The following is a 70774-nucleotide window of genomic DNA, read 5'->3' as shown; positions in this document are numbered from 1 at the left end:
TCGCCGACGCCGGCGATCAGAGCAGAAAACAACAGCCGGACAGCGCAGTCGCCGACCGCGACGAGCAGAGCAGGAAACAGCAGCAGGATCAGCGCATTTGCTGACGCAGACGAGCAGAGCAGAAAACAGCAGCAGGATCAGCCCAGTCGCTGACGCCGATGAGCAGAGCAAAAAACAGCAGCAGGAGATGCGCAGTCGCAGACGCCGACGAGCAGAGCAGAAAACAGCAGCAGGATCTGCGCAGTCGCTGACGCCGACTAGCAGAGCAGAAAAAAAAGTAGCAGGAGATGCGCAGTCGCAGACGCCAACGAGCAGAGCAGAAAACAGCAGAAGGACCAGCGCAGTCGCCGACGAGCAGAGCAGAAAACAGCAGCAGGATCAGCGCAGTCGCCGACGAGCAGAGCAGAAAACAGCAGCAGGACCAGCGCAGTCGCAGATGCCGATGAGCAGAGGCGACGCCGACGAGCAGAGGAGAAAACAACAGCAGGACCAGCGCAGTCGCCAACGCCGGCGATCAGAGCAGAAAACAACAGCAGGACCAGCGCAGGCGCCGACGGCGACGAGCAGAGCAGGAAACAGCAGCAGGATCAGCGCATTCGCTGACGCAGACGAGCAGAGCAGAAAACAGCAGCAGGACCAGCGCAGTCGCAGACGCCGACGAGCAGAGCAGACGCAGACGAGCAGAGGCGAAAACAACAGCAGGACCAGCGCAGTTGGCGACGCCTACGAGCAGAGCAGAAAACAGCAGCAGGATCAGCGCAGTCGCTGACACCGACGAGTAGAGCAAAAAAAAGCAGCAGGAGATGCGCAGTCGCAGACGCCAACGAGCAGAGCAGAAAACAGCAGCAGGATCAACGCAGTCGCCGACGCCGATGAGCAGTGCAGAAAACAGCAGCAGGACCAGCGCAGTCGCCTACGAGCAGAGCAGAAAACAGCAGCAGGAGATGCGCAGTCTCAGACGCCGACGAGCAGAGCTGAAAACAGCAGCAGGATCAGCGCAGTCGCCGACGCCGATGAGCAGTGCAGAAAACAGCAGCAGGACCAGCGCAGTTGCCGACGAGCAGAGCAGAAAACAGCAGCAGGACCAGCGCAGTCGGCGACGCCTATGAGCAGAGCAGGAAACAGCAGCAGGATCAGCACAGTCGTCGACGCCGATGAGCAGTGCAGAAAACAGCAGCAGGACCAGCGCAGTCGCTGACGCCTACGAGCAGAGCAGAAAACAGCAGCAGGATCAGCGCAGTCGCAGACGCCGATGAGCAGTGCAGAAAACACCAGTAGGACCAGCGCAGTCGCCGACGAGCAGAGCAGAAAATAGCAGCAGGACCAGCGCAGTCGCAGACGCCGACGAGCAGAGCAGACACAGACGAGCAGAGCAGGAAACAGCAGCAGGATCAGCGCATTCGCTGACGCAGAAGAGCAGAGCAGAAAACAGCAGCAGGACCAGCGCAGTCGCCGACGCCGACGAGCAGAGCAGAAAATAGCAGCAGGATCAGCGCAGTCGCCGACGAGCAGAGCAAAAAACAGCAGCAGGAGATGCGCAGTCGCAGACGCCGACGAGCAGAGCAGAAAACAGCAGGAGGATCAGCGCAGTCGCTGACGCCGACGAGCAGAGCAGAAAACAGCAGCAGGATCAGCGCAGTCGCCGACGCCTACGAGCAGAGCAGAAAAAAGCAGCAGGATCAGCGCAGTCGCCGACGCCGATGAGCAGTGCAGAAAACACCAGTAGGACCAGCGCAGTCGCCGACGAGCAGAGCAGAAAACAGCAGCAGGACCAGCGCAGTCGCAGACGCCGACGAGCAGAGCAGACACAGACGAGCAGAGAAGAAAACAGCAGCAGGACCAGCGCAGTCGCCGACGCCGACGATCAAAGCAGAAAACAACAGCAGGACCAGCGCAGTCGCCGACGGCGATGAGCAGAGCAGGAAACAGCAGCAGGATCAGCGCATTCGCTGACGCAGAAGAGCAGAGCAGAAAACAGCACCAGGACCAGCGCAGTCGCCGACGCCGACGAGCAGAGCAGAAAATAGCAGCAGGATCAGCGCAGTCGCCGACGAGCAGAGCAAAAAACAGCAGCAGGAGATGCGCAGTCGCAGACGCCGACGAGCAAAGCAGAAAACAGCAGCAGGATCAGCGCTGTCGCTGACGCCGACGAGCAGAGCAGAAAAAAGCAGCAGGAGATGCGCAGTCGCAGACGCCAACGAGCAGAGCAGAAAACAGCAGCAGGATCAACGCAGTCGCCGACGCAGATGAGCAGTGAAGAAAACAGCAGCAGGACCAGTGCAGTCGCCGACGAGCAGAGCAGAAAACAGCAGCAGGACCAGCGCAGTCGGCGACGCCTACGAGCAGAGCAGAAAACAGCAGCAGGATCAGCGCAGTCACCGACGCCGATGAGCAGTGCAGAAAACTGCAGCAGGACCAGCGCAGTCGCCGACGAGCAGAGCAGAAAAAGCAGCAGGACCAGTGCAGTCGGCGACTTCTACGAGCAGAGCAGAAAACAGCAGCAGGATCAGCGCAGTCGCCGACGCCGATGAGCAGTGCAGAAAACAGCAGCAGGACCAGCGCAGTCGCCGACGAGCAGAGCAGAAAACAGCAGCAGGACCAGCGCAGTCGCAGACGCCGATGAGCAGAGCAGACGCCGACGAGCAGAGGCGAAAACAACAGCAGGACCAGCGCAGTCGCCGACGCCAATGAGCAGTGCAGAAATTAGCAGCAGGACCAGCGCAGTCGCCGACGCCTTCGAGCAGAGCAGAAAACAGCAGCAGGATCAACGCAGTCACCGACGCCGATGAGCAGTGGAGAAAACAGCAGCAGGACCAGCGCAGTCGCCGACGAGCAGAGCAGAAAACAGCAGCAGGATCAACGCAGTCGCCGACGAGCAGAGCAGAAAACAGCCGCAGGACCAGCGCAGTCGGCGACGCCTACGAGCAGAGCAGAAAACAGCAGCAGGATCAGCGCAGTCACCGATGCCGATGAGCAGTGCAGAAAACAGCAGCAGGACAAGCGCAGTCACCGACGAGCAGAGCAGAAAACAGCAGCAGGACCAGCGCAGTCGCAGACGACGATGAGCAGAGCAGACGCCGACGAGCAGAGGCGAAAACAACAGCAGGACCAGCGCAGTCGCCGACGTCGATGAGCAGTGCAGAAAACACCAGCAGGACCAGCGCAGTCGCCGACGAGCAGAGCAGAAGACAGCAGCAGGACCAGCGCAGTCTAAGACGCCGACGAGCAGAGCAGACGCCGAAGAGCAGAGAAGAAAACAGCAGCAGGACCAGCGCAGTCGCTGACGCCGGCGATCAGAGCAGAAAACAACAGCCGGACAGCGCAGTCGCCGACCGCGACGAGCAGAGCAGGAAACAGCAGCAGGATCAGCGCATTTGCTGACGCAGACGAGCAGAGCAGAAAACAGCAGCAGGATCAGCCCAGTTCCTGACGCCGATGAGCGGAGCAGAAAAAAGCAGCAGGATCAGCGCAGTCGCCGACACAGACGAGCAGAGCAAAAAACAGCAGCAGGAGATGCGCAGTCGCAGACGCCGACGAGCAGAGCAGAAAACAGCAGCAGGATCAGCGCAGTCGCTGACGCCGACGAGCAGAGCAGAAAAAAGTAGCAGGAGATGCGCAGTCGCAGACGCAAACGAGCAGAGCAGAAAACAGCAGAAGGACCAGCGCAGTTGCCGACGAGCAGAGCAGAAAACAGCAGCAGGATCAGCGCAGTCGCCGACGAGCAGAGCAGAAAACAGCAGCAGGACCAGCGCAGTCGGCGACGCCTACGAACAGAGCAGAAAACAGCAGCAGGATCAGCACAGTCACCGACGCCGATGAGCAGTGCAGAAAACAGCAGCAGGACCAGCGCAGTCACCGACGAGCAGAGCAGAAAAAAGCAGCAGGACCAGCGCAGTCGCATACGACGATAAGCAGAGCAGACGCCGCCGAGCAGAGGCGAAAAAAACAGCAGGACCAGCGCAGTCGCCGACGCCGATGAGCAGTGCAGAAAACACCAGCAGGACCAGCGCAGTCGCCGACGAGCAGAGCAGAAGACAGCAGCAGGACCAGCGCAGTCACAGACGCCGACGAGCAGAGCAGACGCCAAAGAGCAGAGAAGAAAACAGCAGCAGGACCAGCGCAGTCGCCGACGCCGGCGATCAGAGCAGAAAACAACAGCCGGACAGCGCAGTCGCCGACCGCGACGAGCAGAGCAGGAAACAGCAGCAGGATCAGCGCATTTGCTGACGCAGACGAGCAGAGCAGAAAACAGCAGCAGGATCAGCCCAGTCGCTGACGCCGATGAGCAGAGCAAAAAACAGCAGCAGGAGATGCGCAGTCGCAGACGCCGACGAGCAGAGCAGAAAACAGCAGCAGGATCTGCGCAGTCGCTGACGCCGACTAGCAGAGCAGAAAAAAAAGTAGCAGGAGATGCGCAGTCGCAGACGCCAACGAGCAGAGCAGAAAACAGCAGAAGGACCAGCGCAGTCGCCGACGAGCAGAGCAGAAAACAGCAGCAGGATCAGCGCAGTCGCCGACGAGCAGAGCAGAAAACAGCAGCAGGACCAGCGCAGTCGCAGATGCCGATGAGCAGAGGCGACGCCGACGAGCAGAGGAGAAAACAACAGCAGGACCAGCGCAGTCGCCAACGCCGGCGATCAGAGCAGAAAACAACAGCAGGACCAGCGCAGGCGCCGACGGCGACGAGCAGAGCAGGAAACAGCAGCAGGATCAGCGCATTCGCTGACGCAGACGAGCAGAGCAGAAAACAGCAGCAGGACCAGCGCAGTCGCAGACGCCGACGAGCAGAGCAGACGCAGACGAGCAGAGGCGAAAACAACAGCAGGACCAGCGCAGTTGGCGACGCCTACGAGCAGAGCAGAAAACAGCAGCAGGATCAGCGCAGTCGCTGACACCGACGAGTAGAGCAAAAAAAAGCAGCAGGAGATGCGCAGTCGCAGACGCCAACGAGCAGAGCAGAAAACAGCAGCAGGATCAACGCAGTCGCCGACGCCGATGAGCAGTGCAGAAAACAGCAGCAGGACCAGCGCAGTCGCCTACGAGCAGAGCAGAAAACAGCAGCAGGAGATGCGCAGTCTCAGACGCCGACGAGCAGAGCTGAAAACAGCAGCAGGATCAGCGCAGTCGCCGACGCCGATGAGCAGTGCAGAAAACAGCAGCAGGACCAGCGCAGTTGCCGACGAGCAGAGCAGAAAACAGCAGCAGGACCAGCGCAGTCGCAGACGCCGATGAGCAGAGCAGACGCCGACGAGCAGAGGCGAAAACAACAGCAGGACCAGCGCAGTCGCCGACGCCGATCAGCAGTGCAGAAAACAGAAGCAGGACCAGCGCAGTCGCCGACGCCTACGAGCAGAGCAGAAAACAGCAGCAGGATCAACGCAGTCACCGACGCCGATGAGCAGTGCAGAAAACAGCAGCAGGACCAGCGCAGTCGCCGACTAGCAGAGCAGAAAACAGCAGCAGGATCAATGCAGTCGCCGACGAGCAGAGCAGAAAACAGCAGCTGACCAGCGCAGTCGGCGACGCCTACGAGCAGAGCAGAAAACAGCAGCAGGATCAGCGCAGTCGCCTACGCCGATGAGCAGTGCAGGAAACAGCAGCAGGACCAGCGCAGTCGCTGACGCCTATGCCTACGAGCAGAGCAGAAAACACTAGCAGGATCAACGCAGTCGCCGACGCCGATGAGCAGTGCAGAAAACAGCAGCAGGACCAGCGCAGTCGCGGACGAGCAGAGCAGAAAACAGCAGCAGGACCAGCGCAGTCGGCGACGCCTACGAGCAGAGCAGAAAACAGCAGCAGGATCAGCGCAGTCACCGACGCCGATGAGCAGTACAGAAAACAGCTGCAGGACCAGCGCACTCGCCGACGAGCAGAACAGATAACAGCAGCAAGACCAGCGCACTCGCAGACGACGATGAGCAGAGCAAACGCCGACGAGCAGAGGCGAAAACAACAGCAGGACCAGAGCAGTCGCCGACGCCAATGAGCAGTGCAGAAAACACCAGCAGGACCAGCGCAGTTGCCGACGAGCAGAGCAGAAAACAGCAGCAGGACCAGCGCAGTCGCAGACGCCGACGAGCAGAGCAGACGCCGACCAGCAGAGAAGAAAACAGCAGCAGGACCAGCGCAGTCGCCGACGCCAGCAATCAGAGCAGAAAACAACAGCAGGACCAGCGCAGTCGCCGACCGCGACAAGCAGACCAGGAAACAGCAGCAGGATCAGCGCATTTGCTGACGCAGACGAGCAGAGCAGAAAACAGCAGCAGGATCAGCCCAGTCGCTGACGCCGACGAGCAGAGCAAAAAACAGCAGCAGGAGACGCGCAGTCACAGACGCCGACGAGCAGAGCAGAAAACAGCAGCAGGAGATGCGCAGTCGCGGACGCCAACGAGCAGAGCAGAAAACAGCAGCAGGACCAGCGCAGTCGCCTACGAGTGGAGCAGAAAACAGCAGCAGGATCAGCGCAGTCGCTGACGCCGATGAGCAGTGCAGAAAACAGCAGCAGGACCAGCGCAGTCGCCGACGCCTACGAGCAGAGCAGAAAACAGCAGCAGGATCAGCACAGTTGCCGACACCGATAAGCAGTGCAGAAAACAGCATCAGGAGATGCGCAGTCTCAGACACCGACGAGCAGAGCAGAAAACAGCAGCAGAATCAGCGCAGTCGCTGACGCCGACGAGTGGAGCAAAAAAAAAGCAGCAGGAGATGCGAAGTCGCAGATGCCAACGAGCAGAGCAGAAAACAGCAGCAGGATCAACGCAGTCGCCGACGCCGATGAGCAGTGCAGAAAACAGCAGCAGGACCAGCGCAGTCACCGACGAGCAGAGAAGAAAACAGCAGCAGGACCAGCGCAGTCGGCGACGCCTACAAGCAGATCAGAAAACAGCAGCAGGATCATCGCAGTCGCCGACGCCGATGAGCAGTGCAGAAAACAACAGCAGGACCAGCGCAGTCGCCGACGCCTACGAGCAGAGCAGAAAACAGCTGCAGGATTAGCGCAGTCGCCGACGCCGATGAGCAGTGCAGAAAACAGCAGCAGGACCAGCGCAGTTGCCAACGCATACGAGCAGAGCAGAAAACAGCAGCAGGATCAGCGCAGTCGCCAAGGCCGTTGAGCAGTGCAGAAAACAGCAGCAGGACCAGCGCAGTCACCAACGAGCAGAAAACAGCAGTAGGACCAGCGCAGTCGCAGAGGCCGACGAGCAGAGCAGACGCCGACCAGCAGAAAAGAAAACAGCAGCAGGTCCAGCGCAGTCGCCGACGCCGGCGATCCGAGCAGAAAACCACAGCAGGACCAGCGCAGTCACCGACCGCGACAAGCAGAGCAGGAAACAGCAGCAGGATCAGCGCATTTGCTGACGCAGACGAGCAGAGCAGAAAATAGCAGCAGGATCAGCCCAGTGGCTGACGCCGATGAGCAGTGCAGAAAACAGCAGCAGGAGATGCGCAGTCTCAGACGCCGACAAGGAGAGCAGAAAACAGCAGCAGAATCAGCGAAGTCGCTGACGCCGACGAGTAGAGCAAAAAAAAGCAGCAGGAAATGCGCAGTCACAGACTCCAACGAGCAGAGCAGAAAACAGCAGCAGGATCAACGCAGTCGCCGACGCCAATGAGCAGTGCAGAAAACAGCAGCAGGACCAGCGCAGTCGCCGACGAGCAGAGAAGAAAACAGCAGCAGGACCAGCGCAGTCGGCGACGCGTACAAGCAGAGCAGAAAACAGCAGCAGGATCAGCACAGTCGCCGACGCCGATGAGCAGTGCAGAAAACAACAGCAGGACCAGCGCAGTCGCCGACGCCTACGAGCAGAGCAGAAAACAGCAGCAGGATCAGCGCAGTCGCTGACGCCGATGAGCAGTGCAGAAAACAGCAGCAGGACCAGCGCAGTCGCCAACGCCTACGAGCAATGCAGAAAACAGCAGCAGGAACAGCACAGTCACCAACGAGCAGAGCAGAAAACAGCAGCAGGACCAGCGCAGTCGCAGACGCCGATGAGCAGAGCAGACGCCGACGAGCAGAGGCGAAAACAACAGCAGGACCAGTGCAGTCGCCGACGAGCAGAGCAGAAAACAGCAGCAGGACCAGCGCAGACGCCGACGAGCAGAGCAGACGCCGACGAGCAGAGAAGAAAACAGCAGCAGGACCAGCACAGTCGCCGACGCTGGCGATCAGAGCAGAAAACAACAGCAGGACCAGCGAAGTCGCTGACGGCGACGAGCAGAGCAGGAAACTGCAGCAGGATCAGCACATTCGCTGACGCCGACGAGCAGAGCAGAAAAAAGCAGCAGGAGATGCGCAGTCGCAGACGCCAATGAGCAGAGCAGAAAACAGCAGCAGGATCAACGCAGTCGCCGACGCCGATGAGCAGTGCAGAAAACAGCAAAAGGACCAGCGCAGTCGCCGACGAGCAGAGCAGAAAACAGCAGCAGGACCAGCGCAGTCGCAGACGCCGATGAGCAGTGCAGAAAACAGTAGCAGGACCAGCGCAGTCGCCGACGCCTACGAGCAGAGCAGAAAACAGCAGCAGGATCAACGCAGTCGCCGACGCCGATGAGCAGTGCAGAAAACAGCAAAAGGACCAGCGCAGTCGCCGACGAGCAGAGCAGAAAACAGCAGCAGGACCAGCGCAGTCGCAGACGCCGATGAGCAGTGCAGAAAACAGTAGCAGGACCAGCGCAGTCGCCGACGCCTACGAGCAGAGCAGAAAACAGCAGCAGGATCAGCACAGTCGCCGACGCCGATGAGCAGTGCAGAAAACAGCAGCAGGACCAGCGCAGTCGCAGACGCCGACGAGCAGAGGCGAAAACAACAGCAATACCAGCGCAGTCGCCGACGCCGATGAGCAGTGCAGAAAACACCAGCAGGACCAGCGCAGTCGCCGATGAGCAGAGCAGAAAACAGCAGCAGGACCAGCGCAGTCGCAGACGCTGACAAGCAGAGCAGACGCCGACGAGCAGAGAAGAAAACAGCAGCAGTACCAGCGCAGTCGCCGACGCCGACGATCAGAGCAGAAAACAACAGCAGGACCAGGGCAGTCGCCGACGGCGACGAGCAGAGAAGGAAACAGCAGCAGGATCAGCGCATTCGCTGACGCAGACAAGCAGAGCAGAAAACAGCAGAAGGATCAGCGCAGTAGTCGACGCCGATGAGCAGAGCAGAAAACACCAGCAGGACCAGCGCAGTCACCGACGAGCAGAGCAAAAAACAGCAGCAGGAGATGCGCAGTCGCAGACGCCGACGAGCAGAGCAGAAAAAAGCAGCAGGATAAGCGCAGTCGCTGACGCCGACGAGCAGAGCAAAAAACAGCAGCAGGAGATGCGCAGTCGCAGACGATCAGAGCAGAAAACAGCAGCAGGGTCAACGCAGTCACTGACGCCGACGAGCAGAGCAGAAAAAAGCAGCAGGAGATGCGCAGTCGCAGACGCCAATGAGCAGAGCAGAAAACAGCAGCAGGATCATTGCAGTCGCTGACACCGATGAGCAGTGCAGAAAACAGCAGCAGGACCAGCGCAGCCGCCGACAATCAGAGCAGAAAACAGCAGCAGGACCAGCGCAGTCACAGACGCCGATGAACAGTGCAGAAAACAGCAGCATGACTAGCGCAGTCGCTGACGCCTACGAGCAGATCAGAAAACAGCAGCAGGATCAGCACAGTCGCAGACGCCGATGAGCAGAGGCGAAAACAACAGCAGGACCAGTGCAGTCGCCGTCGAGAGGAGCAGAAAACAGCAGCAGGACAAGCACAGTTGCAGACGCCGACGAGCAGAGGCGAAAACAACAGCAGGACCAGTGCAGTCGCCAACGCCGATGAGCAGTAAAGAAAACACCAGCAGGACCAGCGCAGTCGCCGATGAGCAGAGCAGAAAACAGCAGCAGGACCAGCGCAGTCGCAGACGCCGACGAGCAGAGCAGACACCGACGAACAGAGAAGAAAACAGCAGCAGAACCAGCGCAGTCGCCGACGCTGACGATCAGAGCAGAAAACAACAGCAGGACCAGCGCAGTCGCCGACAGCGACGACCAGAGCAGGAAACAGCAGCAGGATCAGCGCATTCGCTGACGCAGACAAGCAGAGCATAAAACAGCAGCAGGATCAGCGCAGTAGCCGACGCCGATGAGCAGAGCAGAAAACAGAAGCAGGACCAGCGCAGTCGCCGACGAGCAGAGCAAAAAACAGCAGCAGAGATGTGCAGTGGCAGACGCCGATGAGCAGAGCAGAAAACAGCAGCAGGATCAGCGCAGTCGCTGACGCCGACGAGCAGAGCAAAAAACAGCAGCAGGAGATGCGCAGTCGCAGACGATCAGAGCAGAAAACAGCAGCAGGGTCAGCGCAGTCGCTGATGCTGACGGGCAGAGCAGAAAAAAGCAGCAGGAGATGCGCGGACGCCAATGAGCAGAGCAGAAAACAGCAGCAGGATCAACGCAGTCACCAACACCGATGAGCAGTGCAGAAAACAGCAGCAGGACCAGCGCAGTCGCCGATGAGCAGAGCAAAAAACAGCAGCAGGACCAGCGCAGTCGCAGACACCGATGAGCAGTGCAGAAAACCGCAGCAGGACCAGCGCAGTCGCCGACGCCTACGAGCAGAGCAGAAAACAGCAGCAGGATCAGCACAGTCGCCTACGCCGATGAGCAGTGCAGAAAACAGCAGCAGCACCAGCGCAGTCGCCGACGAGCAGAGCAGAAAACAGCAGCAGGACCAGCGCAGTCGCAGACGCCGACGAGCAGAGCAGACACCGACGAGCAGAGAAGAAAACAGCAGCAGGACCAGCGCAGTTGCCGACGCCGACGATCAGAGCAGAAAACAACAGCAGGACCAGCGCAGTCGCCGACAGCGACGAGCATAGCAGGAAACAGCAGCAGGATCAGCGCATTCGCTGACGCAGACAAGCAGAGCAGAAAACAGCAGCAGGATCAGCACAGTAGCCGACGCCGATGAGCAGAGCAGAAAACAATAGCAGGACCAGCGCAGTCACCGACGAGCAGAGCAAAAAACAGCAGCAGGATCAGTGCAGTCGCTGACGGCGACGAGCAGAGCAAAAAACAGCAGCAGGAGATGCGCAGTCGCAGACGATCAGAGCAGAAAACAGCAGCAGTGTCAGCGCAGTCGCTGACGCCGACGAGCAGAGCAGAAAAAAGCAGCAGGAGATGCGCAGTCGCTGCGCCAATGAGCAGAGCAGAAAACAGCAGCAGGATCAAAGCAGTCGCCGACGCCGATGAGCAGTGCAGAAAACAGCAGCAGGACCAGCGCAGTCGCCGACGAGCAGAGCAGAAAACAGCAGCAGGACCAGCGCAGTCGGCGCCGCCTACGAGCAGAGCAGAAAACAGCAGCAGAATCAGCGCAGTCGCCGACGCCGATGAGCAGTGCAGAAAACAGCAGCAGGACCAGCGCAGTCGCCGACGCCTACGAGCAGAGCAGAAAAAAGCAGCAGGATCAGCGCAGTCGCCGTCGCCGATGAGCAGTGCAGAAAACAGCAGCAGGACCAGCGCAGTCGCTGACACCGACGAGCAGAGCAGAAAACAGCAGCAGGATCAGCGCAGTCGCTGACGCCGACGAGCAGAGCAGAAAAAAGCAGCAGGAGATGAGCAGTCGAAGACGCCAACGAGCAGATTAGAAAACAGCAGCAGGATCAACGCAGTCGCTGACGCCGACGAGCAGAGGCGAAAACAACAGCAGGACCAGCGCAGTCGCCGACGCCGATGAGCAGTGCAGAAAACAGCAGCAGGACCAGCGCAGTCGCCTACGAGCAGAGCAGAAAACAGCAGCAGGACCAGCGCAGTCGCCGACGAGCAGAGCAGAAAATAGCAGCAGGACCTGCGCAGTCGCCGACGAGCAGTGCAGAAAACAGCCGCAGGATCAGCGCAGTCGCCGACGAGCAGAGCAGAAAACAGCAGCAGGACCAGCGCAGTCGCAGACGCCGACGAGCAGAGCAGACGCTGACGAGCAGAGAAGAAAACAATAGCAGGACCAGCGCAGGCGCCGTCGGCGACGAACAGAGCAGAAAACAGCAGCAGGATCAGCGCATTCGCTGTCGCAGATGAGCAGAGCAGAAAACAGCAGCAGGATCATCCCAGTCTTTGACGCCGATGAGCAGAGCAGAAAATAGCAGCAGGATCAGCGCAGTAGCCAACGCCGACGAGCAGAGCAGGAAACAGCAGCAGGATAAGCGCAGTCGTCGACGCACAGAGCAAAAAACAGCGGCAGGAGATGCGCAGTCTCAGACGCCGAAGAGAAGAGCAGAAAACAGCAGCAGGATCAGCGCAGTCGCTGACGCCATCGAGCAGAGCAGAAAAAAGCAGCAGGAACAGCGCAGTCGCCAACGCCAACAATCAGAGCAGAAAACAACAGCAGGACCAGCGCAGTCGCCGACAGCGACGAGCAGAGCAGTAAACAGCAGCAGGATCAGCGCCAACGCTGACGAGCAGAGCAGAAAACAGCAGCAGCACGAGCGCAGTCGCCGACACTGACGAGCAGAGCAGGAAACAACAGCAGGACCAGCGCAGCCGCCGACCGCGACGAGCAGTGCAGAAAACAGCAGCAGGACCAGCGCAGTAGCCGACGCCGATGAGCAGAGCAAAAAACAGCAGCAGGAGATGCGCAGTCGCAGACGCCGACGAGCAGAGCAGAAAACAGCAGCAGGATAAGCGCAGTCGCTGACGCCGACGAGCAGAGCAAAAAACAACAGCAGGAGATGCGCAGTCGCAGACGATCAGAGCAGAAAACAGCAGCAGGGTCAGCGCAGTCGCTGACGCCGACGAGCAGAGCAGAAAAAAGCAGCAGGAGATGCGCAGTCGCAGACGCCAATGAGCAGAGCAGAAAACAGCAGCAGGACCAGCGCAGTCGCAGACGCCAATGAGCAGAGCAGACGCCGACGAGCAGAGGCGAAAACAACAGCAGGACCAGCGCAGTCGCCGACGAGCAGAGAAGAAAACAGCAGCAGGACCAGCGCAGTCGCTGACGACGGCGATCAGAGCAGAAAACAACAGCAGGACCCGTGAAGTCGCCGACGGCGACGAGCAGAGCAGGAAACAGCAGCAGGATGAGCGCATTCGCTGACGCAGACGAGCACAGCAGAAAACAGAAGCAGGATCAGCCCAGTCGCTGACGCCGATGAGCAGAGCAGAAAACAGCAGCAGGATCAGCGCAGTTGCCGGCGCCGACGAGCAGAGCAAAAAACAGCAGCAAGAGATGCGCAGTCGCAGACGCCGACGAGCAGAGCAGAGAACAGCAGCAGAATCAGCGTAGTCGCTGACGCCGACGTGCAAAGCAGAAAAAAGCGGCAGGAGATAAGCAGTCGAAGACGCCAACGAGCAGAGCAGAGAACAGCAGCAGGATCAATGCTGTCGCCAACGCCGATGAGCAGTGCAGAAAACAGCAGCAGGTCCAGCGCAGTCGCCGACGAGCAGAGCAGAAAACAGAAGCAGGATCAGCGCAGTCGCCGACGCCGATGAGCAGTGCAGAAAACAGCAGCAGGACCAGCGCAGTAGCCGACGCCTACGAGCAGAGCAGAAAATAGCAGCAGGATCAGCACAGTCGCCGACGCCAATGAGCAGTGCAGAAAACAGCAGCAGGACCAGCGCAGTCGCCGACGCCTACGAGCAGTGCAGAAAACAGCAGCAGGACCAGCGCAGACGCAGACGCCGATGAGCAGCGCAGAAAACAGCAGCAGGACCAGCGCAGTCGCCGACGAGCAGAGCAGAAAACAGCAGCAGGATCAACGCAGACGCCGACGAGCAGAGCAGAAAACAGCAGCAGGACCAGCGCAGTCGGCGACGCCTACGAGCAGAGCAGAAAACAGCAGCAGGATCAGCGCAGTCACCGACGCCGATGAGCAGAGCAGAAAACAGCAGCAGGATCAACGCAGTCGCAGACGCCGATGAGCAGTGAAGAAAACAGCAGCAGGACCAGCGCAGTCGGCGACGCCTACGAGCAGAGCAGAAAACAGCAGCAGGATCAGCGCAGACGCTGATGAGCAGTGCAGAAAACAGCAGCAGGAACAGCGCAGTCGCCGACGAGCAAAGCAGAAAACAGCAGCAGGATTAGCGCAGTCGCCAAGGCCGACGAGCAGAGAAGAAAACTGCAGCAGGACCAGCACAGTCGCCGACGCCGACGAGCAGAGCAGAAAACAGCAGCAGGATCAGCGCAGTCGCAGACGTAGACGAGCAGAGGCGAAAACAACAGCAGGACCAGCGCAGTCGCAGATGCCGACGAGCAGAGCAGAAAACAGCAGCAGGATCAGCGCAGTCGCCGATGCCGACGAGCAGAGAAGAAAACAGCAGCAGGACCCGCGCAGTCGCCGACGCCGACGAGCAGAGCAGAAAACAGCAGCAGGATCAGCGCAGTCGCCGACGCCGACGAGCTGAGCAAAAAACAGCAGCAGGATCAGCGCAGTCGCAGACGCCGACGAGCAGAGCAGAAAACAGCAGCAGGATCAGCGCAGTCGCAGACGCCGACGAGCAGAGCAGAAAACAGCAGCAGGACCAGCGCAGTCGCCAATGAGCAGAGCAGAAAACAGCAGCAGGATCAGCGCAGTCGCCGACGCCGACGAGCAGAGCAAAAAACAGCAGCAGGATCAGCGCAGTCGCAGACGCCGACGAGCAGAGCAGAAAACAGCAGCAGGACCAGCGCAGTCGCCAACGAGCAGAGCAGAAAACAGCAGCAGGACCAGCGCAGTCGGCGACGCCTACGAGCAAAGCAGAAAACAGCAGCAGGTTCAGCGCAGTCGCCGACGCCGATGAGCAGTGCAGAAAACAGCAGAAGGACCAGCGCAGTCACCGACGCCGACGAGCAGAGCAGAAAACAGCAGCAGGACCAGCGCAGTCGCAGACGCCGACGAGCAGAGCAGACGCAGACGAGAAGAGGCGAAAACAACAGCAGGACCAGCGCAGTCACAGACGCCGACGAGCAGAGTAGATGCAGACGAGCAGAGGCGAAAACAACAGTAGGACCAGCGCAGTCGGCGACGCCTACGAGCAGAGCAGAAAACAGCAGCAGGATCAGCACAGTCGCCGACGCCGATGAGCAGTGCAGAAAACAGCAGCAGGACCAGCGCAGTCGCCAATGAGCAGAGCAAAAAACAGCAGCAGGATCAGCATAGTCGCTGACACTGACGAGCAGAGCAGAAAACAGCAGCAGGATCAGCGCAGTAGCTGACGCCGACGAGCAGAGCAGAAAAAAGCAGCAGGAGATGAACAGTCGCAGAAGCCAACGAGCAGAGCAGAAAACAGCAGCAGGATCTCGCAGCCACTGACGCCGACGAGCGGAGCAGAAAACAGCAGCAGGACCAGCGCAGTCGCAGACGCCGACGAGCAGAGCAGACGCCGACCAGCAGAGGCGAAAACAACAGCAGGACCAGCGCAGTCGCCGACGCCGATGAGCAGTGCAGAAAACAGCAGCAGGACCAGCGCAGTCGCCGACAAGCAGAGCAGAAAACAGCAGCAGGACCAAAGCAGTCGCCGACGAACAGAGCAGAAAACAGCAGCAGGACCAGCGCAGTCGCCGACGAGCAGAGCAGAAAACAGCAGCAGGACCTGCGCAGTCACCGACGTGCAGTGCAGAAAACAGCCGCAGGATCAGCGCAGTCGCTGATGCCGATGAGCGGTGCAGAAAACACTAGCAGGACCAGCGCAGTCACCCACGAGCAGAGCAGAAAACAGCAGCAGGACCAGCGCAGTCGCCGACGAGCAGAGCAGAAAACAGCAGCAGGACCTGCGCGGTCGCAGACGCCGACGAGCAGAGCAGACGCTGACGAGCAGACAAGCAAACAACAGCAGGACCAGCGCAGGCGCCGACGGCGATGAGCAGAGCAGAAAACAGCAGCAGGATCAGCGCATTCGCTGAAGCAGACGAGCAGAGCAGAAAACAGCAGCAGGATCATCCCAGTCGCCGACGCCGATGAGCAGAGCAGAAAATAGCAGCAGGATCAGCGCAGTAGCCGACACCGACAAGCGAAGCAGAAAACAGCAGCAGGGTCAGTGCAGTCGCCGACGGCGACGAGCAGAGCAGGAAACAGCAGCAGGATCAGCGCATTAGCTGACGCAGACGAGCAGAGCAGAAAACAGCAGCAGGATCAGCGCAGTAGCCGACGCCGATGAGCAGAGCAGAAAACAGCAGTAGGACAAGCTCAGTCGCCGACGAGCGGAGCAAAAAACAGCAGCAGGAGATGTGCAGACGCCGACGAGCAGAGCAGAAAACAGAAGCAGGATAAGCGCAGTTGCTGACGCTGACGAGCAGAGCAAAAACAGCAGCAGGAGATGCGCAGTCGCAGACGATCAGAGCAGAAAACAGCAGCAGGGTCAGCGCAGTCGCTGACGCCGACAAGCAGAGCAGAAAAAAGCAGCAGGAGATGCGCAGTCGCAGACGCCAATGAGCAGAGCAGAAAACAGCAGCAGGACCAGCGCAGTCGCAGACGCCGATGAGCAGAGCAGACGCCGACGAGCAGAGGCGAAAAAAACAGCAGGACCAGCGCAGTCGCCGACGAGCAGAGCAGAAAACAGCAGCAGGACCAGCGCAGTCGCAGACGATGATGAGCAGAGCAGACGCCGACGAGCAGAGGCGAAAACAACAGCAGGACCAGCGCAGTCGCCGACGCCGATGAGCAGTGCAGAAAACACCAGAAGGACCAGCGCAGTCGCCGACGAGCAGAGCAGAAAACAGCAGCAGGACCAGCGCAGTCGCAGACGCCGACGAGCAGAGCAGACGCCGACCAGCAGAGAAGAAAACAGCAGCAGGACCAGCGCAGTCGCCGACGCCGGCGATCAGAGCAGAAAGTAACAGCAGGATCACTGCAGTCGCCGACCGCGACAAGCAGAGCAGGAAACAGCAGCAGGATCAGCGCATTTGCTGACGCAGACGAGCAGAGCAGAAAACAGCAGCAGGATCAGCCCAGTCGCTGACGCCAATGAGCAGAGCAGAAAAAAGCAGCAGGATCAGCGCAGTCACCGACGCCGACGATCAGAGCAAAAAACAGCAGCAGGAGATGCGCAGTCGCAGACGCCGACGAGCAGAGCAGAAAACAGCAGCAGGAGATGCGCTGTCGCAGACGCCAACGAGCAGAGAAGAAAACAGCAGCAGGATCAACGCAGTCGCCGACGCCGATGAGCAGTGCAGAAAACATTAGCAGGACCAGCGCAGTCGCCGACGCCGACGAGCAGAGTAAAAAAAAGCAGCAGGATCAGCGCAGTCACCGACGACGATGAGCAGTGCAGAAAACAGCAGCAGGACCAGCACAGTCGCCGACGCCGATGAGCAGTGCAGAAAACAGCAGCAGGAGATGCGCAGTCTCAGACGCCGACGAGCAGAGCAGAAAAAAGCAGCATAATCAGCGCAGTCGCTGACGCCGACGAGTAGAGCAAAAAAAAGCAGCAGGACCAGCGCAGTCGGCGACGCCTACGAGCAGAGCAGAAAACAGCAGCAGGATCAGCGCAGTCACCGACGCCGATGAGCAGAGCAGAAAACAGCAGCAGGATCAACGCAGTCGCAGACGCCGATGAGCAGTGAAGAAAACAGCAGCAGGACCAGCGCAGTCGGCGACGCCTACGAGCAGAGCAGAAAACAGCAGCAGGATCAGCGCAGACGCTGATGAGCAGTGCAGAAAACAGCAGCAGGAACAGCGCAGTCGCCGACGAGCAAAGCAGAAAACAGCAGCAGGATTAGCGCAGTCGCCAAGGCCGACGAGCAGAGAAGAAAACTGCAGCAGGACCAGCACAGTCGCCGACGCCGACGAGCAGAGCAGAAAACAGCAGCAGGATCAGCGCAGTCGCAGACGTAGACGAGCAGAGGCGAAAACAACAGCAGGACCAGCGCAGTCGCAGATGCCGACGAGCAGAGCAGAAAACAGCAGCAGGATCAGCGCAGTCGCCGATGCCGACGAGCAGAGAAGAAAACAGCAGCAGGACCCGCGCAGTCGCCGACGCCGACGAGCAGAGCAGAAAACAGCAGCAGGATCAGCGCAGTCGCCGACGCCGACGAGCTGAGCAAAAAACAGCAGCAGGATCAGCGCAGTCGCAGACGCCGACGAGCAGAGCAGAAAACAGCAGCAGGATCAGCGCAGTCGCAGACGCCGACGAGCAGAGCAGAAAACAGCAGCAGGACCAGCGCAGTCGCCAATGAGCAGAGCAGAAAACAGCAGCAGGATCAGCGCAGTCGCCGACGCCGACGAGCAGAGCAAAAAACAGCAGCAGGATCAGCGCAGTCGCAGACGCCGACGAGCAGAGCAGAAAACAGCAGCAGGACCAGCGCAGTCGCCAACGAGCAGAGCAGAAAACAGCAGCAGGACCAGCGCAGTCGGCGACGCCTACGAGCAAAGCAGAAAACAGCAGCAGGTTCAGCGCAGTCGCCGACGCCGATGAGCAGTGCAGAAAACAGCAGAAGGACCAGCGCAGTCACCGACGCCGACGAGCAGAGCAGAAAACAGCAGCAGGACCAGCGCAGTCGCAGACGCCGACGAGCAGAGCAGACGCAGACGAGAAGAGGCGAAAACAACAGCAGGACCAGCGCAGTCACAGACGCCGACGAGCAGAGTAGATGCAGACGAGCAGAGGCGAAAACAACAGTAGGACCAGCGCAGTCGGCGACGCCTACGAGCAGAGCAGAAAACAGCAGCAGGATCAGCACAGTCGCCGACGCCGATGAGCAGTGCAGAAAACAGCAGCAGGACCAGCGCAGTCGCCAATGAGCAGAGCAAAAAACAGCAGCAGGATCAGCATAGTCGCTGACACTGACGAGCAGAGCAGAAAACAGCAGCAGGATCAGCGCAGTAGCTGACGCCGACGAGCAGAGCAGAAAAAAGCAGCAGGAGATGAACAGTCGCAGAAGCCAACGAGCAGAGCAGAAAACAGCAGCAGGATCTCGCAGCCACTGACGCCGACGAGCGGAGCAGAAAACAGCAGCAGGACCAGCGCAGTCGCAGACGCCGACGAGCAGAGCAGACGCCGACCAGCAGAGGCGAAAACAACAGCAGGACCAGCGCAGTCGCCGACGCCGATGAGCAGTGCAGAAAACAGCAGCAGGACCAGCGCAGTCGCCGACAAGCAGAGCAGAAAACAGCAGCAGGACCAAAGCAGTCGCCGACGAACAGAGCAGAAAACAGCAGCAGGACCAGCGCAGTCGCCGACGAGCAGAGCAGAAAACAGCAGCAGGACCTGCGCAGTCACCGACGTGCAGTGCAGAAAACAGCAGCAGGAGATGCGCTGTCGCAGACGCCAACGAGCAGAGCAGAAAACAGCAGCAGGATCAGCCCAGTCGCTGACGCCAATGAGCAGAGCAGAAAAAAGCAGCAGGATCAGCGCAGTCACCGACGCCGACGATCAGAGCAAAAAACAGCAGCAGGAGATGCGCAGTCGCAGACGCCGACGAGCAGAGCAGAAAACAGCAGCAGGAGATGCGCTGTCGCAGACGCCAACGAGCAGAGAAGAAAACAGCAGCAGGATCAACGCAGTCGCCGACGCCGATGAGCAGTGCAGAAAACATTAGCAGGACCAGCGCAGTCGCCGACGCCGACGAGCAGAGTAAAAAAAAGCAGCAGGATCAGCGCAGTCACCGACGACGATGAGCAGTGCAGAAAACAGCAGCAGGACCAGCACAGTCGCCGACGCCGATGAGCAGTGCAGAAAACAGCAGCAGGAGATGCGCAGTCTCAGACGCCGACGAGCAGAGCAGAAAAAAGCAGCATAATCAGCGCAGTCGCTGACGCCGACGAGTAGAGCAAAAAAAAGCAGCAGGAGATGCGCAGTCGCAGACGCCAACGAGCAGAGCAGAAAACAGCAGCAGGATCAACGCAGTCGCCGACGCCAATGAGCAGTGCAGAAAACAGCAGCATGCCCAGCGCAGTCGCCGACGAGCAGAGAAGAAAACAGCAGCAGGACCAGCGCAGTCGGCGACGCCTACAAGCAGAGCAGAAAACAGCAGCAGGATCAGCGCAGTCGCCGACGCCGATGAGCAGTGCAGAAAACAACAGCAGGACCAGCGCATTCACTGACGCCTACGAGCAGAGCAGAAAACAGCAGCAGGATCAGCGCAGTCGCCGACGCCGATGAGCAGTGCAGAAAACAGCAGCAGGACCAGCGCAGTCGCCAACGAGCAGAGCAGAAAACAGCAGCAGGACCAGCGCAGTCGCAGACGCCGATGAGCAGAGCAGATGCCGACGAGCAGAGGCAAAAACAACAGCAGGACCAGCGCAGTCGCCGACGAGCAGAGCAGAAAACAGCAGCAGGACCAGCGCAGACGCCGACGAGCAGAGAAGAAAACAGCAGCAGGACCAGTGCTGTGGCTGACGCCGGCGATCAGAACAGAAAACAACAGCAGGACCAGCGAAGTCGCTGACGCCGATGAGCAGAGCAGAAAACAGCAGCAGGATCAGCGCAGTCGCCGACGCCGACGAGCAGAGCAAAAAACAGCAGCAGGAGATGCGCAGTCGCAGACGCCGACGAGCAGAGCAGAAAACAGCTGCAGGATCAGCGCAGTCGCTGACGCCGACGAGCAGAGCAGGAAACAGCAGCAGGATCAGCGCAGTCGCCGACGCCGATGAGCAGTGCAGAAAACAGCAGCAGGACCAGCGCAGTCGCCGACGCCTACGAGCAGAGCAGAAAACAGCAGCAGGATCAGCACAGTCGCCGACACCGATGAGCAGCGCAGAAAACAGCAGCAGGACCAGCGCAGTCGCCGACGAGCAGACCAGAAAACACCAGCAGGACCAGCGCAGTCGCAGACGATCAGAGCAGAAAACAGCAGCAGGACCAGCGCAGTCGCAGACGCCGACGAGCAGAGCAGACGCCGACGAGCAGAGAAGAAAACAGCAGCAGGACCAGCACAGTCGCCGACGCCGACGATCAGAGCAGAAGACAACAGCAGGACCAGCGCAGTCGCCGACGGCGACGAGCATTGCAGAAAACAACAGCAGGACCAGCGCAGTCGCAGACGCCTACGAGCAGAGCAGAAAACAGCAGCAGGACCAGCGCAGTCGCCGACGAGCAGAGAAGAAAACAGCAGCAGGATCAGCGCAGTCGGCGACGCCTACAAGCAGAGCAGAAAACAGCAGCAGGATCAGCGCAGTTGCCGACGCCGATGAGCAGAGCAGAAAACAGCAGCAGGACCAGCGCAGTCGCCGACAAGCAGAGAAGAAAACAGCAGCAGGATCAGCGCAGTCGGCGACGCCTACAAGCAGAGCAGAAAACAGCAGCAGGATCAGCGCAGTCGCAGACGCCGATGAGCAGTGCAGAAAACAACAGCAGGACCAGCGCAGTCGCCGACGAGCAGAGCAGAAAACAGCAGCAGGACCATCGCAGTCGCAGACGAGCAGAGCAGAAAACAGCAGCAGGACCAGCGCAGTCTCAGACGCCGACGAGCAGAGCAAACGCCGATGAGCAGTTCAGAAAACAACAGCAGGACCAGCGCAGTCGCCGACGCCGATGAGCAGTGCAGAAAACAGCAGCAGGACCAGCGCAGTCGCCAACGCCTACGAGCAGAGCAGGAAACAGCAGCAGGATCAGCGCAGTCGCCGACGCCGATGAGCAGTGCAGAAAACAGCAGCAGGACCAGCGCAGTCACCAACGAGCAGAGCAGAATACAGCAGCAGGACCAGCGCAGTCGCAGATGCCGATGAGCAGAGCAGACGCCGACGAGCAGAGGCAAAAACAACAGCAGGACCAGCGCAGACGCCGACGAGCAGACTAGACGCCGACGAGCAGAGAAGAAAACAGCAGCAGGACCAGCGCTGTCGCCGACGCCGGCGATCACAGCAGGAAACAGCAGCAGGATCAGCGCAGTCGTCGACGCTGATGAGCAGTGCAGAAAACAGCAGCAGGACCAGCGCAGTCGCCAACAAGTAGAGCAGAAAACAGCAGCAGGACCAGCGCAGTCGCAGACGCCGATGAGCAGAGCAGACGCCGACGAGCAGAGGAAAAAACAACAGCAGGACCAGCGCAGTCGCCGACGAGCAGAGCAAAAAACAGCAGCAGGAGATGCGCAGTTGCAGACGCCGACGAGCAGAGCAGAAAACAGCTGCAGGAGCAGCGCAGTCGCTGACGCCGACGAGCAGAGCAGAAAAAAGCAGCCGGAGATGCGCAATCGCAGTCGCTGACAAGCAGAGCAGAAAACAGCAGCAGGATCAGCGCAGTCGCCGACGCCGATGAGCAGTGCAGAAAACAGCAGCAGGACCAGCGCAGTCGCCGACGCCTACGAGCAGAGCAGAAAACAGCAGCAGGACCAGCGCAGTTGCCGACGAGCAGAGCAGAAAACAGCAGCAGGAACAGCGCAGTCGCAGACGAGCAGAGCAGAAAACAGCAGCAGGACCAGCGCAGACGCCGACGAGCAGAGCAGACGGCGACGAGCAGAGCAGGAAACAGCAGCAGGATCAGCGCATTCGCTGACGCAGACGAGCAGAGCAGAAAACAGCAGCAGGATCAGCGCAGTAGCCGACGCCGATGAGCAGAGCAGAAAACAGCAGTAGGACAAGCGCAGTCGCCGATGTGAAGAGCAAATAACAGCAGCAGGAGATGCGCATACGCAGACGCCGACGAGCAGAGCAGAAAACAGCAGCAGGATAAGCGCAGTCGCTGACGCCGACGAGCAGAGCAAAAAACAGCAGCAGGAGATGCGCAGTCGCAGACGATAAGAGCAGAAAACAGCAGCAGGGTCAGCGCAGTCGCTGACGCCGACGAGCAGAGCAGAAAAAAAGCAGCAGGAGATGCGCAGTCGCAGACGCCAATGAGCAGAGCAGAAAACAGCAGCAGGACCAGCGCAGTCGCAGACGCCGATGAGCAGAGCAGACGCCGACGAGCAGAGGCGAAAACAACAGCAGGACCAGTGCAGTCGCCGACGAGCAGAGCAGAAAACAGCAGCAGGAACAGCGCAGATGCCGACGAGCAGAGAAGAAAACAGCAGCAGGACCAGCGCAGTCGCTGACGCCGGTGAACAGAGCAGAAAACAACAGCAGGACCAGTGAAGTCGCCGACGGCGACGAGCAGAGCAGGAAACAGCAACAGGATCAGCGCATTCGCTGACGCAGACGAGCACAGCAAAAAACAGCAGCAGGCTCAGCCCAGTCGCTGACGCCGATGAGCAGAGCAGAACACAGCAGCAGGATCAGCGCAGTTGCCGACGCCGACGAGCAGAGCAAAAAACAGCAGCAGGAGATGCGCAGTCGCAGACTCCGACCAGTAGAGCAGAAAACAGCAGCAGGATCAGCGCAGTCGCTGACGCCGACGAGCAGAGAAGAAAAAAGTGGCAGGAGATGCACAGTCGAAGACGCCAACGAGCAGAGCAGAAAACAGCAGCAGGATCAACGCTGTCGCCAACGCCGATGAGCAGTGCAGAAAACAGCAGCAGGTCCAGCGCAGTCGCCGACGAGCAGAGCAGAAAACAGAAACAGGATCAGCTCAGTCGCCAACGCCGATGAGCAGGCAGAAAACAGCAGCAGGACCAGCGCAGTCTCCAACGAGCAGAGCAGAAAACAGCAGCAGGACCAGCGCAGTCGCAGACGCCGATGAGCAGAGCAGACGCCGACGAGCAGAGGCGAAAACAACAGCAGGACCAGCGCAGTCGCCGACAAGCAGAGCAGAAAACAGCAGCAGGACCAGCGCAGACGCCGACGAGCAGAGAAGAAAACAGCAGCAGGACCAGCGCTGTCGCTGACGCCGGCGATCAGAGCAGAAATCAACAGCAGGACCAGCGAAGTCGCCGACGGCGACGAGCAGAGCAGGAAACAGCAGCAGGATCAGCACATTCGCTGACGCAGACGAGCAGAGCAGAAAACAGCAGCAGGATCAGCCTAGTCGCTGACGCCGATGAGCAGAGCAGAAAACAGCAGCAGGATCAGAGCAGTCGCCGACGCCGATGAGCAGTGCAGAAAACAGCAGCAGGACCAGCGCAGTCGCCGACGCCTACGAGCAGAGAAGAAAACAGCAGCAGGATCAGCACAGTCGCCGACGCCGATGAGCAGCGCAGAAAACAGCAGCAAGACCAGCGCAGTCGCCGACGAGCAGAGCAGAAAACAGCAGCAGGACCATCGCAGTCGCAGACGAGCAGAGCAGAAAACAGCAGCAGGACCAGCTCAGTCTCAGACGCCGACGAGCAGAGCAAACGCCAACGAGCAGAGAAGAAAACAGCAGCAGAACCAGCGCAGTCGCTGACGGCGACGAGCATTGCAGAAAACAACAGCAGGACCAGCGCAGTCGCCGACGAGCAGTGAAGAAAACAGCAGCAGGACCAGCGCAGTCAGCGACGCCTACAAGCAGAGCAGAAAACAGCAGCAGGATCAGCGCAGTCGCCGATGAGCAGTGCAGAAAACAGCAGCAGGACCAGCGCAGTCACCAACGAGCAGAGCAGAAAACAGCAGCAGGACCAGCGCAGTCGCAGATGCCGATGAGCAGAGCAGACGCCGACGAGCAGAGGCAAAAACAACAGCAGGACCAGCGCAGTCGCCGACGAGCAGAGCAGAAAACAGCAGCAGGACCAGGGCAGACGCCGACGAGCAGAGCAGACGCTGACGAGCAGAGAAGAAAACAGCAGCAGGACCAGCGCTGTCGCCGACGCCGGCGATCACAGCAGAAAAGAACAGCAGGACCAGCGAAGTCGCCGACGGCAACGAGCAGAGCAGGAAACAGCAGCAGGATCAGCACATTCGCTGACGCTGACAAGCAGAGGAGAAAACAAGAGCAGGATCAGCGCAGTCGCCGACGCCAACGAGCAGAGCAAAAAACAGCGGCAGGAGATGCGCAATTGCAGACGCCGACGAGCAGAGCAGAAAACATTTGCAGGAGCAGCGCAGTCACTGACGCCGACGAGCAGAGCAGAAAAAAGAAGCAGGAGATGCGCAGTCGCAGTCACGACGAGCAGAGCAGAAAACAGCAGCAGGATCAGCGCAGTCGCCGACGCCGATGAGCAGTGCAGAAATCAGCAGCAGGACCAGCGCAGTCGCCGACGCCTACGAGCAGAGCAGAAAACAGCAGCAGGATCAGCACAGTCGCCGACGCCGATGAGCAGCGCAGAAAACAGCAGCAGGACCAGCGCAGTCGCCGACGAGCAGAGCAGAAAACAGCAGCAGGACGAGCGCAGTCGCAGACGAGCAGAGCAGAAAACAGCAGCAGGACGAGCGCAGTCGCAGACGCCGACGAGCAGAACAGACGCCGACGAGCAGAGAAGAAAACAGCAGCAGGACCAGCGCCGTCTCCGACGCCGACGATCAGAGCAGGAAACAGCAGCAGGATCAGCGCATTCGCTGACGCAGACGAGCAGAGCAGAAAACAGCAGCAGGATCAGCGCAGTAGCCGACGCCGATGAGCAGAGCAGAAAACAGCAGTAGGACAAGCGCAGTCGCCGACGAGCAGAGCAAAAAACAGCAGCAGGAGATGCGCAGTCGCAGACGCCGACGAGCAGAGCAGAAAACAGCAGCAGGATAAGCGAAGTCGCTGACGCCGACGAGCAGAGCAAAAAACAGCAGCAGGAGATGCGAAGTCGCAGACGATCAGAGCAGAAAACAGCAGCAGGGTCAGCGCAGTCGCTGACGCCGACGAGCAGAGCAGAAAAAAGCAGCAGGAGATGCGCAGTCGCAGACGCCAATGAGCAGAGCAGAAAACAGCAGCAGGACCAGCGCAGTCGCATACGCCGATGAGCAGAGCAGACGCCGACGAGCAGAGGCGAAAACAACAGCAGGACCAGCGCAGTCGCCGACGAGCAGAGCAGAAAACAGCAGCAGGACCAGCGCAGACGCCGACGAGCAGAGAAGAAAACAGCAGCAGGACCAGCGCAGTCGCTGACGCCGGGGATCAGAGCAGAAAACAACAGCAGGACCCGTGAAGTCGCCGACGGCGACGAGCAGAGCAGGAAACAGCAGCAGGATCAGCGCATTTGCTGACGCAGACGAGCACAGCAGAAAACAGCAGCAGGATCAGCCCAGTCGCTTACGCCGATGAGCAGAGCAGAAAACAGCAGCAGGATCAGCGCAGTTGCCGGCGCCGACGAGCAGAGCAAAAAACAGCAGCAAGAGATGCGCAGTCGCAGACGCAGACGAGCAGAGCAGAAAACAGCAGCAGAATCAGCGCAGTCGCTGACGCCGATGTGCAGAGCAGAAAAAAGCGGCAGGAGATGCGCAGTCGAAGACGCCAACGAGCAGAGCAGAAAACAGCAGCAGGATCAACGCTGTCGCCAACGCCGATGAGCAGTGCAGAAAACAGCAGCAGGTCCAGCGCAGTCGCCGACGAGCAGAGCAGAAAACAGAAGCAGGATCAGCGCAGTCGCCGACGCCAATGAGCAGTGCAGAAAACAGCAGCAGGACCAGCGCAGTCGCCGACGCCTACGAGCAGAGCAGAAAACAGCAGCAGGACCAGCGCAGTCGCCAACGCCTACGAGCAGAGCAGAAAACAGCAGCAGGATCAGCACAGTCGCCGACGCCGATGAGCAGTGCAGAAAACAGCAGTAGGACCAGCGCAGTCGCAGACGCCGATGAGCAGAGCAGACGCCGACGAGCAGAGGCAAAAACAACAGCAGGACCAGCGCAGTCGCCGACGAGCAGAGCAAAAAACAGCAGCAGGAGATGCGCAGTTGCAGACGCCGACGAGCAGAGCAGAAAACAGCTGCAGGAGCAGCGCAGTCGCTGACGCCGACGATCAGAGCAGAAAACAACAGCAGGACCAGCGCAGTCGCCGACGGCGACGAGCAGAGCAGGAAACAGCAGCAGGATCAGCGCATTCGCTGACGCAGACGAGCAGAGCAGAAAACAGCAGCAGGATCAGCGCAGTAGCCAACGCCGATGAGCAGAGCATAAAACAGCAGTAGGACAAGCGCAGTCGCCGACGAGCAGAGCAAAAAACAGCAGCAGGAGATGCGCAGTCGCAGACGCCGACGAGCAGAGCAGAAAACAGCAGCAGGATAAGCGCAGTCGCTGATGCCGACGAGCAGAGCAAAAAACAGCAGCAGGAGATGCGAGGTCGCAGACGATAAGAGCAGAAAACAGCAGCAGGACCAGCGCAGTCGCAGACGCCGATGATCAGAGCAGACGCCGACGAGCAGAGGCGAAAACAACAGCAGGACCAGCGCAGTCGCCGACGAGCAGAGCAGAAAACAGCAGCAGGAACAGCGCAGACGCCGACGAGCAGAGAAGAAAACAGCAGCAGGACCAGCGCAGTCGCTGACGCCGGCGATCAGAGCAGAAAACAACAGCAGGACCAGTGAAGTCGCAGACGGCGACGAGCAGAGCAGGAAACAGCAACAGGATCAGCGCATTCGCTGACGCAGACGAGCACAGCAGAAAACAGCAGCAGGATCAGCCCAGTCGCTGACGCCGATGAGCAGAGCAGAACACAGCAGCAGGACCAGCGCAGTCGCAGACACCAATGAGCAGAGCAGACGCCGACGAGCAGAAGTGAAAACAAGAGCAGGACCAGCGCAGTCGCCGACGAGCAGAGCAGACGCCGACGAGCAGAGAAGAAAACAGCAGCAGGACCAGCGCAGTCGCCGACGCCGGCGATCAGAGCAGAAAACAACAGCAGGACCAGCGAAGTCGCCGACGGCGACGAGCAGAGCAGGAAACAGCAGCAGGATCAGCGGATTCGCTGACGCAGACGAGCAGAGCAGAAAACAGCAGCAGGATCAGCGCAGACGCCGACGCCGACGAGTAGAGCAAAAAACAGCAGCAGGAGATGCGCAGTCGCAGACGCCGACGAGCAGAGCAGAAAACAGCAGCAGGATCAGCGCAGTCGCAGACGCCAACGAGCAGAGATGAAAACAGCAGCAGGATCAGCGCAGTTGCCGATGCCGATGAGCAGTGCAGAAAACAGCAGCAGGACCAGCGCAGTCGCCGACGCCTACAAGCAGAGCAGAAAACAGCAGCAGGATCAGCACAGTCGCTGACGCCGAGGAGCAGTGCAGAAAAAAGCAGCAGGACCAGCGCAGTCGCAGACGCCGACGATCAGAGGCGAAAACAACAGCAGGACCAGCGCAGTTGACGATGAGCAGAGCAGAAAACAGCAGCAGGACCAGCGCAGTCGCAGACGCCGACGAGCAGAGCAGACGCCGACAAGCAGAGAAGAAAACAGCAGCAATACCAGCGCAGTCGCCGACGGCGACGAGCAGAGCAGGAAACAGCAGCAGGATCAGCGCATTCGCCGACGCAGACAAGCAGAGCAGGAAACAGCAGCAGGATCAGCGCAGTCGCTGACGCCGACGAGCAGAGCAGAAAAAAGCGGCAGGAGATGCGCAGTCGCAGACGCCAACGAGCAGAGCAGAAAACAGCAGCAGGATCAACGCAGTCGCCGACGCCGATGAGCAGTGCAGAAAACAGCAGCAGGTCCAGCGCAGTCACCGACGAGCAGAGCAGAAAACATCAGCAGGATCAGCGCAGTCGCCGACGCCGATGATTACTGCAGAAAACAGCAGAAGGACCAGCGCAGTCGCCGACGCCTACGAGCAGAGCAGAAAACAGCAGCAGGATCAGCACAGTCGCCGACGCCGATGAGCTGTGCAGAAAAAAGCAGTAGGACCAGCGCAGTCGCTGACGAGCAGAGCAGAAAACAGCAGCAGGACCAGCGCAGTCGCCGACGCCGATGAGCAGTGCAGAAAACACCAGCAGGACCAGCGCAGTCGCCGATGAGCAGAGCAGAAAACAGCAGCAGGACCAGCGCAGTCGCAGACTCCGACGAGCAGAACAGACGCCGACAAGCAGAGAAGAAAACAGCAGCATGACCAGCGCAGTCGCCGACGATCAGAGCAGAAAACAACAGCAAGACCAGCGCAGTCGCCGACGATCAGAGCAGAAAACAACAGCAAGACCAGCGCAGTCGCCGACGGCGACGAGCAGAGCAGGAAACAGCAGCAGGATCAGCACATTCGCTGACGCAGACAAGCAGAGCAGAAAACAGCAGCAGGATCAGCGCAGTAGCCGACGCCGACGAGCAGAGCAAAAAACAGCAGCAGGAGATGCGCAGACGCCGACGAGCAGAGCAGAAAACAGCAGCAGGATCAGCGCAGTCGCTGATGCCGACGAGCAGAGCAAAAAACAGCAGCAGGAGATGCGCAGACGATCAGAGTAGAAAACAGCAGCAGGTTCAGCGCAGTCGCTGACGCCGACGAGCCTAGCAGAAAAAAGCAGCAGGAGATGCGCAGTCGCAGACGCCAATGAGCAGTGCAGAAAACAGCAGCAGGACCAGCGCAGTCGCAGACTCCGATGAGCAGTGCAGAAAACAGCAGCAGGACCAGCGCAGTCGCCGACGCCTACGAGCAGAGCAGAAAACAGCAGCAGGATCAGCACAGTTGCAGACGCCAGTGAGCAGTGCAGAAAACAGCAGCAGGACCAGCGCAGTCGCCGACGAGCAGAGCAGAAAACAGCAGCAGGACCAGCGCAGTCGCAGACGCCGACGAGCAGAGCAGACGCAGACGAGCAGAGGCGAAAACAACAGCAGGACCAGCGCAGTCGCAGACGCCGACGAGCAGAGCAGACGCAGACGAGCAGAGGCGAAAACAGCAGTAGGACCAGCGCAGTCGCTGACGAGCAGAGCAGAAAACAGCAGCAGGACCAGCGCAGTCGCCGACGCCGATGAGCAGTGCAGAAAACACCAGCAGGACCAGCGCAGTCGCCGATGAGCAGAGCAGAAAACAGCAGCAGGACCAGCGCAGTCGCAGACTCCGACGAGCAGAACAGACGCCGACAAGCAGAGAAGAAAACAGCAGCATGACCAGCGCAGTCGCCGACGATCAGAGCAGAAAACAACAGCAAGACCAGCGCAGTCGCCGACGATCAGAGCAGAAAACAACAGCAAGACCAGCGCAGTCGCCGACGGCGACGAGCAGAGCAGGAAACAGCAGCAGGATCAGCGCATTCGCTGACGCAGACAAGCAGAGCAGAAAACAGCAGCAGGATCAGCGCAGTAGCCGACGCCGACGAGCAGAGCAAAAAACAGCAGCAGGAGATGCGCAGACGCCGACGAGCAGAGCAGAAAACAGCAGCAGGATCAGCGCAGTCGCTGATGCCGACGAGCAGAGCAAAAAACAGCAGCAGGAGATGCGCAGACGATCAGAGTAGAAAACAGCAGCAGGTTCAGCGCAGTCGCTGACGCCGACGAGCCTAGCAGAAAAAAGCAGCAGGAGATGCGCAGTCGCAGACGCCAATGAGCAGTGCAGAAAACAGCAGCAGGACCAGCGCAGTCGCAGACTCCGATGAGCAGTGCAGAAAACAGCAGCAGGACCAGCGCAGTCGCCGACGCCTACGAGCAGAGCAGAAAACAGCAGCAGGATCAGCACAGTTGCAGACGCCAGTGAGCAGTGCAGAAAACAGCAGCAGGACCAGCGCAGTCGCCGACGAGCAGAGCAGAAAACAGCAGCAGGACCAGCGCAGTCGCAGACGCCGACGAGCAGAGCAGACGCAGACGAGCAGAGGCGAAAACAACAGCAGGAACAGCGCAGTCGCAGACGCCGACGAGCAGAGCAGACGCAGACGAGCAGAGGCGAAAACAACAGCAGGACCAGAGCAGTCGGCGACGCCTACGAGCAGAGCAGAAAACAGCAGCAGGATCATCGCAGTCGCCGACGCCGATGAGCAGTGCAGAAAACAGCAGCATGACCAGCGCAGTCGCCGACGCCTACGAGCAGAGCAGAAAACAGCAGCAGGATCAGCGCAGTCGCCGACGCCGATGAGCAGAGCAGAAAATAGCAGCAGGAACAGCGCAGTAGCCGACGCCGACAAGCAGAGCAGAAAACAGCAGCAGGGTCAGTGCAGCCGCCGACGCCGACGAGCAGAGCAGAAAACAGCAGCAGGATCAGCGCATTCGCCGACGCAGACAAGCAGAGCAGGAAACAGCAGCAGGATCAGCGCAGTCGCTGACGCCGACGAGCAGAGCAGAAAAAAGCGGCAGGAGATGCGCAGTCGCAGACGCCAACAAGCAGAGCAGAAAACAGCAGCAGGATCAACGCAGTCGCCGACGCCGATGAGCAGTGCAGAAAACAGCAGCAGGTCCAGCGCAGTCGCCGACGAGCAGAGCAGAAAACATCAGCAGGACCAGCGCAGTCGCAGACTCCGACGAGCAGAACAGACGCCGACAAGCAGAGAAGAAAACAGCAGCATGACCAGCGCATTCGCCGACGATCAGAGCAGAAAACAACAGCAAGACCAGCGCAGTCGCCGACGGCGACGAGCAGAGCAGGAAACAGCAGCAGGATCAGTGCATTCGCTGACGCAGACAAGCAGAGCAGAAAACAGCAGCAGGATCAGCGCAGTAGCCGACGCCGACGAGCAGAGCAAAAAACAGCAGCAGGAGATGCGCAGACGCCCACGAGCAGAGCAGAAAACAGCAGCAGGATCAGCGCAGTCGCTGATGCCGACGAGCAGAGCAAAAAACAGCAGCAGGAGATGCGCAGTCGCAGTTGATCAGAGTAGAAAACAGCAGCAGGTTCAGCGCAGTCGCTGACGCCGACGAGCCTAGCAGAAAAAAGCAGCAGGAGATGCGCAGTCGCAGACGCCAATGAGCAGTGCAGAAAACAGCAGCAGGACCAGCGCAGTCGCAGACTCCGATGAGCAGTGCAGAAAACAGCAGCAGGACCAGCGCAGTCGCTGACGCCTATGAGCAGAGCAGAAAACAGCAGCAGGATCAGCACAGTTGCAGACGCCAGTGAGCAGTGCAGAAAACAGCAGCAAGACCAGCGCAGTCGCCGACGAGCAGAGCAGAAAACAGCAGCAGGACCAGCGCAGTCGCAGACGCCGACGAGCAGAGCAGACGCAGACGAGCAGAGGCGAAAACAACAGCAGGAACAGCGCAGTCGCAGACGCCGACGAGCAGAGCAGACGCAGATGAGCAGAGGCGAAAACAACAGCAGGACCAGAGCAGTCGGCGACGCCTACGAGCAGAGCAGAAAACAGCAGCAGGATCATCGCAGTCGCCGACGCCGATGAGCAGTGCAGAAAACAGCAGCATGACCAGCGCAGTCGCCGACGCCTACGAGCAGAGCAGAAAACAGCAGCAGGATCAGCGCAGTCGCCGACGCCGATGAGCAGAGCAGAAAATAGCAGCAGGAACAGAGCAGTGGCCGACGCCGACAAGCAGAGCAGAAAACAGCAGCAGGGTGAGTGCAGCCGCCGACGAGCAGAGCAGAAAACAGCAGCAGGACCAGCGCAGTCGCCGACGCCGACAATCAGAGCAGAAAACAACAGCAGGATCATCCCAGTCGCTGACGCCGATGAGCAGAGCAGAAAACAGCAGCAGGACCTGCGCAGTCGCAGACGCCGACGAGCAAAGCAGACGCCGACGATCAGAGGCGAAAACAACAGCAGGACCAGCGCAGTCGCCGACGCCGATGAGCAGTGCAGAAAACAGCAGCAGAACCAGCGCAGTCGCCGACGAGCAGAGCAGAAAACAGCAGCAGGACCAGTGCAGTCGCCGACGAGCAGAGCAGAAAACATCAGCAGGACCTGCGCAGTCGCCGACGAGCAGAGCAGAAAACATCAGCAGGACCTGCGCAGTCGCCGACGAGCAGAGCAGAAAACAGCAGCAGGACCAGCGCAGTCGCAGACGCCGACGAGCAGAGCAGACGCTGACGAGCAGAGAAGAAAACAACATTAGGACCAGCGCAGGCGCCGACGGCGACGAGCAGAGCAGAAAACAGCAGCAGGATCAGCGCATTCGCTGACGCAGACGAGCAGAGCAGAAAACAGCAGCAGGATCATCCCAGTCGCTGACGCCGATGAGCAGAGCAGAAAATAGCAGCAGGAACAGCGCAGTAGCCGACGCCGACAAGCAGAGCAGAAAACAGCTGCAGGGTCAGTGCAGTCACCGACGCCGACGAGCAGAGCAGAAAACAGCAGCAGGATCAGCGCAGTCGCCGACGCCAATTAGCAGTGCAGAAAACAGCAGCAGGATCAGCGCAGTCACCGACGAGCAGAGGAGAAAACAGCAGCAGGACCAGCGCAGTCGCAGACACCGATGAGCAGAGCAGACGCCGACGAGCAGAGAAGAAAACAACAGCAGGACCAGCGCAGTCGCCGACGGCGACGAGCAGAGCAGGGAACAGCAGCAGGATCAGCGCTGACGGCGACGAGCAGAGCCGAAAACAGCAGCAGGATCAGCGCATTCGCTGACGCAGACGAGCAGGGCAGAAAACAGCAGCAGGATCAGCCCAGTCGCTGACGCCGATGAGCAGAGCAGAAAATAGCAGCAGGATCAGCGCAGTAGCAGACGCCGATGAGCAGAGCAGAAAACAGCAGCACGACCAGCGCAGTCGCCGACGCCGACGATCAGAGCAGAAAACAACAGCAGGACGAGCGCAGTCGCCGGCGGCGACGAGCAGAGCAGAAAACAGCAGCAGGATCAGTGCAGTTGCTAACCTCGACGAGAAGAGCAGAAAACAGCATCAGCGCAGTCGCTGATGCCGACGAGCAGAGCAGAAAACAGCAGCAGGACCAGCGCAGTCGCCGACGCCGACGAGCAGAGAAGAAAACAGCAGCAGGACCAGAGCAGTCGCCGACGCCGACGAGCTGAGCAGAAAACAGCAGCAGGATCAGCGCAGTCGCAGATGCCCACGAACAGAGCAGAAAGCAGCAGGAACAGCGCAGTCGCCGACGCCGACGAGCAGAGCAAAAAAAGCAGCAGGAACAGCGCAGTCGCAGACGCCGACGAGCAGAGCAGAAAACAGCAGCAGGATCAGCGTAGTCGCTGACACCAACGAGCAGAGCAGAAAACAGCAGCAGGATCAGCGCAGTCGCTGACGCCGACGAGCAGAGCAGAAAACAGCAGCAGGATCAACACAGTCGCCGACGCAGATGAGCAGTGCAGAAAACAGCAGCAGGACCAGCGCAGTCGCCGACGAGCAGAGCAGAAAACAGCAGCAGGACCAGCGCAGTCGGCGATGCCTACTAGCAAAGCAGAAAACAGCAGCAGGATCAGCGCAGTCGCCGACGCCGATGAGCAGTGCAGAAAACAGCAGCAGGACCAGCGCAGTCGCCGACGAGCAGAGCAGAAAACAGCAGCAGCACCAGTGCAGTCGCAGACGCCGACAAGCTGAGGAGAAAACAGCAGCAGGATCAGCGCAGTCGCTGACGCAGACGATTAGAGCAAAAAACAGCAGCAGGAGATGCGCAGTCGCAGACGATCAGAGCAGAAAACAGCATTAGGTTCAGCGCAGTCGCTGACGCCAAAGAGCAGAGCAGAAAAAAGCAGCAAGAGATGCACAGTCGCAGACGCCAATGAGCAGAGCAGAAAACAGCAGCAAGACCAGCACAGTCGCAGACGCCAATGAGCAGAGGCGAAAACAACTGCAGGACCAGAGCAGTCGCCGACGAGCAGAGCAGAAAACAGCAGCAGGACCAGCGCAGACGCCGACGAGCAGAGCAGACGCCGACGAGCAGAGAAGAAAACAGCAGCAGGACCAGTGCAGTCGCCGACGCCGGCGATTAGAGCATAAAACAACAGCAGGACCAGCCCAGTCGCTGATGCCGACGAGCAGAGCCGAAAAAATCGGCAGGAGATGCGCAGTCGCAGACGCCAACGAGCAGAGCAGAAAACAGCAGCAGGATCAACGCAGTCGCTGACGCCGATGAGCAGTGCAGAAAACAGCAGCAGGATCAGCGCATTCGCTGACGCAGACGAGCAGAGCAGAAAACAGCAGCAGGATCAGCCCAGTCGCTGACGCCAATAAGCAGAGCAGAAAACAGCAGCAGGATCAGCGCAGTCGCCAACGCCAACGAGAAGAGCAAAATACAGCAGCAGGAGATGCGCAGTCGCAGAAGCCGACGAGCAGAGGCAAAAACAACAGCAGGACCAGCGCAGTCGCCGACGCCGATGAGCAGTGCAGAAAACACCAGCAGGACCAGCGCAGTCGCCGACGAGCAGAGCAGAAAACAGCAGCAGGCCCAGCGCAGTCGCAGACGCCGACGAGCAGAGCAGACGCCGACGAGCAGAGAAGAAAACAGCAGCAGGACCAGCGCAGTCGCCGACGAGCAGAGCAGAAAACATCAGCAGGACCTGCGCAGTCGCCGACAAGCAGAGCAGAAAACAGCAGCAGGACCAGTGCAATCGCCGACGCCGACGAGCAGAGCAGACGCTGACGAGCAGAGAAGAAAACAACATTAGGACCAGCGCAGGCGCCGACGGCAACGAGCAGAGCAGAAAACAGCAGCAGGATCAGCGCATTCGCTGACGCAGACGAGCAGAGCAGAAAACAGCAGCAGGTTCATCCCAGTCGCTGACGCCGATGAGCAGAGCAGAAAATAGCAGCAGGAACAGCGCAGTAGCCGACGCCGACAAGCAGAGCAGAAAACAGCTGCAGGGTCAGTGCAGTCACCGACGCCGACGAGCAGAGCAGAAAACAGCAGCAGGATCAGCGCAGTCGCCGACGCCAATTAGCAGTGCAGAAAACAGCAGCAGGATCAGCGCAGTCACCGACGAGCAGAGCAGAAAACAGCAGCAGGACCAGCGCAGTCGCAGACACCGATGAGCAGAGCAGACGCCGACGAGCAGAGAAGAAAACAACAGCAGGACCAGCGCAGTCACCGACGGCGACGAGCAGAGCAGGGAACAGCAGCAGGATCAGCGCTGACGGCGACGAGCAGAGCCGAAAACAGCAGCAGGATCAGCGCATTCGCTGACGCAGACGAGCAGGGCAGAAAACAGCAGCAGGATCATCCCAGTCGCTGACGCCGATGAGCAGAGCAGAAAATAGCAGCAGGATCAGCGCAGTAGCAGACGCCGATGAGCAGAGCAGAAAACAGCAGCACGACCAGCGCAGTCGCCGACGCCGACGATCAGAGCAGAAAACAACAGCAGGACGAGCGCAGTCGCCGGCGGCGACGAGCAGAGCAGAAAACAGCAGCAGGATCAGCGCAGTTGCTGACCTCGACGAGAAGAGCAGAAAACAGCATCAGCGCAGTCGCTGATGCCGACAAGCAGAGCAGAAAACAGCAGCAGGACCAGCGCAGTCGCCGACGCCGACGAGCAGAGAAGAAAACAGCAGCAGGAACAGAGCAGTCGCCGACGCCGACGAGCTGAGCAGAAAACAGCAGCAGGATCAGCGCAGTCGCAGATGCCCACGAACAGAGCAGAAAGCAGCAGGATCAGCGCAGTCGCCAACGCCGACGAGCAGAGCAAAAAAAGCAGCAGGAACAGCGCAGTCGCAGACGCCGACGAGCAGAGCAGAAAACAGCAGCAGGATCAGCGTAGTCGCTGACACCAACGAGCAGAGCAGAAAACAGCAGCAGGATCAGCGCAGTCGCTGACGCCGACGAGCAGAGCAGAAAAAAGCAGCAGGAGATGCGCAGACGCAGACACCAACGAGCAGAGCAGAAAACAGCAGCAGGATCAACACAGTCGCCGACGCTGATGAGCAGTGCAGAAAACAGCAGCAGGACCAGCGCAGTCGGCGACGCCTACTAGCAAAGCAGAAAACAGCAGCAGGATCAGCGCAGTCGCCGACGCCGATGAGCAGTGCAGAAAACAGCAGCAGGACCAGCGCAGTCGCCGACGCCTAAGAGCAGAGCAGAAAACAACAGCAGGATCAGCGCAGTCACCGACGAGCAGAGCAGAAAACAGCAGCAGCACCAGTGCAGTCGCAGACGCCGACAAGCTGAGGAGAAAACAGCAGCAGGATCAGTGCAGTCGCTGACGCAGACGAGCAGAGCAAAAAACAGCAGCAGGAGATGCGCAGTCGCAGACGATCAGAGCAGAAAACAGCATTAGGTTCAGCGCAGTCGCTGACGCCAACGAGCAGAGCAGAAAAAAGCAGCAAGAGATGCACAGTCGCAGACGCCAATGAGCAGAGCAGAAAACAGCAGCAAGACCAGCGCAGTCGCAGACGCCGATGAGCAGAGGCGAAAACAACTGCAGGACGAGAGCAGTCGCCGACGAGCAGAGCAGAAAACAGCAGCAGGACCAGCGCAGATGCCGACGAGCAGAGCAGACGCCGACGAGCAGAGAAGAAAACAGCAGCAGGACCAGTGCAGTCGCCGACGCCGGCGATTAGAGCATAAAACAACAGCAGGACCAGCCCAGTCACTGATGCCGACGAGCAGAGCCGAAAAAATCGGCAGGAGATGCGCAGTCGCAGTCGCCAACGAGCAGAGCAGAAAACAGCAGCAGGATCAACGCAGTCGCTGACGCCGATGAGCAGTGCAGAAAACAGCAGCAGGATCAGCGCATTCGCTGACGCAGACGAGCAGAGCAGAAAACAGCAGCAGGATCAGCCCAGTCGCTGACGCCAATAAGCAGAGCAGAAAACAGCAGCAGGATCAGCGCAGTCGCCAACGCCGACGAGAAGAGCAAAATACAGCAGCAGGAGATGCGCAGTCGCAGAAGCCGACAAGCAGAGGCGAAAACAACAGCAGGACCAGCGCAGTCGCCGACGCCGATGAGCAGTGCAGAAAACACCAGCAGGACCAGCGCAGTCGCCCACGAGCAGAGCAGAAAACAGCAGCAGGCCCAGCGCAGTCGCAGACGCCGACGAGCAGAGCAGACGCCGACGAGCAGAGAAGAAAACAGCAGCAGGACCAGCGCAGTCGCCGACAAGCAGAGCAGAAAACATCAGCAGGACCTGCGCAGTCGCCGACGAGCAGAGCAGAAAACAGCAGCAGGACCAGCGCAGTCCCAGACGCCGACGAGCAGAGCAGACGCTGACGAGCAGAGAAGAAAACAACATTAGGACCAGCGCAGGCGCCGACGGCGACGAGCAGAGCAGAAAACAGCAGCAGGATCAGCGCATTCGCTGACGCAGACGAGCAGAGCAGAAAACAGCAGCAGGATCATCCCAGTCGCTGACGCCGATGAGCAGAGCAGAAAACAGCAGCAGGATCAGCGCAGTCACCGACGAGCAGAGCAGAAGACAGCAGCAGGACCAGCGCAGTCGCAGACACCGATGAGCAGAGCAGACGCCGACGAGCAGAGAAGAAAACAACAGCAGGACCAGCGCAGTCGCCGACGGCGACGAGCAGAGCAGGGAACAGCAGCAGGATCAGCGCTGACGGCGACGAGCAGAGCCGAAAACAGCAGCAGGATCAGCGCATTCGCTGACGCAGACGAGCAGGGCAGAAAACAGCAGCAGGATCAGCCCAGTCGCTGACACCGATGAGCAGAGCAGAAAATAGCAGCAGGATCAGCGCAGTAGCAGACGCCGACGATCAGAGCAGAAAACAGCAGCAGGATCAGCGCAGTTGCTGACCTCGACGAGAAGAGTAGAAAACAGCATCAGCGCAGTCGCTGATGCCGACGAGCAGAGCAGAAAACAGCAGCAGGACCAGCGCAGTCGCCGACGCCGACGAGCAGAGAAGAAAACAGCAGCAGGACCAGAGCAGTCGCCGACGCCGACGAGCTGAGCAGAAAACAGCAGCAGGATCAGCGCAGTCGCAGATGCCCACGAACAGAGCAGAAAGCAGCAGGATCAGCGCAGTCGCCGACGCCGACGAGCAGAGCAAAAAAAAGCAGCAGGAACAGCGCAGTCGCAGACGCCGACGAGCAGAGCAGAAAACAGCAGCAGGATCAGCGTAGTCGCTGACACAAACGAGCAGAGCAGAAAACAGCAGCAGGATCAGCGCAGTCGCTGATGCCGACGAGCAGAGCAGAAAAAAGAAGCAGGAGATGCGCAGTCGCAGACGCCAACGAGCAGAGCAGAAAACAGCAGCAGGATCAACACAGTCGCCGACGCTGATGAGCAGTGCAGAAAACAGCAGCAGGACCAGCGCAGTCGCCGACGCCGGCGATTAGAGCATAAAACAACAGCAGGACCAGCCCAGTCGCTGATGCCGACGAGCAGAGCCGAAAAAATCGGAAGGAGATGCGCAGTCGCAGACGCCAACGAGCAGAGCAGAAAACAGCAGCAGGATCAACGCAGTCGCTGACGCCGATGAGCAGTGCAGAAAACAGCAGCAAGGATCAGCGCATTCGCTGACGCAGACGAGCAGAGCAGAAAACAGCAGCAGGATCAGCCCAGTCGCTGACGCCAATAAGCAGAGCAGAAAACAGCAGCAGGATCAGCGCAGTCGCCAACGCCGACGAGAAGAGCAAAATATAGCAGCAGGAGATGCGCAGTCGCAGAAGCCGACGAGCAGAGGCGAAAACAACAGCAGGACCAGCGCAGTCGCCGACGAGCAGAGCAGAAAACAGCAGCAGGCCCAGCGCAGTCGCAGACGCCGACGAGCAGAGCAGACGCCGACGAGCAGAGAAGAAAACAGCAGCAGCACCAGCGCAGTCGCCGACGAGCAGAGCAAAAAACAGCAGCAGGAGATGCGCAGTCGCAGACGCCGACGAGCAGAGCAGAAAACAGCAGCAGGATAAGTGTAGTCGCTGACGACGACGAGCAGAGCAGAAAAAAGCGGCAGGAGATGTGCAGTCGCAGACGCCAACGAGCAGAGCAGAAAACAGCAGCAGGATCAACGCAGTCGCCGACGCCGATGAGCAGTGCAGAAAACAGCAGCAGGTCCAGTGCAGTCGCCGACGAGCAGAGCAGAAAACAGCAGCAGGATCAGCGCAGTCGCCAATGCCGACGAGCAGAGCAAAAAACAGCAGCAGGAGATGCGCAGTCACAGACGCCGACGAGCAGAGGCGAAAACAACAGCAGGACCAGCGCAGTCGCCGACACGATGAGCAGTGCAGAAAACACCAGCAGGACCAGCGCAGTCGCAGACGCCGACGAGCAGAGCAGACGCCGACGAGCAGAGAAGAAAACAGCAGCAGGACCAGCGCAGTCGCCGACGCCGACGATCAGAGCAGAAAACAACAGCAGGACCAGCACAGTCGCCGACGGCGATGAGCAGAGCAGGAAACAGCAGCAGGATCAGCGCATTCACTGATGCAGACAAGCAGAGCAGAAAACAGCAGAAGGATCAGCGCAGTAGCCGACGCCGATGAGCAGAGCAGAAAACAGCAGCAGGACCAGCGCAGTCGCCGACGAGCAGAGCAAAAAACAGCAGCAGGAGATGTGCAGTCGCAGACGCCGACGAGCAGAGCATAAAACAGCAGCAGGATAAGCGCAGTCGCTGACGCCGACGAGCAGAGCAAAAAACAGCATCAGGAGATGTGCAGTCGCAGACGCCAATGAGCAGAGCAGAAAACAGCAGCAGGATCAACGCAGTCGCTGACGCACATGAGCAGTGCAGAAAACAGCAGCAGGACCAGTGCAGTCGCGGACAAGCAGAGCAGAAAACAGCAGCAGGACCAGCGCAGTCACAGACGCCGATGAGCAGTGCAGAAAACAGCAGCATGACCAGTGCAGTCGCCGACGCGGATGAGCAGTGCAGAAAACACCAGCAGGACCAGCGCAGTCGCCGATGAGCAGAGCAGAATACAGCAGCAGGACCAGCGCAGTCGCAGACGCCGACGAGCAGAGCAGACGCCGACGAGCAGAGAAGAAAACAGCAGCAGGACCAGCGCAGTCGCCGACAGCGACGAGCAGAGCAGGAAACAGCATCAGGATCAGCGCAGTAGCCGACGCCGATGAGCAGAGCAGAAAACAGCAGCAGGACCAGTGCAGTCGCCGACGAGCAGAGCAAATAACAGCAGCAGGAGATGTGCAGTCGCAGACGCCGACGTGCAGAGCAGAAAACAGCAGCAGGATCAGCGCAGTCGCTGACGCCAACGAGCAGAGAAAAAAACAGCAGCAGGAGATGCGCAGTCGCAGATGATCAGAGCAGAAAACAGCAGCAGGGTCAGCGCAGTCGCTGACGCTGACGAGCAGAGCAGAAAAAAGCAGCAGGAGATGCGCAGTCGCAGACCTCAATGAGCAGAGCAGAAAACAGCAGCAGGATCAACGCAGTCGCCAACACCGATGAGCAGTGCAGAAAACAGCAGAAGGACCAGCGCAGTCGCCGATGAGCAGAGCAGAAAACAGCAGCAGGATCAGCGCAGTCGCCGACGCCGACGTGCAGAGCAAAAAACAGCAGAGGGAGATGCGCTGTCGCAGACGCCGACGAGCAGAGCAGAAAACAGCAGCAGGATCAGCGCAGTCGCTGACGCCGACGAGCAGAGCAGAAAAAAGCGGCAGGAGATGCGCAGTCGCAGACGCGAACGAGCAGAGCAGAAAACAGCAGCAGGATCAACGCAGTAGCCGACGCCGTTGAGCAGTGCAGAAAACAGCAGCAGGTCCAGCGCAGTTGCCGACGAGCAGAGCAGAAAACAGCAGCAGGATCAGCGCAGTCGCCGACGCCAATGAGCAGTGCAGAAAACAGCAGCAGGACGAGCACAGTCGCCGACGCCTACGAGCAGGGCAGAAAACAGCAGCAGGATCAGCACAGTCGCCGACGAGCAGAGCAGAAAACAGCAGCAGGACCAGCGCAGTCGCAGACGCCGACGAGCAGAGGCGAAAGCAACAGCAGGACCAGCGCAGTCGCCGACGCCGATGAGCAGTGCAGAAAACACCAGCAGTACCAGCGCAGTCGCCGACGAGCAGAGCAGAAAACAGCAGCAGGCCCAGCGCAGTCGCAGACGCCGACGAGCAGAGCAGACGCCGACGAGCAGAGAAGAAAACAGCAGCAGGACCAGCGCAGTCGCCGACGGCGACGAGCAGAGCAGGAAACAGCAGCAGTATCAGCGCATTCGCTGACGCAGACGAGCAGAGCAGAAAACAGCAGCAGGATCAGCGCAGTAGCCAATGAGCAGAGCAGAAAACAGCAGCAGGACCAGCGCAGTCGCCGACGCCGACGATCAGAGCAGAAAACAACAGCAGGACGAGCGCAGTCGCCGACGGCGATGAAAAGAGCAGAAAACAGCAGCAGGATCAGCGCAGTTGCTGACCTCGACGAGCAGAGCAGAAAACAGCATCAGCGCAGTCACTGATGCCGAGGAGCAGAGCAGAAAACAGCAGCAGGACCAGTGCAGTCGCAGACTTTGACGAGCAGAGCAGAAAGCAGCAGCAGGATCAGCGCAGTCTCCGACGCCGATGAGCAGAGCAAAAAACAGCAGCAGGACCAGCGCAGTCACCGACGAGCAGAGCAGAAAACAGCAGCAGGACCAGCGCAGTCGCTGACGCCGACGAGCAGAGCAGACGCCGACGAGCAGAGAAGAAAACAACAGCAGGACCAGCGCAGTCGCCGACGGCGACGAGCAGAGCAGGAAACAGCAGCAGGATCAGCGCTGACGGCGACGAGCAGAGCAGAAAACAGCAGCAGGATCAGCGCATTCGCTGACGCAGACGAGCAGAGCAGAAAACAGCAGCAGGATCAGCCCAGTCGCTGACGCCGATGAGCAGAGCAGAAAATAGCAGCAGGACGAGCGCAGTCGCCGACGCCGACGATCAGAGCAGATAACAACAGCAGGATCAGCGCAGTCACCGACGCCGACGAGCAGAGCAAAAAACAGCAGCAGGACCAGGGCAGTCGCAGACGCTGATGAGCAGAGCAGAAAACAGCAGCAGGACCAGCGCAGTCGCCGACGAGCAGAGCAGAAAACAGCAGCAGGACCAGCGCAGTCGGCGACGCCTACGAGCAAAGCAGAAAACAGAAGCAGGAACAGCGCAGTCGCCGATGAGCAAGGCAGACAACAGCAGCAGGACCAGCGCAGTCGCCGACGCCTACGACCAGAGCAGAAAACAGCAGCAGGATCAGCGCAGTCGCTGACGAGCAGAGCAGAAAAAAGCAGCAGGAGATGCGCAGTCGCAGACCTCAATGAGCAGAGCAGAAAACAGCAGCAGGATCAACGCTGTCGCCAACGCCGATGAGCAGTGCAGAAAACAGCAGCAGGATCAGCGCAGTTGCTGACCTCGACGAGCAGAGCAGAAAACCGCATCAGCGCAGTCACTGATGCCGAGAAGCAGAGCAGAAAACAGCAGCAGGACCAGTGCAGTCGCAGACTCCGACGAGCAGAGCAGAAAGCAGCAGCAGGATCAGCGCAGTCGCCGACGCCGACGAGCAGAGCAAAAAACAGCAGCAGGACCAGCGCAGTCACCGACGAGCAGAGCAGAAAACAGCAGCAGGACCAGCGCAGTCGCTGACGCCGATGAGCAGAGCAGACGCCGACGAGCAGAGAAGAAAACAACAGCAGGACCAGAGCAGTCGCCGACGGCGACGAGCAGAGCAGGACACAGCAGCAGGATCAGCACTGACGGCGACGAGCAGAGCAGAAAACAGCAGCAGGATCAGCGCATTCGCTGACGCAGACAAGCAGAGCAGAAAACAGCAGCAGGATCAGCCCAGTCGCTGACGCCGATGAGCAGAGCAGAAAATAGCAGCAGGATCAGCGCAGTAGCAGACGCCGATGAGCAGAGCAGAAAACAACAGCAGGACCAGCGCAGTCGCCGACGCCGACGATCAGAGCAGATAACAACAGCAGGATCAGCGCAGTCACCGACGCCGACGAGCAGAGCAAAAAACAGCAGCAGGACCAGCGCAGTCGCAGAAGCTGATGAGCAGAGCAGAAAACAGCAGCAGGACCAGCGCAGTCGTCGACGAGCAGAGCAGAAAACAGCAGCAGGACCAGCGCAGTCGGCGACGCCTACGAGCAAAGCAGAAAACAGCAGCAGGAACAGCGCAGTCGCCGATGAGCAGAGCAGACAACAGCAGCAGGACCAGCGCAGTCGCCGACGCCTACGAGCAGAGCAGAAAACAGCAGCAGGATCAGCGCAGTCGCCGACGAGCAGAGCAGAAAACAGCAGCAGGATCAGCGCAGTAGCCAACGAGCAGAGCAGAAAACAGCAGCAGGACCAGCGCAGTCGCCGAGGCCGACGATCAGAGCAGAAAACAACAGCAGGACGAGCGCAGTCGCCGACGGCGATGAGAAGAGCAGACCTCGACGAGCAGAGCAGAAAACAGCATCAGCGCAGTCACTGATGCCGACGAGCAGAGCAGAAAACAGCAGCAGGACCAGTGCAGTCGCAGACTCCGACGAGCAGAGCAGAAAGCAGCAGCAGGATCAGCGCAGTCGCTGACGCCGATGAGCAGAGCAGACGCCGACGAGCAGAGCAAAAAACAGCAGCAGGACCAGCGCAGTCACCGACGAGCAGAGCAGAAAACAGCAGCAGGACCAGCGCAGTCGCTGACGCCGATGAGCAGAGCAGACGCCGACGAGCAGAGAAGAAAACAACAGCAGGACCAGAGCAGTCGCCGACGGCGACGAGCAGAGCAGGACACAGCAGCAGGATCAGCACTGACGGCGACGAGCAGAGCAGAAAACAGCAGCAGGATCAGCGCATTCGCTGACGCAGACAAGCAGAGCAGAAAACAGCAGCAGGATCAGCCCAGTCGCTGACGCCGATGAGCAGAGCAGAAAATAGCAGCAGGATCAGCGCAGTAGCAGACGCCGATGAGCAGAGCAGAAAACAACAGCAGGACCAGCGCAGTCGCCGACGCCGACGATCAGAGCAGATAACAACAGCAGGATCAGCGCAGTCACCGACGCCGACGAGCAGAGCAAAAAACAGCAGCAGGACCAGCGCAGTCGCAGAAGCTGATGAGCAGAGCAGAAAACAGCAGCAGGACCAGCGCAGTCGTCGACGAGCAGAGCAGAAAACAGCAGCAGGACCAGCGCAGTCGGCGACGCCTACGAGCAAAGCAGAAAACAGCAGCAGGAACAGCGCAGTCGCCGATGAGCAGAGCAGACAACAGCAGCAGGACCAGCGCAGTCGCCGACGCCTACGAGCAGAGCAGAAAACAGCAGCAGGATCAGCGCAGTCGCCGACGAGCAGAGCAGAAAACAGCAGCAGGATCAGCGCAGTAGCCAACGAGCAGAGCAGAAAACAGCAGCAGGACCAGCGCAGTCGCCGAGGCCGACGATCAGAGCAGAAAACAACAGCAGGACGAGCGCAGTCGCCGACGGCGATGAGAAGAGCAGACCTCGACGAGCAGAGCAGAAAACAGCATCAGCGCAGTCACTGATGCCGACGAGCAGAGCAGAAAACAGCAGCAGGACCAGTGCAGTCGCAGACTCCGACGAGCAGAGCAGAAAGCAGCAGCAGGATCAGCGCAGTCGCTGACGCCGATGAGCAGAGCAGACGCCGACGAGCAGAGCAAAAAACAGCAGCAGGACCAGCGCAGTCACCGACGAGCAGAGCAGAAAACAGAAGCAGGACCAGCGCAGTCGCTGACGCCGATGAGCAGAGCAGACGCCGACGAGCAGAGAAGAAAACAACAGCAGGACCAGCGCAGTCGCCGACGGCGACGAGCAGAGCAGGACACAGCAGCAGGATCAGCGCTGACGGCGACGAGCAGAGCAGAAAACAGCAGCAGGATCAGCGCATTCGCTGACGCAGACAAGCAGAGCAGAAAACAGCAGCCGGATCAGCCCAGTCGCTGACGCCGATGAGCAGAGCAGAAAATAGCAGCAGGATCAGCGCAGTAGCAGACGCCTATGAGCAGAGCAGAAAACAACAGCAGGACCAGCGCAGTCGCAGACGCCGACGATCAGAGCAGATAACAACAGCAGGATCAGCGCAGTCACCGACGCCGACGAGCAGAGCAGACGCCGACGAGCAGAGAAGAAAACAGCAGCAGGACCAGCGCAGTCGCCGACGAGCAGAGCAGAAAACATCAGCAGGACCTGCGCAGTCGCCGACGAGCAGAGCAGAAAACAGCAGCAGGACCAGCGCAGTCGCAGACGCCGACGAGCAGAGCAGACGCTGACGAGCAGAGAAGAAAACAACATTAGGACCAGCGCAGGCGCCGACGGCGACGAGCAGAGCAGAAAACAGCAGCAGGATCAGCGCATTCGCTGACGCAGACGAGCAGAGCAGAAAACAGCAGCAGGATCATCCCAGTCGCTGACGCCAATGAGCAGAGCAGAAAATAGCAGCAGGAACAGCGCAGTAGCCGACGCTGACAAGCAGAGCAGAAAACAGCTGCAGGGTCAGTGCAGTCACTGACGCCGACGAGCAGAGAAGAAAACAGCAGCAGGACCAGCGCAGTCGCCGACAGCGACGAGCAGAGCAGGAAACAGCATCAGGATCAGCGCAGTAGCCGACGCCGATGAACAGAGCAGAAAACTGCAGCATGACCAGTGCAGTCGCCGACGAGCAGAGCAAAAAACAGCAGCAGGAGATGTGCAGTCGCAGACGCCAACGTGCAGAGCAGAAAACAGCAGCAGGATCAGCGCAGTCGCTGACGCCAACGAGCAGAGAAAAAAACAGCAGCAGGAGATGCGCAGTCGCAGATGATCAGAGCAGAAAACAGCAGCAGGGTCAGCGCAGTCGCTGACGCTGACGAGCAGAGCAGAAAAAAGCAGCAGGAGATGCGCAGTCGCAGACCTCAATGAGCAGAGCAGAAAACAGCAGCAGGATCAACGCAGTCGCCAACGCCGATGAGCAGTGCAGAAAACAGCAGAAGGACCAGCGCAGTCGCCGATGAGCAGAGCAGAAAACAGCAGCAGGATCAGCGCAGTCGCCGACGCCGACGTGCAGAGCAAAAAACAGCAGAGGGAGATGCGCTGTCGCAGACGCCGACGAGCAGAGCAGAAAACAGCAGCAGGATCAGCGCAGTCGCTGACGCCGACGAGCAGAGCAGAAAAAAGCGGCAGGAGATGCGCAGTCGCAGACGCGAACGAGCAGAGCAGAAAACAGCAGCAGGATCAACGCAGTAGCCAACGCCGTTGAGCAGTGCAGAAAACAGCAGCAGGTCCAGCGCAGTTGCCGACGAGCAGAGCAGACAACAGCAGCAGGATCAGCGCAGTCGCCGACGCCAATGAGCAGTGCAGAAAACAGCAGCAGGACGAGCACAGTCGCCGACGCCTACGAGCAGGGCAGAAAACAGCAGCAGGATCAGCACAGTCGCCGACGAGCAGAGCAGAAAACAGCAGCAGGACCAGCGCAGTCGCAGACGCCGATGAGCAGTGCAGAAAACACCAGCAGTACCAGCGCAGTCGCCGACGAGCAGAGCAGAAAACAGCAGCAGGCCCAGCGTAGTCGCAGACGCCGACGAGCAGAGCAGACGCCGACGAGCAGAGAAGAAAACAGCAGCAGGACCAGCGCAGTCGCCGACGGCGACGAGCAGAGCAGGAAACAGCAGCAGTATCAGCGCATTCGCTGACGCAGACGAGCAGAGCAGAAAACAGCAGCAGGATCAGCGCAGTAGCCAATGAGCAGAGCAGAAAACAGCAGCAGGACCAGCGCAGTCGCCGACGCCGACGATCAGAGCAGAAAACAACAGCAGGACGAGCGCAGTCGCCGACGGCGATGAAAAGAGCAGAAAACAGCAGCAGGATCAGCGCAGTTGCTGACCTCGACGAGCAGAGCAGAAAACAGCATCAGCGCAGTCACTGATGCCGAGGAGCAGAGCAGAAAACAGCAGCAGGACCAGTGCAGTCGCAGACTTTGACGAGCAGAGCAGAAAGCAGCAGCAGGATCAGCGCAGTCGCCGACGCCGATGAGCAGAGCAAAAAACAGCAGCAGGACCAGCGCAGTCACCGACGAGCAGAGCAGAAAACAGCAGCAGGACCAGCGCAGTCGCTGACGCCGACGAGCAGAGCAGACGCCGACGAGCAGAGAAGAAAACAACAGCAGGACCAGCGCAGTCGCCGACGGCGACGAGCAGAACAGGAAACAGCAGCAGGATCAGCGCTGACGGCGACGAGCAGAGCAGAAAACAGCAGCAGGATCAGCGCATTCGCTGACGCTGACGAGCAGAGCAGAAAACAGCAGCAGGATCAGCCCAGTCGCTGACGCCGATGAGCAGAGCAGAAAATAGCAGCAGGACGAGCGCAGTCGCCGACGCCGACGATCAGAGCAGATAACAACAGCAGGATCAGCGCAGTCACCGACGCCGACGAGCAGAGCAAAAAACAGCAGCAGGACCAGCGCAGTCGCAGACGCTGATGAGCAGAGCAGAAAACAGCAGCAGGACCAGCGCAGTTGCCGACGAGCAGAGCAGAAAACAGCAGCAGGACCAGCGCAGTCGGCGACGCCTACGAGCAAAGCAGAAAACAGAAGCAGGAACAGCGCAGTCGCCGATGAGCAAGGCAGACAACAGCAGCAGGACCAGCGCAGTCGCCGACGCCTACGACCAGAGCAGAAAACAGCAGCAGGATCAGCGCAGTCGCTGACGAGCAGAGCAGAAAAAAGCAGCAGGAGATGCGCAGTCGCAGACCTCAATAAGCAGAGCAGAAAACAGCAGCAGGATCAACGCTGTCGCCAACGCCGATGTGCAGTGCAGAAAACAGCAGCAGGATCAGCGCAGTCGCCGACGCCGACGAGCAGAGCAAAAAACAGCAGAGGGAGATGCGCAGTCGCAGACACCGACGAGCAGAGCAGAAAACAGCAGAGGGAGATTCGCAGTCGCAGACACCGACGAGCAGAGCAGAAAACAGCAGCAGAATCAGCGCAGTCGCTGACGCCGACGAGCAGAGCAGAAAAAAGCGGCAGGAGATGCGCAGTCGCAGACGCGAACGAGCAGAGCAGAAAACAGCAGCAGGATCAACGCAGTAGCCGACGCCGATGAGCAGTGCAGAAAACAGCAGCAGGTCCAGCGCAGTCGCCGACGAGCAGAGCAGAAAACAGCAGCAGGATCAGCGCAGTCGCCGACGCCAATGAGCAGTGCAGAAAACAGCAGCAGGACCAGCACAGTCGCCGACGCCTACGAGCAGGGCAGAAAACAGCAGCAGGATCAGCACAGTCGCCGACGAGCAGAGCAGAAAACAGCAGCAGGACCAGCGCAGTCGCAGACGCCGACGAGCAGAGGCGAAAACAACAGAAGGACCAGCGCAGTCGCCGACGCCGATGAGCAGTGCAGAAAACACCAGCAGTACCAACGCAGTCGCCGACGGCGACGAGCAGAGCAGGAAACAGCAGCAGGATCAGCGCAGTAGCCAACGAGCAGAGCAGAAAACAGCAGCAGGACCAGCGCAGTCGCCGACGCCGACGATCAGAGCATAAAACAACAGCAGGACGAGCGCAGTCGCCGACGGCGATGAGAAGAGCAGAAAACAGCAGAATGATCAGCGCAGTTGCTGACCTCGACGAGCAGAGCAGAAAACCGCATCAGCGCAGTCACTGATGCCGACGAGCAGAGCAGAAAACAGCAGCAGGACCAGTGCAGTCGCAGACTCCGACGAGCAGAGCAGAAAGCAGCAGCAGGATCAGCGCAGTCGCCGACGCCGACGAGCAGAGCAAAAAACAGCAGCAGGACCAGCGCAGTCACCGACGAGCAGAGCAGAAAACAGCAGCAGGATCAGCGCAGTAGCCAACGAGCAGAGCAGAAAACAGCAGCAGGACCAGCGCAGTCGCCGACGGCGATGAGCAGAGCAGAAAACAACAGCAGGACCAGCGCAGTCGCCGACGCCGACGATCAGAGCAGATAACAACAGCAGGATCAGCGCAGTCACCGACGCCGACGAGCAGAGCAAAAAACAGCAGCAGGACCAGCGCAGTCGCAGAAGCTGATGAGCAGAGCAGAAAACAGCAGCAGGACCAGCGCAGTCGCCGACGAGCAGAGCAGAAAACAGCAGCAGGACCAGCGCAGTCGGCGACGCCTACGAGCAAAGCAGAAAACAGCAGCAGGAACAGCGCAGTCGCCGATGAGCAGAGCAGACAACAGCAGCAGGACCAGCGCAGTCGCCGACGCCTACGAGCAGAGCAGAAAACAGCAGCAGGATCAGCGCAGTCGCCGACGAGCAGAGCAGAAAACAGCAGCAGGATCAGCGCAGTAGCCAACGAGCAGAGCAGAAAACAGCAGCAGGACCAGCGCAGTCGCCGAGGCCGACGATCAGAGCAGAAAACAACAGCAGGACGAGTGCAGTCGCCGACGGCGATGAGAAGAGCAGACGCCGACGAGCAGAGCAAAAAACAGCAGCAGGACCAGCGCAGTCACCGAGGCCGACGATCAGAGCAGAAAACAACAGCAGGACGAGCACAGACGCCGACGGCGATGAGAAGAGCAGACCTCGACGAGCAGAGCAGAAAACAGCATCAGCGCAGTCACTGATGCCGACGAGCAGAGCAGAAAACAGCAGCAGGACCAGTGCAGTCGCAGACTCCGACGAGCAGAGCAGAAAGCAGCAGCAGGATCAGCGCAGTCGCTGACGCCGATGAGCAGAGCAGACGCCGACGAGCAGAGCAAAAAACAGCAGCAGGACCAGCGCAGTCACCGACGAGCAGAGCAGAAAACAGCAGCAGGACCAGTGCAGTCGCTGACGCCGATGAGCAGAGCAGACGCCGACGAGCAGAGAAGAAAACAACAGCAGGACCAGCGCAGTCGCCGACGGCGACGAGCAGAGCAGGACACAGCAGCAGGATCAGCGCTGACGGCGACGAGCAGAGCAGAAAACAGCAGCAGGATCAGCGCATTCGCTGACGCAGACAAGCAGAGCAGAGAACAGCAGCCGGATCAGCCCAGTCGCTGACGCCGATGAGCAGAGCAGAAAATAGCAGCAGGATCAGCGCAGTAGCAGACGCTTATGAGCAGAGCAGAAAACAACAGCAGGACCAGCGCAGTCGCAGACGCCGACGATCAGAGCAGATAACAACAGCAGGATCAGCGCAGTCACCGACGCCGACGAGCAGAGCAGACGCCGACGAGCAGAGAAGAAAACAGCAGCAGGACCAGCGCAGTCGCCGACGAGCAGAGCAGAAAACATCAGCAGGACCTGCGCAGTCGCCGACAAGCAGAGCAGAAAACAGCAGCAGGACCAGCGCAGTCGCAGACGCCGACGAGCAGAGCAGACGCTGACGAGCAGAGAAGAAAACAACATTAGGACCAGCGCAGGCGCCGACGGCGACGAGCAGAGCAGAAAACACTAGCAGGATCAGCGCATTCGCTGACGCAGACGAGCAGAGCAGAAAACAGCAGCAGGATCATCCCAGTCGCTGACGCCAATGAGCAGAGCAGAAAATAGCAGCAGGAACAGCGCAGTAGCCGACGCTGACAAGCAGAGCAGAAAACAGCTGCAGGGTCAGTGCAGTCACTGACGCCGACGAGCAGAGCAGAAAACAGCAGCAGGATCATCGCAGTCGCCGACGCCAATTAGCAGTGCAGTAAACAGCAGCAGGATCAGCGCAGTCACCGACGAGCAGAGCAGAAAACAGCAGCAGGACCAGCGCAGTCGCAGACACCGATGAGCAGAGCAGACGCCGACGAGCAGAGAAGAAAACAACAGCAGGACCAGCGCAGTCGCCGACGGCGACGAGCAGAGCAGGGAACAGCAGCAGGATCAGCGCTGACGGCGACGAGCAGAGCCGAAAACAGCAGCAGGATCAGCGCATTCGCTGACGCAGACGAGCAGGGCAGAAAACAGCAGCAGGATCAGCCCAGTCGCTGACGCCGATGAGCAGAGCAGAAAATAGCAGCAGGATCAGCGCAGTAGCAGACGCCGATGAGCAGAGCAGAAAACAGCAGCAAGGCCAGCGCAGTCGCCGACGCCGACGATCAGAGCAGAAAACAACAGCAGGACGAGCGCAGTCGCCGGCGGCGACGAGCAGAGCAGAAAACAGCAGCAGGATCAGCGCAGTTGCTGACCTCGACGAGAAGAGCAGAAAACAGCATCAGCGCAGTCGCTGATGCCGACGAGCAGAGCAGAAAACAGCAGCAGGACCAGCGCAGTCGCCGACGCCGACGAGCAGAGAAGAAAACAGCAGCAGGACCAGAGCAGTCGCCGACGCCGACGAGCTGAGCAGAAAACAGCAGCAGGATCAGCGCAGTCGCAGATGCCCACGAACAGAGCAGAAAGCAGCAGGATCAGCGCAGTCGCCAACGCCGACGAGCAGAGCAAAAAAAGCAGCAGGAACAGCGCAGTCGCAGACGCCGACGAGCAGAGCAGAAAACAGCAGCAGGATCAGCGTAGTCGCTGATACAAACGAGCAGAGCAGAAAACAGCAGCAGGATCAGCGCAGTCGCTGATGCCGACGAGCAGAGCAGAAAAAAGCAGCAGGAGATGCGCAGTCGCAGACGCCAACGAGCAGAGCAGAAAACAGCAGCAGGATCAACACAGTCGCCGACGCTGATGAGCAGTGCAGAAAACAGCAGCAGGACCAGCGCAGTCGCCGACGCCGGCGATTAGAGCATAAAACAAAAGCAGGACCAGCCCAGTCGCTGATGCCGACGAGCAGAGCCGAAAAAATCGGCAGGAGATGCGTAGTCGCAGACGCCAACGAGCAGAGCAGAAAACAGCAGCAGGATCAACGCAGTCGCTGACGCCGATGAGCAGTGCAGAAAACAGCAGCAGGATCAGCGCATTTGCTGACGCAGACGAGCAGAGCAGAAAACAGCAGCAGGATCAGCCCAGTCGCTGACGCCAATAAGCAGAGCAGAAAACAGCAGCAGGATCAGCGCAGTCGCCAACGCCGACGAGAAGAGCAAAATATAGCAGCAGGAGATGCGCAGTCGCAGAAGCCGATGAGCAGAGGCGAAAACAACAGCAGGACCAGCGCAGTCGCCGACGCCGATGAGCAGTGCAGAAAACACCAGCAGGACCAGCGCAGTCGCCGACGAGCAGAGCAGAAAACAGCAGCAGGCCCAGCGCAGTCGCAGACGCCGACGAACTGAGCAGACGCCGACGAGCAGAGAAGAAAACAGCAGCAGCACCAGCGCAGTCGCCGACGAGCAGAGCAAAAAACAGCAGCAGGAGATGCGCAGTCGCAGACGCCGACGAGCAGAGCAGAAAACAGCAGCAGGATAAGCGTAGTCGCTGACGACGACGAGCAGAGCAGAAAAAAGCGGCAGGAGATGCGCAGTCGCAGATGCCAACGAGCAGAGCAGAAAACAGCAGCAGGATCAACGCAGTCGCCGACGCCGATGAGCAGTGCAGAAAACAGCAGCAGGTCCAGTGCAGTCGCCGACGAGCAGAGCAGAAAACAGCAGCAGGATCAGCGCAGTCGCCAACGCCGACGAGCAGAGCAAAAAACAGCAGCAGGAGATGCGCAGTCACAGACGCCGACGAGCAGAGGCGAAAACAACAGCAGGACCAGCGCAGTCGCCGACACGATGAGCAGTGCAGAAAACACCAGCAGGACCAGCGCAGTCGCAGACGCCGACGAGCAGAGCAGACGCCGACGAGCAGAGAAGAAAACAGCAGCAGGACCAGCGCAGTCGCCGACGGCGACGAGCAGAGCAGGAAACAGCAGCAGGATCAGCGCATTCACTGATGCAGACAAGCAGAGCAGAAAACAGCAGAAGGATCAGCGCAGTAGCCGACGCCGATGAGCAGAGCAGAAAACAGCAGCAGGACCAGCGCAGTCGCCGACGAGCAGAGCAAAAAACAGCAGCAGGAGATGCACAGTCGCTGACGCCGACGAACAGAGCAAAAAACAGCATCAGGAGATGTGCAGTCGCAGACGCCAATGAGCAGAGCAGAAAACAGCAGCAGGATCAACGCAGTCGCCGACGCACATGAGCAGTGCAGAAAACAGCAGCAGGACCAGTGCAGTCGCGGACGAGCAGAGCAGAAAACAGCAGCAGGACCAGCGCAGTCACAGACGCCGATGAGCAGTGCAGAAAACACCAGCATGACCAGCGCAGTCGCCGACGCCTACGAGCAGAGCAGAAAACAGCAGCAGGAACAGCACAGTCGCCGACGCCGATGAGCAGTGCAGAAAACAGCAGCAAGACCAGCACAGTCGCCGTCGAGCAGAGCAGAAAACAGCAGCAGGACAATCGCAGTCGCAGACGCCGACGAGCAGAGGCGAAAACAACAGCAGGACCAGTGCAGTCGCAGACGCCGATGAGCAGTGCAGAAAACACCAGCAGGACCAGCGCAGTCGCCGATGAGCAGAGCAGAATACAGCAGCAGGACCAGCGCAGTCGCAGACGCCGACGAGCAGAGCAGACGCCGACGAGCAGAGAAGAAAACAGCAGCAGGACCAGCGCAGTCGCCGACAGCGACGAGCAGAGCAGGAAACAGCATCAGGATCAGCGCAGTAGCCGACGTCGATGAGCAGAGCAGAAAACAGCAGCAGGACCAGTGCAGTCGCCGACGAGCAGAGCAAAAAACAGCAGCAGGAGATGTGCAGTCGCAGACGCCGACGTGCAGAGCAGAAAACAGCAGCAGGATCAGCGCAGTCGCTGACGCCGACGAGCAGAGAAAAAAACAGCAGCAGGAGATGCGCAGTCGCAGATGATCAGAGCAGAAAACAGCAGCAGGGTCAGCGCAGTCGCTGACGCTGACGAGCAGAGCAGAAAAAAGCAGCAGGAGATGCGCAGTCGCAGACCTCAATGAGCAGAGCAGAAAACAGCAGCAGGATCAACGCAGTCGCCAACGCCGATGAGCAGTGCAGAAAACAGCAGAAGGACCAGCGCAGTCGCTTATGAGCAGAGCAGAAAACAGCAGCAGGATCAGCGCAGTCGCCGACGCCGACGTGCAGAGCAAAAAACAGCAGAGGGAGATGCGCTGTCGCAGACGCCGACGAGCAGAGCAGAAAACAGCAGCAGGATCAGCGCAGTCGCTGACGCCGACGAGCAGAGCAGAAAAAAGCGGCAGGAGATGCGCAGTCGCAGACGCGAACGAGCAGAGCAGAAAACAGCAGCAGGATCAACGCAGTAGCCGACGCCGTTGAGCAGTGCAGAAAACAGCAGCAGGTCCAGCGCAGTTGCCGACGAGCAGAGCAGAAAACAGCAGCAGGATCAGCGCAGTCGCCGACGCCAATGAGCAGTGCAGAAAACAGCAGCAGGACGAGCACAGTCGCCGACGCCTACGAGCAGGGCAGAAAACAGCAGCAGGATCAGCACAGTCGCCAACGAGCAGAGCAGAAAACAGCAGCAGGACCAGCGCAGTCGCAGACGCCGACGAGCAGAGGCGAAAGCAACAGCAGGACCAGCGCAGTCGCCGACGCCGATGAGCAGTGCAGAAAACACCAGCAGTACCAGCGCAGTCGCCGACGAGCAGAGCAGACGCCGACGAGCAGAGAAGAAAACAGCAGCAGGACCAGCGCAGTCGCCGACGGCGACGAGCAGAGCAGGAAACAGCAGCAGTATCAGCGCATTCGCTGACGCAGACGAGCAGAGCAGAAAACGGCAGCAGGATCAGCGCAGTAGCCAACGAGCAGAGCAGAAAACAGCAGCAGGACCAGCGCAGTCGCCGACGCCGACGATCAGAGCAGAAAACAACAGCAGGACGAGCGCAGTCGCCGACGGCGATGAAAAGAGCAGAAAACAGCAGCAGGATCAGCGCAGTTGCTGACCTCGACGAGCAGAGCAGAAAACAGCATCAGCGCAGTCACTGATGCCGAGGAGCAGAGCAGAAAACAGCAGCAGGACCAGTGCAGTCGCAGACTTTGACGAGCAGAGCAGAAAGCAGCAGAAGGATCAGCGCAGTCGCCGACGCCGACGAGCAGAGCAAAAAACAGCAGCAGGACCAGCGCAGTCACCGACGAGCAGAGCAGAAAACAGCAGCAGGACCAGCGCAGTCGCTGACGCCGACGAGCAGAGCAGACGCCGACGAGCAGAGAAGAAAACAACAGCAGGACCAGCGCAGTCGCCGACGGCGACGAGCAGAGCAGGAAACAGCAGAAGGATCAGCGCTGACGGCGACGAGCAGAGCAGAAAACAGCAGCAGGATCAGCGCATTCGCTGACGCAGACGAGCAGAGCAGAAAACAGCAGCAGGATCAGCCCAGTCGCTGACGCCGATGAGCAGAGCAGAAAATAGCAGCAGGACGAGCGCAGTCGCCGACGCCGACGATCAGAGCAGAAAAAAGCGGCAGGAGATGCGCAGTCGCAGACGCGAACGAGCAGAGCAGAAAACAGCAGCAGGATCAACGCAGTAGCCGACGCCATTGAGCAGTGCAGAAAACAGCAGCAGGTCCAGCGCAGTTGCCGACGAGCAGAGCAGAAAACAGCAGCAGGATCAGCGCAGTCGCCGACGCCAATGAGCAGTGCAGAAAACAGCAGCAGGACGAGCACAGTCGCCGACGCCTACGAGCAGGGCAGAAAACAGCAGCAGGATCAGCACAGTCGCCGACGAGCAGAGCAGAAAACAGCAGCAGGACCAGCGCAGTCGCAGACGCCGACGCCGACGAGCAGAGGCGAAAGCAACAGCAGGACCAGCGCAGTCGCCGACGCCGATGAGCAGTGCAGAAAACACCAGCAGTACCAGCGCAGTCGCCGACGAGCAGAGCAGAAAACAGCAGCAGGCCCAGCGCAGTCGCAGACGCCGACGAGCAGAGCAGACGCCGACGAGCAGAGAAGAAAACAGCAGCAGGACCAGCGCAGTCGCCGACGGCGACGAGCAGAGCAGGAAACAGCAGCAGTATCAGCGCATTCGCTGACGCAGACGAGCAGAGCAGAAAACAGCAGCAGGATCAGCGCAGTAGCCAACGAGCAGAGCAGAAAACAGCAGCAGGACCAGCGCAGTCGCCGACGCCGATGATCAGAGCAGAAAACAACAGCAGGACGAGCGCAGTCGCCGACGGCGATGAAAAGAGCAGAAAACAGCAGCAGGATCAGCGCAGTTGCTGACCTCGACGAGCAGAGCAGAAAACAGCATCAGCGCAGTCACTGATGCCGAGGAGCAGAGCAGAAAACAGCAACAGGACCAGTGCAGTCGCAGACTTTGACGAGCAGAGCAGAAAGCAGCAGCAGGATCAGCGCAGTCGCCGACGCCGACGAGCAGAGCAAAAAACAGCAGCAGGACCAGCGCAGTCACCGACGAGCAGAGCAGAAAACAGCAGCAGGACCAGCGCAGTCGCTGACGCCGACGAGCAGAGCAGACGCCGACGAGCAGAGAAGAAAACAACAGCAGGACCAGCACAGTCGCCGACGGCGACGAGCAGAGCAGGAAACAGCAGCAGGATCAGCGCTGACGGCGACGAGCAGAGCAGAAAACAGCAGCAGGATCAGCGCATTCGCTGACGCAGACGAGCAGAGCAGAAAACAGCAGCAGGATCAGCCCAGTCGCTGACGCCGATGAGCAGAGCAGAAAATAGCAGCAGGACGAGCGCAGTCGCCGACGCCGACGATCAGAGCAGATAACAACAGCAGGATCAGCGCAGTCACCGACGCCGACGAGCAGAGCAAAAAACAGCAGCAGGACCAGCGCAGTCGCAGACGCTGATGAGCAGAGCAGAAAACAGCAGCAGGACCAGCGCAGTCGCCGACGAGCAGAGCAGAAAACAGCAGCAGGACCAGCGCAGTCGGCGACGCCTACGAGCAAAGCAGAAAACAGCAGCAGGAACAGCGCAGTCGCCGATGAGCAAGGCAGACAACAGCAGCAGGACCAGCGCAGTCGCCGACGCCTACGACCAGAGCAGAAAACAGCAGCAGGATCAGCGCAGTCGCAGACACCGACGAGCAGAGCAGAAAACAGCAGAGGGAGATGCGCAGTCGCAGACACCGACGAGCAGAGCATAAAACAGCAGCAGAATCAGCGCAGTCGCTGACGCCGACGAGCAGAGCAGAAAAAAGCGGCAGGAGATGCGCAGTCGCAGACGCGAACGAGCAGAGCAGAAAACAGCAGCAGGATCAACGCAGTAGCCGACGCCGATGAGCAGTGCAGAAAACAGCAGCAGGTCCAGCGCAGTCGCCGACGAGCAGAGCAGAAAACAGCAGCAGGATCAGCGCAGTCGCCGACGCCAATGAGCAGTGCAGAAAACAGCAGCAGGACCAGCAAAGTCGCCGACGCCTACGAGCAGGGCAGAAAACAGCAGCAGGATCAGCACAGTCGCCGACGAGCAGAGCAGAAAACAGCAGCAGGACCAGCGCAGTCGCAGACGCTGACGAGCAGAGGCGAAAACAACAGAAGGACCAGCGCAGTCGCCGACGCCGATGAGCAGTGCAGAAAACACCAGCAGTACCAGCGCAGTCGCCGACGGCGACGAGCAGAGCAGGAAACAGCAGCAGGATCAGCGCATTCGCTGACGCAGACGAGCAGAGCAGAAAACAGCAGCAGGATCAGCGCAGTAGCCAACGAGCAGAGCAGAAAACAGCAGCAGGACCAGCGCAGTCGCCGACGCCGACGATCAGAGCATAAAACAACAGCAGGACGAGCGCAGTCGCCGACGGCGATGAGAAGAGCAGAAAACAGCAGAATGATCAGCGCAGGTGCTGACCTCGACGAGCAGAGCAGAAAACAGCATCAGCGCAGTCACTGATGCCGACGAGCAGAGCAGAAAACAGCAGCAGGACCAGTGCAGTTGCAGACTCCGACGAGCAGAGCAGAAAGCAGCAGCAGGATCAGCGCAGTCTCCGACGCCGACGAGCAGAGCAAAAAACAGCAGCAGGACCAGCGCAGTCACCGACGAGCAGAGCAGAAAACAGCAGCAGGACCAGCGCAGTCGCTGACGCCGATGAGCAGAGCAGACGCCGACGAGCAGAGAAGAAAACAACAGCAGGACCAGCGCAGTCGCCGACGGCGACGAGCAGAGCAGGACACAGCAGCAGGATCAGCACTGACGGCGACGAGCAGAGCAGAAAACAGCAGCAGGATCAGCGCATTCGCTGACGCAGACAAGCAGAGCAGAAAACAGCAGCAGGATCAGCCCAGTCGCTGACGCCGATGAGCAGAGCAGAAAATAGCAGCAGGATCAGCGCAGTAGCAGACGCCGATGAGCAGAGCAGAAAACAACAGCAGGACCAGCGCAGTCGCCGACGCCGACGATCAGAGCAGATAACAACAGCAGGATCAGCGCAGTCACCGACGCCGACGAGCAGAGCAAAAAACAGCAGCAGGACCAGCGCAGTCGCAGAAGCTGATGAGCAGAGCAGAAAACTGCAGCAGGACCAGCGCAGTCGCCGACGAGCAGAGCAGAAAACAGCAGCAGGACCAGCGCAGTCGGCGACGCCTACGAGCAAAGCAGAAAACAGCAGCAGGAACAGCGCAGTCGCCGATGAGCAGAGCAGACAACAGCAGCAGGACCAGCGCAGTCGCCGACGCCTACGAGCAGAGCAGAAAACAGCAGCAGGATCAGCGCAGTCACCGACGAGCAGAGCAGAAAACAGCAGCAGGATCAGCGCAGTAGCCAACGAGCAGAGCAGAAAACAGCAGCAGGACCAGCGCAGTCGCCGAGGCCGACGATCAGAGCAGAAAACAACAGCAGGATGAGCGCAGTCGCCGACGGCGATGAGAAGAGCAGAAAACAGCAGAATGATCAGCGCAGTTGCTGACCTCGACGAGCAGAGCAGAAAACAGCATCAGCGCAGTCACTGATGCCGACGAGCAGAGCAGAAAACAGCAGCAGGACCAGTGCAGTCGCAGACTCCGACGAGCAGAGCAGAAAGCAGCAGCAGGATCAGCGCAGTCGCTGACGCCGATGAGCAGAGCAGACGCCGACGAGCAGAGCAAAAAACAGCAGCAGGACCAGCGCAGTCACCGACGAGCAGAGCAGAAAACAGCAGCAGGACCAGCGCAGTCGCTGACGCCGATGAGCAGAGCAGACGCCGACAAGCAGAGAAGAAAACAACAGCAGGACCAGCGCAGTCGCCGACGGCGACGAGCAGAGCAGGACACAGCAGCAGGATCAGCGCTGACGGCGACGAGCAGAGCAGAAAACAGCAGCAGGATCAGCGCATTCGCTGACGCAGACAAGCAGAGCAGAAAACAGCAGCCGGATCAGCCCAGTCGCTGACGCCGATGAGCAGAGCAGAAAATAGCAGCAGGATCAGCGCAGTAGCAGACGCCTATGAGCAGAGCAGAAAACAACAGCAGGACCAGCTCAGTCGCAGACGCCGACAATCAGAGCAGATAACAACAGCAGGATCAGCGCAGTCGCTGACGAGCAGAGCAGAAAACAGCAGCAGGACCAGCGCAGTCGGCGACGCCTACGAGCAAAGCAGAAAACAGAAGCAGGAACAGCGCAGTCGCCGATGAGCAGAGCAGACAACAGCAGCAGGACCAGCGCAGTCGCCGACGCCTACGAGCAGAGCAGAAAACAGCAGCAGGATCAGCGCAGTCGCTGACGAGCAGAGCAGAAAACAGCAGCAGGATCAGCGCAGTCGCCGACGAGCAGAGCAGAAAACAGCAGCAGGACCAGCGCAGTCGCAGACGCCGACGAGCAGAGCAGAAAACAGCAGCAGGATCAGCGCAGTCGCTGACACTGACGAGCAGAGCAAAAAACAGCAGCAGGAGATGCGCAGTCGCAGACGATCAGAGCAGAAATCAGCAGCAGGGTCAGCGCAGTCGCAGACGCCGATTAGCAGAGCAGAAAACAGCAGCAGGACCAGCGCAGTCGCCGACGCCGACGATCAGAGCAGAAAACAACAGCAGGACGAGCGCAGTCGCCGACGGCGACGAGCAGAGCAGAAAACAACAGCAGGATCAGCGCAGTTGCTGACCTCCACGAGCAGAGCAGAAAACAGCATCAGCGCAGTCGCTGATGCCGACGAGCAGAGCAGAAAACAGCAGCAGGACCAGCGCAGTCGCAGACGCCGATGAGCAGAGCAGAAATTAGCAGCAGGATCAGCGCAGTCGCTGACGCCGACGAGCAGAGCAAAAAACAGCAGCAGGACCAGAGCAGTCGCAGACGCCGACGAGCAGAGCAGAAAACAGCAGCAGGATCAGCGTAGTCGCTGACACCAACGAGCAGAGCAGAAAACAGCAGCAAGATCAGCGCAGTTGCTGACGCCGACGAGCAGAGCAGAAAAAAGCATCAGGAGATCCGCAGTCGCAGACGCCAACGAGCAGAGCAGAAAACAGCAGCAGCATCAACGCAGTCGCCGACGCCGATGAGCAGTGCAGAAAACAGCAGCAGGACCAGCGCAGTCGCCGAAGAGCAGAGCAGAAAACAGCAGCAGGACCAGCGCAGTCGCAGACGCCGACGAGCAGAGCAGAAAACAGCAGCAGGATCAGCGCAGTCGCTGACACTGACGAGCAGAGCAAAAAACAGCAGCAGGAGATGCGCAGTCGCAGACGATCAGAGCAGAAATCAGCAGCAGGGTCAGCGCAGTCGCAGACGCCGATTAGCAGAGCAGAAAACAGCAGCAGGACCAGCGCAGTCGCCGACGCCGACGATCAGAGCAGAAAACAACAGCAGGACGAGCGCAGTCGCCGACGGCGACGAGCAGAGCAGAAAACAACAGCAGGATCAGCGCAGTTGCTGACCTCCACGAGCAGAGCAGAAAACAGCATCAGCGCAGTCGCTGATGCCGACGAGCAGAGCAGAAAACAGCAGCAGGACCAGCGCAGTCGCAGACGCCGATGAGCAGAGCAGAAATTAGCAGCAGGATCAGCGCAGTCGCTGACGCCGACGAGCAGAGCAAAAAACAGCAGCAGGACCAGAGCAGTCGCAGACGCCGACGAGCAGAGCAGAAAACAGCAGCAGGATCAGCGTAGTCGCTGACACCAACGAGCAGAGCAGAAAACAGCAGCAAGATCAGCGCAGTTGCTGACGCCGACGAGCAGAGCAGAAAAAAGCATCAGGAGATCCGCAGTCGCAGACGCCAACGAGCAGAGCAGAAAACAGCAGCAGGATCAACGCAGTCGCCGACGCCGATGAGCAGTGCAGAAAACAGCAGCAGGACCAGCGCAGTCGCCGAAGAGCAGAGCAGAAAACAGCAGCAGGACCAGCGCAGTCGGCGACGCCTACGAGCAAAGCAGAAAACAGCAGCAGGATCAGCGCAGTCGCCGACGCCGATGAGCAGTGCAGAAAACAGCAGGAGGACCAGCGCAGTCGCCGACGCCTACGAGCAGAGCAGAAAACAGCAGCAGGATCAGCGGAGTCGCTGACGAGCAGAGCAGAAAACAGCAGCAGGACCAGCGCAGTCGCAGACACCGACGAGCAGAGCAGAAAACAGCAGCAGGATCAGCGCAGTTTTTGACACCGACGAGCAGAGCAAAAAACAGCAGCAGGAGATGCGCAGTCGCAGACGATCAGAGCAGAAATCAGCAGCAGGGTCAGCGCAGTCGCTGACGCCAACGAGCAGAGCAGAAAAAAGCAGCAGGAGATGCGCAGTCGCAGACGCCAATGAGCAGAGCAGAAAACAGCAGCATGACCAGCGCAGTCGCAGACGCCGATGAGCAGAGCAGACACCGACGAGCAGAGGCGAAAACAACTGCAGGACCAGAGCAGTCGCCGACGAGCAGAGCAGAAAACAGCAGCAGGACCAGCGCAGACGCCGACGAGCAGAGCAGACGCCGACGAGCAGAGATGAAAACAGCAGCAGGACCAGCGCAGTCGCCGACGCCGGCGATCAGAGCAGAAAACAACAGCAGGACAAGCCCAGTCGCTGACGCCGACGAGCAGAGCAGAAAAAATCGGCAGGAGATGCACAGTCGCAGACGCCAACGAGCAGTGCAGAAAACAGCAGCAGGATCAGCGCATTCCCTGACGCAGATGAGCAGAGCAGAAAACAGCAGCAGGATCAGCCCAGTCGCTGACGCCAATGAGCAGAGCAGAAAACAGCAGCAGGATCAGTGCAGTCGCCGACGCGCAGAGCAAAAAACAGCAGCAGGAGATGCGCAGTCGCAGACGCCGACGAGCAGAGCAGAAAACAGCAGCAGGATCACCACAGTCGCTGACGCCGACGAGCAGAGCAGAAAAAATTGGCAGGAGATGCGCAGTCGCATACGCCAACGAGCAGAGCAGAAAACAGCAGCAGGATCAACGCAGTCGCCGACGCCGATGAGCAGTGTAGAAAACAGCAGCAGGTCCAGGGCAGTCGCCGCCGAGCAGAGCAAAAAACAGCAGCAGGATCAGGGCAGTCGCCGACGCCGAAGAACAGTGCAGAAAACAGCAGCAGGACCAGCGCAGTCGCCGACGCCTACGAGCAGAGCAGAAAACAGCAGCAGGACCAGCGCAGTCGTCAACGCCTACGAGCAGAGGCGAAAACAACAGCAGGACCAGCGCAGTCGCCGATGAGCAGAGCAGAAAACAGCAGCAGGTTCAGCGCAGTCGCAGACGCCGACGAGCAGAGCAGACGACGACGAGCAGAGAAGAAAACAGCAGTAGGACCATTGCAGTCGCCGACGCCGACGATCAGAGCAGAAAACAACAGCAGGACCAGCGCAGTCGCCGGCGGCGACGAGCAGAGCAGGAAACAGCAGCAGGATCAGCGCATTCGCTGACGCAGACAAGCAGAGCAGAAAACAGCAGCAGGATCAGCGCAGTAGACGACGCCGATGAGCAGAGCAGAAAACGGCAGCAGGACCAGCGCAGTCGCCGACGAGCAGAGCAAAAAACAGCAGCAGGATCAGTGCAGTCGCTGACGCCGACGAGCAGAGCAAAAAACAGCAGCAGGAGATGCGCAGTCGCAGACGATCAGAGCAGAAAACAGCAGCAGGGTCAGCGCAGTCGCTGACGCCGACGAGCAGAGCAGAAAAAAGCAGCAGGAGATGCGCAGTCGCAGACGCCAATGAGCAGAGCAGAAAACAGCAGCAGGATCAACGCAGTCGCCGACGCCGATGAGCAGTGCAGAAAACAGCAAAAGGACCAGCGCAGTCGCCGACGAGCAGAGCAGAAAACAGCAGCAGGACCAGCGCAGTCGCAGACGCCGATGAGCAGTGCAGAAAACAGTAGCAGGACCAGCGCAGTAGCCGACGCCTACGAGCAGAGCAGTCAACAGCAGCAGGATCAACGCAGTCGCCGACGCCGATGAGCAGTGCAGAAAACAGCAAAAGGACCAGCGCAGTCGCCGACGAGCAGAGCAGAAAACAGCAGCAGGACCAGCGCAGTCGAAGACGCCGATGAGCAGTGCAGAAAACAGTAGCAGGACCAGCGCAGTCGCCGACGCCTACGAGGAGAGCAGAAAACAGCAGCAGGATCAGCACAGTCGCCGACGCCGATGAGCAGTGCAGAAAACAGCAGCAGGACCAGCGCAGTCGCAGACGCCGACGAGCAGAGGCGAAAACAACAGCAATACCAGCGCAGTCGCCGACGCCGATGAGCAGTGCAGAAAACACCAGCAGGACCAGCGCAGTCGCCGATGAGCAGAGCAGAAAACAGCAGCAGGACCAGCGCAGTCGCAGACGCTGACAAGCAGAGCAGACGCCGACGAGCAGAGAAGAAAACAGCAGCAGTACCAGCGCAGTCGCCGACGCCGACGATCAGAGCAGAAAACAACAGCAGGACCAGGGCAGTCGCCGACGGCGACGAGCAGAGAAGGAAACAGCAGCAGGATCAGCGCATTCGCTGACGCAGACAAGCAGAGCAGAAAACAGCAGAAGGATCAGCGCAGTAGTCGACGCCGATGGGCAGAGCAGAAAACAGCAGCAGGACCAGCGCAGTCGCCGACGAGCAGAGCAAAAAACAGCAGCAGGAGATGCGCAGTCGCAGACGCCGACGAGCAGAGCAGAAAAAAGCAGCAGGATAAGCGCAGTCGCTGACGCCGACGAGCAGAGCAAAAAACAGCAGCAGGAGATGCGCAGTCGCAGACGATCAGAGCAGAAAACAGCAGCAGGGTCAACGCAGTCACTGACGCCGACGAGCAGAGCAGAAAAAAGCTGCAGGAGATGCGCAGTCGCAGACGCCAATGAGCAGAGCAGAAAAAAGCAGCAGGATCATTGCAGTCGCTGACACCGATGAGCAGTGCAGAAAACAGCAGCAGGACCAGCGCAGTCGCCGACAATCAGAGCAGAAAACAGCAGCAGGACCAGCGCAGTCACAGACGCCGATGAACAGTGCAGAAAACAGCAGCATGACTAGCGCAGTCGCCGACGCCTACGAGCAGATCAGAAAACAGCAGCAGGATCAGCACAGTCGCAGACGCCGATGAGCAGAGGCGAAAACAACAGCAGGACCAGTGCAGTCGCCAATGCCGATGAGCAGTGAAGAAAACACCAGCAGGACCAGTGCAGTCGCCGATGAGCAGAGCAGAAAACAGCAGCAGGACCAGCGCAGTCGCAGACGCCGACGAGCAGAGCAGACGCCGACGAACAGAGAAGAAAACAGCAGCAGAACCAGCGCAGTCGCCGACGCTGACGATCAGAGCAGAAAACAACAGCAGGACAAGCACAGTCGCAGACGCCAACGAGCAGAGGCGAAAACAACAGCAGGACCAGTGCAGTCGCCAATGCCGATGAGCAGTGCAGAAAACACCAGCAGGACCAGCGCAGTCGCCGATGAGCAGAGCAGAAAACAGCAGCAGGACCAGCGCAGTCGCAGACGCCGACGAGCAGAGCAGACGCCGACGAACAGAGAAGAAAACAGCAGCAGAACCAGCGCAGTCGCCGACGCTGACGATCAGAGCAGAAAACAACAGCAGGACCAGCGCAGTCGCCGACAGCGACGACCAGAGCAGGAAACAGCAGCAGGATCAGCGCATTCGCTGACGCAGACAAGCAGAGCAGAAAACAGCAGCAGGATCAGCGCAGTAGCCGACGCCGATGAGCAGAGCAGAAAACAGAAGCAGGACCAGCGCAGTCGCCGACGAGCAGAGCAAAAAACAGCAGCAGAGATGTGCAGTCGCAGACGCCGATGAGCAGAGCAGAAAACAGCAGCAGGATCAGCGCAGTCGCTGACGCCGACGAGCAGAGCAAAAAACAGCAGCAGGAGATGCGCAGTCGCAGACGATCAGAGCAGAAAACAGCAGCAGGGTCAGCGCAGTCGCTGATGCTGACGAGCAGAGCAGAAAAAAGCAGCAGGAGATGCGCAGACGCCAATGAGCAGAGCAGAAAACAGCAGCAGGATCAACGCAGTCGCCAACACCGATGAGCAGTGCAGAAAACAGCAGCAGGACCAGCGCAGTCGCCGATGAGCAGAGCAAAAAACAGCAGCAGGACCAGCGCAGTCGCAGACACCGATGAGCAGTGCAGAAAACCGCAGCAGGACCAGCGCAGTTGCCGACGCCTACGAGCAGAGCAGAAAACAGCAGCAGGATCAGCACAGTCGCCTACGCCGATGAGCAGTGCAGAAAACAGCAGCAGCACCAGCGCAGTCGCCGACGAGCAGAGCAGAAAACAGCAGCAGGAGCAGCGCAGTCGCAGACGCCGACGAGCAGAGCAGACACCGACGAGCAGAGAAGAAAACAGCAGCAGGACCAGAGCAGTCGCCGACGATCAGAGCAGAAAACAACAGCAGGACCAGCGCAGTCGCCGACGGCGACGAGCATAGCAGGAAACAGCAGCAGGATCAGCGCATTCGCTGACGCAGACAAGCAGAGCAGAAAACAGCAGCAGGATCAGCGCAGTAGCCGACGCCGATGAGCAGAGCAGAAAACAATAGCAGGACCAGCGCAGTCACCGACGAGCAGAGCAAAAAACAGCAGCAGGATCAGTGCAGTCGCTGACGCCGACGAGCAGAGCAAAAAACAGCAGCAGGAGATGCGCAGTCGCAGACGATCAGAGCAGAAAACAGCAGCAGTGTCAGCGCAGTCGCTGACGCCGACGAGCAGAGCAGAAAAAAGCAGCAGGAGATGCGCAGTCGCTGCGCCAATGAGCAGTGCAGAAAACAGCAGCAGGACCAGCGCAGTCGCCGACGAGCAGAGCAGAAAACAGCAGCAGGACCAGCGCAGTCGCAGACGCAGAAGAGCAGAGCAGACACATACGAGAAGAGGCGAAAACAACAGCAGGACCAGCGCAGTCGGCGCCGCCTACGAGCAGAGCAGAATCAGCGCAGTCGCCGACGCCGATGAGCAGTGCAGAAAACAGCAGCAGGACCAGCGCAGTCGCTGACACCGACGAGCAGAGCAGAAAACAGCAGCAGGATCAGCGCAGTCGCTGACGCCGACGAGCAGAGCAGAAAAAAGCAGCAGGAGATGAGCAGTCGCAGACGCCAACGAGCAGATTAGAAAACAGCAGCAGGATCAACGCAGTCGCTGACGCCGACGAGCAGAGGCGAAAACAACAGCAGGACCAGCGCAGTCGCCGACGCCGATGAGCAGTGCAGAAAACAGCAGCAGGACCAGCGCAGTCGCCTACGAGCAGAGCAGAAAACAGCAGCAGGACCAGCGCAGTCGCCGACGAGCAGAGCAGAAAACAGCAGCAGGACCAGCGCAGTCGCCGACGAGCAGAGCAGAAAATAGCAGCAGGACCTGCGCAGTCGCCGACGAGCAGTGCAGAAAACAGCCGCAGGATCAGCGCAGTCGCCGACGAGCAGAGCAGAAAACAGCAGCAGGACCAGCGCAGTCGCAGACGCCGACGAGCAAAGCAGATGCTGACGAGCAGAGAAGAAAACAATAGCAGGACCAGCGCAGGCGCCGTCGGCGACGAACAGAGCAGAAAACAGCAGCAGGATCAGCGCATTCGCTGTCGCAGATGAGCAGAGCAGAAAACAGCAGCAGGATCATCCCAGTCTTTGACGCCGATGAGCAGAGCAGAAAATAGCAGCAGGATCAGCGCAGTAGCCAATGCCGACGAGCAGAGCAGAAAACAGCAGCAGGCCCAGCGCAGTCGCCAACGCCGACAATCAGAGCAGAAAACAACAGCAGGACCAGCGCAGTCGCCGACGGCGACGAGCAGAGCAGGAAACAGCAGCAGGATCAGCGCCAACGCTGACGAGCAGAGCAGAAAACAGCAGTAGCACCAGCGCAGTCGCCGACGCTGACGAGCAGAGCAGGAAACAGCAGCAGGATAAGCGCAGTCGTCGACGCACAGAGCAAAAAACAGCGGCAGGAGATGCGCAGTCTCAGACGCCGAAGAGAAGAGCAGAAAACAGCAGCAGGACCAGCGCAGTCGCCGACAGCGACGAGCAGAGCAGTAAACAGCAGCAGGATCAGCGCCAACGCTGACGAGCAGAGCAGAAAACAACAGCAGCACCAGCGCAGTCGCCGACACTGACGAGCAGAGCAGGAAACAACAGCAGGACCAGCGCAGCCGCCGACCGCGACGAGCAGTGCAGAAAACAGCAGCAGGACCAGCGCAGTAGCCAACGCCGATGAGCAGAGCAAAAAACAGCAGCAGGAGATGCGCAGTCGCAGACGCCGACGAGCAGAGCAGAAAACAGCAGCAGGATAAGCGCAGTCGCTGACGCCGACGAGCAGAGCAAAAAACAACAGCAGGAGATGCGCAGTCGCAGACGATCAGAGCAGAAAACAGCAGCAGGGTCAGCGCAGTCGCTGACGCCGACGAGCAGAGCAGAAAAAAGCAGCAGGAGATGCGCAGTCGCAGACGCCAATGAGCAGAGCAGAAAACAGCAGCAGGACCAGCGCAGTCGCAGACGCCAATGAGCAGAGCAGACGCCGACGAGCAGAGGCGAAAACAACAGCAGGACCAGCGCAGTCGCCGACGAGCAGAGAAGAAAACAGCAGCAGGACCAGCGCAGTCGCTGACGACGGCGATCAGAGCAGAAAACAACAGCAGGACCCGTGAAGTCACCGACGGCGACGAGCAGAGCAGGAAACAGCAGCAGGATCAGCGCATTCGCTGACGCAGACGAGCACAGCAGAAAACAGAAGCAGGATCAGCCCAGTCGCTGACGCCGATGAGCAGAGCAGAAAACAGCAGCAGGATCAGCGCAGTTGCCGGCGCCGACGAGCAGAGCAAAAAACAGCAGCAAGAGATGCGCAGTCCCAGACGCCGACGAGCAGAGCAGAGAACAGCAGCAGAATCAGCGTAGTCGCTGACGCCGACGTGCAAAGCAGAAAAAAGCGGCAGGAGATGCGCAGTCGAAGACGCCAACGAGCAGAGCAGAGAACAGCTGCAGGATCAACGCTGTCGCCAACGCCGATGAGCAGTGCAGAAAACAGCAGCAGGTCCAGCGCAGTCGCCGACGAGCAGAGCAGAAAACAGAAGCAGGATCAGCGCAGTCGCCGACGCCGATGAGCAGTGCAGAAATCAGCAGCAGGACCAGCGCAGTAGCCGACGCCTACGAGCAGAGCAGAAAACAGCAGCAGGATCAGCACAGTCGCCGACGCCAATGAGCAGTGCAGAAAACATCAGCAGGACCAGCGCAGTCGCCGACGCCTACGAGCAGTGCAGAAAACAGCAGCAGGACCAGCGCAGCCGCAGACGCCGATGAGCAGTGCAGAAAACAGCAGCAGGACCAGCGCAGTCGCCGACGAGCAGAGCAGAAAACAGCAGCAGGATCAACGCAGTCGCCGACGAGCAGAGCAGAAAACAGCAGCAGGACCAGCGCAGTCGGCGACGCCTACGAGCAGAGCAGAAAACAGCAGCAGGATCAGCGCAGTCACCGACGCCGATGAGCAGAGCAGAAAACAGCAGCAGGATCAACGCAGTCGCAGGCGCCGATGAGCAGTGAAGAAAACAGCAGCAGGACCAGCGCAGTCGGCGACGCCTACGAGCAGAGCAGAAAACAGCAGCAGGATCAGCGCAGTCGCAGACGCTGATGAGCAGTGCAGAAAACAGCAGCAGGAACAGCGCAGTCGCCGACGAGCAGAGCAGAAAACAGCAGCAGGATTAGCGCAGTCGCCAACGCCGACGAGCAGAGAAGAAAACAGCAGCAGGACCAGCACAGTCGCCGACGCCGACGAGCAGAGCAGAAAACAGCAGCAGGATCAGCGCAGTCGCAGACGTAGACGAGCAGAGGTGAAAACAACAGCAGGACCAGCGCAGTCGCAGACGCCGACGAGCAGAGCAGAAAACAGCAGCAGGATCAGCGCAGTCGCCGACGCCGACGAGCAGAGAAGAAAACAGCAGCAGGACCCGCGCAGTGGCCGACGCCGACGAGCAGAGCAGAAAACAGCAGCAGGATCAGCGCAGTCGCCGACGCCGACGAGCTGAGCAAAAAACAGCAGCAGGATCAGCGCAGTAGCAGACGCCGACGAGCAGAGCAGAAAACAGCAGCAGGATCAGCGCAGTCGCAGACACCGACGAGCAGAGCAGAAAACAGCAGCAGGACCAGCGCAGTCGCCAACGAGCAGAGCAGAAAACAGCAGCAGGTTCAGCGCAGTCGCCGACGCCGACGAGCAGAGCAAAAAACAGCAGCAGGATCAGAGCAGTCGCAGACGCCGACGAGCAGAGCAGAAAACAGCAGCAGGACCAGCGCAGTCGCCAACGAGCAGAGCAGAAAACAGCAGCAGGACCAGCGCAGTCGGCGACGCCTACGAGCAAAGCAGAAAACAGCAGCAGGTTCAGCGCAGTCGCCGACGCTGATGAGCAGTGCAGAAAACAGCAGAAGGACCAGCGCAGTCGCCGACGCCGACGAGCAGAGCAGAAAACAGCAGCAGGACCAGCGCAGTCGCAGACGCCGACGAGCAGAGCAGACGCAGACGAGAAGAGGCGAAAACAACAGCAGGACCAGCGCAGTCGCAGACGCCGACGAGCAGAGTAGATGCAGACGAGCAGAGGCGAAAACAACAGTAGGACCAGCGCAGTCGGCGACGCCTACGAGCAGAGCAGAAAACAGCAGCAGGATCAGCACAGTCGCCGACGCCGATGAGCAGTGCAGAAAACAGCAGCAGGACCAGCGCAGTCGCCAATGAGCAGAGCAAAAAACAGCAGCAGGATCAGCGTAGTCGCTGACACTGACGAGCAGAGCAGAAAACAGCAGCAGGATCAGCGCAGTAGCTGACGCCGACGAGCAGAGCAGAAAAAAGCAGCAGGAGATGAACAGTCGCAGAAGCCAACGAGCAGAGCAGAAAACAGCAGCAGGATCTCGCAGCCACCGACGCCGACGAGCGAGCAGAAAACAGCAGCAGGACCAGCGCAGTCGCAGACGCCGACGAGCAGAGCAGACGCCGACCAGCAGAGGCGAAAACAACAGCAGGACCAGCGCAGTCGCCGACGCCGATGAGCAGTGCGGAAAACAGCAGCAGGACCAGCGCAGTCGCCGACGAGCAGAGCAGCAAACAGCAGCAGGACCAAAGCAGTCGCCGACGAACAGAGCAGAAAACAGCAGCAGGACCAGCGCCGTCGCCGACGAGCAGAGCAGAAAACAGCAGCAGGACCTGCGCAGTCACCGACGTGCAGTGCAGAAAACAGCAGCAGGACCTGCGCGGTCGCTGACGCCGATGAGCGGTGCAGAAAACACTAGCAGGACCAGCGCAGTCACCCACGAGCAGAACAGAAAACAGCAGCAGGACCTGCGCGGTCGCAGACGCCGACGAGCAGAGCAGACGCTGACGAGCAGACAAGCAAACAACAGCAGGACCAGCGCAGGCGCCGACGGCGATGAGCAGAGCAGAAAACAGCAGCAGGATCAGCGCATTTGCTG

Source organism: Nothobranchius furzeri, chromosome 8 (genome assembly GCF_043380555.1).
Source record: "Nothobranchius furzeri strain GRZ-AD chromosome 8, NfurGRZ-RIMD1, whole genome shotgun sequence".
In the NCBI taxonomy this organism is placed as follows: Eukaryota; Metazoa; Chordata; class Actinopteri; order Cyprinodontiformes; family Nothobranchiidae; genus Nothobranchius; species Nothobranchius furzeri.
This window is presented reverse-complemented; position numbering follows the sequence as displayed.